The 71,963-nt window shown below is 38.0% G+C and overlaps 1 protein-coding gene across 1 annotated transcript; it reads right to left on the reverse strand.

Annotated features, from left to right (window-relative positions):
• Nucleotides 1–454: 454 nt before the first annotated feature.
• Nucleotides 455–52,213, reverse strand: LOC139721999 (transmembrane channel-like protein 7). Its single transcript, XM_071633325.1, has 18 exons — nt 52,148–52,213; nt 46,527–46,918; nt 42,615–42,803; nt 38,445–38,700; nt 29,350–29,431; nt 26,630–26,890; nt 25,705–25,853; nt 20,669–20,816; nt 14,063–14,215; nt 13,075–13,226; nt 11,567–11,663; nt 10,697–10,794; nt 6,844–6,939; nt 6,072–6,147; nt 5,293–5,423; nt 4,592–4,756; nt 1,639–1,717; nt 455–960 (listed from the first exon to the last, which is right to left on the reverse strand). The coding sequence occupies exons 2-18, from the start codon at nt 46,786–46,788 to the stop codon at nt 583–585; spliced, it is 2,772 nt and encodes a 923-aa protein (XP_071489426.1). The 5' UTR covers nt 46,789–46,918; nt 52,148–52,213; the 3' UTR covers nt 455–582.
• Between the last annotated feature and the right edge of the window lie 19,750 nt (nt 52,214–71,963).

A 71,963-nucleotide genomic window follows, 5' to 3' on the forward strand; every position in this document is an offset into this window, starting at 1 on the left:
AAATTGATCAAAATTGTATAAAAATAGGGGAAGTTATGAAAGTAGGAGTTTAATTAATTTTGCTGAACAGTTCTCGAACAGTCAATATGAATTTGCATATGAGTGAGCTGACGATGTAGACGATGTCATCACCTCGCAATTTTCCATAGTAAAAAAAAAAAATGATGAAAATTCAATTTTTCCACATAAAATTGTAGAACATAATGTTATTCCAGACTGATAGACTTCAGAATAATGATCATTCAGATACAATAGGATTTGAGATTGGGGTACAAATGGGCTTGAACAAATACTGGAAATTTCAAGATTTTGTGTGCAATCTATATGGCAAGTTGTGAGGGGATGACACCAAACTCACTCATTTGCATATTCATTCATACTGACTGTTCCAGGAGTGTTTTACGAAAATCAGTGAAACTTTGAAATTTCATTACTTCTATTGTTTGATCTGATTTTAATCAAATTTTCACTGATGTTCACACAGAATTTTACTGTTTTTTACCAGACGAACTTTTAACAGGTCCAGATTTCCCTTTGATATCTCAAGGGAACATCGGTGGAATCTTTTCTGGAGAATTTCCCTCATCGCCTGTGGCCGTGGTGCATCCGTGGGGAGCTCCCTGCCTGGTTGTGACGTCCCCCCTTCGGCGACGGCCTAGGGGAGTGTCTGGGGCTGACCGGTCTCCACTGCTGAGGCGAAAGCTGGTGCTGCTCTATGGAGGATGCGGCACCGTTGATGCTCCTGTTGCCACGGCTGGCCACCGAGTCCGTGCCGTGGAAGCTCAGGGGGGCTACGGGCGAGGGCGACGAGTTGTAGAAGCGGCCGTTGTAGCCGAGGGCGCTGCTGCTGGCCCCACCCACCACCACGCTGCCGTTCTCGCTGGTGATGCCCAACGCCTTGTTTCGCTTCTTGATCGCATCCTGAAGCATCCGAAGGAGGAATCGTTTGTCCTTACCTTCCTGTAATACGGAGTGGTAGGAAGAGAAGCAGCAAACACAGGTTGATAAATGCTGCACGTGTAACAAGTTTCCCAACATGCATTCTTAATCTACACCATCATGGATGGGGTGTAGAAACTCTTTAGAGTCTCATTGTATCTGAAGAAGAACAAGAAAAAAAACAAAAAGTGTTCCTCTCCCTCCCTCATTTACTTCACTATGTAAAACTTCACAAAACAAGAAACGTTCCTTCATTCCACTGAATACAGGATATACACCGTGTGACACAGAGAATTGATAGTCCATCTATACATATTTATTAACCTATTAACCTGTTCATGCAGAATCACATAAACCTTCAGCCCGCTAATGCCACACCTGTCCTGTGTGACAGCAGGCTTTGTTGTTGATGATCACCATAAAATATACCATTCATGGTGTAGAATCTTCTTTGTCTCTAAAACTGTCATCAGAATCGCACAGTTACGACCTCTCATGAAAATTACTTCGAGATATACTACTAAAAAGCTCTTGATTACCGATGCAACACTTCTTCATTTGCACTTTTTTACGTAAATTTTGTACCTTAAACCATGGCCAACGAAAGATACAAAAAAACCAAACAAATCAAAACTAAACATGTGACCAAAATACTTCTCCTAAAAGGCACTCGGCTAGAGGTGATCCAAGTCCACTCACCAGATTGATTTGGTTCTTCAGCCTCTTGACTGTTTCCTTGTATCCCATAGCGACAGACCGTCGATAGTACACCAGCAGGCTGGGAGCCACAAAAGATTTTAAAAAATAGATAAATAATTACATATAAACAAGAGACCCGCGGGTCTAGCGCTCACCTGAGTATCGCAAGTTCACCTTTCACGCAGTCACTAATCTAAATCACAGCTCTACCAAAATTTGACCAGGCATTCTCAAGTAGAAGATGAAAATGTACAATAAGGGCCCAATTTTTTTAAGATTCCTTAATTTGGGGGGATTGGGGCCCCCTGGGGCCCTCTGGGTGGGGCATGGTGCCCATTTTGATAAATTGAGATCCTGACCCCCTAGGGATGCTACCTGCCAAGTTTGACAAAAATCCATCATGAGGTTTTCAGGAAGAAGATGAAAATGTACAATTCAGGCCCCCATTTGGACCCTTCCAACCACCCCCCCCCCCCCCCCCCTACCCAAGAGGGGCACCCCTGGATCTCCTATGAACAAACTTGAAACTACAGTCATTAATGTACTCACTCATAATATTATCTCAGCTCTATAACTTCTGATTCTAGAGAAGATTTATAAAGATTCCTTCATTTGGGGGGTTTGGGACCCCTGGGGGCCCCCTGGGTGGGGCATGGTGCCCATTTTAACAAATTGAGATCCTAACCCCCTAGGGATGCTACCTGCCAAGTTTGGTGAAAATGGGTCATGGGGTTTTCAAGAAGAAGATAAAAATGTACAATTTAGGCCCCATTAGGACCCCTCCTCACCCCCTCCCCTGGGTCCCAAAGGGGGCACCCCTGATATTGCCATGAACAAACTTGAAACTACAGTCATCAATGTACTAACTCATAGTATTAACTTAGCTCTATCACTTCTGGTTCTAGAGAAGAAGATTTTTGCGGATTCCTTAATTTTGGGGGGTTTGGGCCCCCTGGGGGCCCCCCGGGTGGGGCATGGTGCCCATTTTAACAAATTGAGTTCCTAACCCCCTAGGGATGCTACCTGCCAAGTTTGGTGAAAATGGGTCATGGGGTTCTCAAGAAGAAGATGAAAATGTACAATTTAGGCCCTATTAGAACCCTTCCCCACCCCCCTCCCCTGGGTCCCAAGGGGGGCACCCCTGATTCTGCCATGAACAAACTTGAAACTACAGTCATCAATGTACTAACTCATAGTATTAACTTAGCTCTATCACTTCTGGTTCTAGAGAAGAAGATTTTTACAGATTCCTTAATTTTGGGGGGTTTGGGCCCCCCTGGGGGCCCCCTGGGTGGGGCATGGTGCCCATTTTAACAAATTGAGTTCCTAACCCCCTAGGGATGCTACCTGCCAAGTTTGATGAAAATCGGTCTTGGGGTTTTCAAGAAGAAGATGAAAATGTAAAAAGTTTACGCACGACGCACGACGGACGACGGACGACGGACGACGGACGACGGACGACGGACGACGGACGACGGACGACGGACGACGGACGACGCACGACGCACGACGCACGACGGACGCCGGACGAAGGGCGATCGCAATAGCTCACTTGAGCCTTTGGCTCAGGTGAGCTAATGAGAAAAGGAGGAGGGGGGGGGGGGTCAAACAAGACATAGAAGATATCTATACACGCAAACTAGACCATCATGTTAGTTTGATTGACTGTTTGCTTGTTGTTGTTTTTTTGTCTTAGTTTTTTTTTTTACAGCTACCGTAAGCACGATGTGGAATTTTACTTTAAATCCAACCAGCATAAACCAGGTGAGTAGCCACTTTCTAGCGCTTGCCTGCATGAATCCAACCACAAAGATGTTCATTATACTCCTGGAGAACCATTCATGCACCTGGGTACTGTTTCATGAAAGCTGTCAGGCCTGACAATCACCATAGTAACAATCAGTGACCAGAGCTTTTCAGCCAATCAAAACCAAGGATTTTAATGGAATTGCCAGAGATTGACAACTTGTCAGGGCTGACAACTTTCAAGAAATGGTGCCCTGGGTTGGTTTAGAGAGGAGCATTCACATTTAAAATTTCTTGCTCAAGACACAAGTGCAGATTCTCCCACTTGGACCTCCTTGAGTCTCTGATTGAGTAAACACGCGCACAACATTGTGTGCGCAAAGCATGACATTTCTTGCAGCCTAGGTCCAGGGCTCCGCAGGCCCTGGAAGCTGCAGGGTTGTTCAGATGCTCTCTGGTGCTATCCTAGCCTTAGTTTTTGAACACTAATGGCAAAAGAAAGTTGGAAGGGAGATAGCTATTAAAATGCAAGTGAGAGAAAGTATTAGGTGGGAGACACAGAGCTTAAGCAGGTGAAATTCAATCTCATATGGGAGAGTGGGATATTTTGCAGAAAAGGCCTCAACGCAGGAGAGTCAGATCGTCTGTCACAAGAACTGGAGTCTCTGTAAGTGCCATGGCAGGCATTTAACTCCTTGAGAATCTTCTTGGAAGTGCAGTGTGCAGTCCAAAAAGACTACAGAGCCTACATCTTTGACGTCTTTGACATTTGACCTTTGCCTCTATCACATATGACCACTGGACTTACGGGAGTCAATGTACTACTACTCCTAATGATAATATGAATTTATATTGCGTTAATCCACTCTGTAGGGTGCTCAAAGTGCATATATACTATTATTACCCCAGTATCTGGATACATTATTCCCCACCAGCACTGACAGTGCTCACTCTCCACTCCCTGGGGAGCATTCCAGCCAGTCGCCGTTTTACAGGCGCGCACATGCTGATTAACCAGCATAAACATTCTCATCCTACTGGTGACCCATCTATACTCCTGGGTGGAGAGCAGCAATGTGGATAAAGTGCCTTGCTGAAGGGCAAATGTGTCAGGCTTCATGGGGCTCAAACCCACAAACCTAAATCACGCTCATGTGATTCAGGGACGTGCGCTCCTATCAACTCTGCCACGACACCTCCACTATACCTGAGGATGAGAATGACGGCCACTAGGATCCCTGGGTTGGTCAGAATGACCACTACCGTGCTGATGACCTTTTCCGACTCCTGCCAACGGCTAAACAGATCGATGACGACGTCATAGGTGGCGTTGCGCCCCCTGAAAGGTCCGCAGCTGTCAGACGGCTCGATCCTGGCAAAGATATCAATCATAGGGTGGGGGGATCAAAGGGTCAGGTGAGATTGTAGCAGATGATGTTGCTTCTTACATTTGATGCAGTTTTTGGTACCCCAGGATACTAAATAGGAATATGCCTTCTATTTTTTTTAACTTCTTTTTTTTTTTTTTACTGCTGTACCCTGGGTTACCTGAAATGGATGTGAAAGCAATATCTAGTGCTTTATGAAAGAAAATTTTGTTGCAACATTGAGCTCAGCAGTGCAGCAGCATTATATTATCAGACATGGCTGCATTGCACTATACAATTAACGGCTCACAAAAGAAAAAATAAGCAAAATAAGCAATCATGGGACAAGCTAGTGGACTAAAGCGACCTCATTCTCATTCAGTACCATGAATGCACTCAAGAAACACATAAATGAGCCAATGATATCATCTGAAATCATGCATAAACATCTTTATCTCTCCTTTTCTGGGCTTAACAAATGGTTTTGCTGCTCCCACCCACCCACCCACCAAACCCATCCCATCCACTGCAGGTCACTCACTGGACTATGCTGTAGCCGATGGCTCCAAGACAGATGAGGTACATGAGGAAGAGAATCCCAAGGAAGACCGTCTTGGCAAGACCTGCCTTCCATGGTCTCAGGGAGGGCTTGCAGTTGTAAAGTACACTGACCTGGTGAGGGAGAGAGAGATGGAGGAAATGAGTGGTAGAAAGAGAGAGAAAGTGTGTTAGTTATTTATTAAGAGCTAATCATGAATTTTCTTTAAGAGTTCTTGTACACCATGGATAACGATGTCAAATCATCTTACGTCCATCTGTGACTAAAGGATGCCAACCTTGCAAACGACATTGCAGTATTCTGAGGGCTGAAAAGGATTGAGTGGTAAAAAAAAAAAACATAACCAAAAAAAAAAAAAAACCTGTGTTCTTATCTTTCCTGCAATACTCATGTATAGCAAGCAGTACAATTTAGGAAAAACAGTATTTTTTAGGAAACCTACAGTATTTTTGGCAAAAAAAAAAGAACCAGTATAAAATACATTGTAATGCAAAAAAGGAACATTTTGTATCTCTAATAACTGTATGGTTACATCCTAATTAACCATTCTTTCTTTCTTTGGTACACTCAAATGTAAGGCCCTAGAGCAAACATAGATTAAGACAGATAAGCTTGATCATAATGAGGATGAGAATGCAGCATTCACATCCTGAAGTTCATCATAGGAAATAACAAACACATGTACACGAAATTCCAAAGAATACATATAAATTATTTTTTTTATACTTTCAGGCATATGAGAAAACTGGACTAATTCTCACCTTTTTTACATAAAATATGACGACAAGTTTGAAGATGTTGACGACCATCAGTAATGGAGCAAAGTACATGCCAATCCTATGAAAAGTAACATCAAGACAAACACAGAACATGTAATCCTCAGGTTGGGATACTCAAAGGGGCAAAAATTCATTCATTCATTCATTGATCAATCAATTCATTCATACATTCATTTAGTTCATCAGTTAGTCAGTTGATCATAAACATCTATTCAATTTTGTGCACTCCATCTAAAAGTCATTAGAGTGAAAACAAATTTGATTGTATTTTACAAACAACCCTCGTTGTAAAGATTTTCTTCGACTGACAAAATACAGACAATTTGGACGAAATCTGATAGGTTGCTTTATAATTTGCAGTGACTTTTCTTGGAATTAGAAATAACATCATCAAGCAATACTACTCAAACCACACATGTAGCATTCACAAGAACAAATACTGCATATTGCACACAAAAGTCTTAGATCATGTTTTGTTTGGCTAAAAGAGTTTTGCTTGTTTGTTTGTTTGTCTGTCTGTTCGGTTGTTTGCTTGTTTGCTCATTTGTTTGCGTGTCGTGAAGGGTAGTGGCATAGTTTGGGGAGGTGTGGGAGATTGACCACTTTTAGGACTCTGTCTACACCATAGAGTAAATAAAGCTGAGGGCAACATACATTTCTGACTTAACCCCAAAGCATAAACGATAATGTGGGATTCTCTTTTGACATGGTGCACCACATATGACCCAGGGATTGCTTGATGTTGGGAACTTACCATGTGTAGGTCTGTGTTTGAATCAGATCCATAGTGTTACGGGCGATGTCAAACTCAGGTGAGGCAAAGGACTGGCAGCAGTGGTCTCGGCCAACTCTGTGAGGGTCAATGGGAATGGGACGCAAATATATCAAATTCATCATTAAATGACATATCAACAACATAACAGTAAACAATATCAACAACAGTATCAACAACATACAGTAAAGCTTCTACATTGCAATTTCAGTACCAAAGGTTGTACACTACTCACATGATCACGTAACACCAACTTCAACTGTACAACATTGCTTCAAGGAAGCTTCTCAAATGGAAGGCAATCACTGGTTTAGACACAAATCAGTCAGATATCATGACAGCCAATTCAACTGGACTGCATTTCAACAATTTAGCCTTTACAAACCAATCACTATTCCACAGGTTGTACACGACTCATTCAGTCATATGGCATCAATGTCAACTGGACACCATGCCACAACACAAGCCTCTTAACCCTAAAAGGGCTGGGGGGCGAAATCCGCCCCCACCCTCGACGTTTCGCACTATAATTCTGTAATGCGAAAAGACCTCGTCACGAGGCTTCTTGACTTTGTTTGTTCAAGTCTCGCGGAACTTTTGAGACCAAATTTGCAACGTCCGCGCATACTTTTGCGAAGCCACGCCCATTTTTGTAACGGAACGTCGTCCCAAAACGGGCACAATTTTGTGATTTTGTGTACATTTCCTATGGAAAACAGTGCTCTGTCATAAAAGTCATAAAAACCTGATTATTTTTACAATTAATCACTTTCATTGATTAATTTTGTGCTAATTATGGTAGAAAAGTGGTCAGCGACAATTTCCAATGAAAAAACAAAGAAAAAACAAAAGTTGAAAAACACAGAAATACATAAGAAATTCTGAAAACAATAAAATACAGAAGAATTGAAATGAGTTTTGGAAGATTTTGTGATGTACAATTGTTGAATATGCTAAAACAGATTTACAAAACAAAAATTAGACTCTCAATACTTTTAACAAGGCTAAAATATGATCTTGAGATTAATTTGCATAATTAATCAATTAAAATTAGAAATTGATTGTTTCAACAAATCTTATGACACAATCTTGTAGATTATGACGTGGGTCTCACGCATGCAAAATTTCATCGCAATCGCACCACCGATGGCCGAGATCTCAGGGGGGGTGAGCGGAATCCATCCCCCCCGGTCTGAGCATAGCCAAAAAAGCCCGGCCCTTTTAGGGTTAAATGCAACAGTAATTACAAGTTTAGACTCCTTTCACTCAAGTCACATACAGCCACTTCAACTAGAGATCATTCAAACAATAAAGCTACTAAAAGAGACAGAGAGAAAGAAATGCAGTATCCAGATTGTGTCCCATTCACATGATGGCCACTTAAGCCAGACACTAATCTCACAAGAAAACTAAAAGCAACTCAAAATACATAAAGCTCAAAGCTTGTCACCATGTTGCTCTTCAAAAAATCTCTCAACCAATAGAAATATGCCAACTGCACTTTCTGCATTGACAATGCTCATGATATCCATTCTTTCTCCTCAATATTGACCAAAAAAAGTCAATTTTTCTATTTGTGACTTCATTGCAATCAGAAACCAATATAATCCATTGATTTTTAGAATGTTCAAATTTTGAACAGACAGCAGCGATACTGAAGTAAAAACATGGAAAGGTATTACACCATCCAGGGAGTATTCAGCATTAGCAGACATAATCAAGTACAATACATTTCTTTAATTTCATGTGTGATTGTCTCTTTCTAAGAATATGAAAGCATATCTTGCTTCAAAGCAAATGCATTCTCAAAAACAGTACTATGATATACAAATGAAGGTGATAACTTACATGTTTCTACGCAAGTTGCTCCAAATTGGAAGAAAAAAAAGGAGCTAAACCCAATTTTTGCAAAACTGACCAAAGACCAGTGGCGTATCTGGGGGGGGGGGGGGGGGGGGGGGGGGGGGGAGGGGGACATGTGCCCCGGGCGCCACTCCCTGGGGGCGCCAAAAACGAAAAAATGGGGGAAAAAAAAGGAAAAAAAAAGAAGAAGACCGGGGGGAGGGGGGGGGGGGACAAAATGACAATGTTTATTGTGTTCACACAAGAATTCCATGTTTTGTAAGCTGAAATACAAAAATTTTTGGCTCTCTCGCTGCGCTCGCTCGCCAAAATTTATATGAAAAAAAGAAGATCAGAACAAAACGTGATGATGACACGGAGAAAATGACAATGTCTATTGTGTTCACGCATGTCTTTTTATATTTAGCAGGCAACAACTGCAATTTCTTTCGTTCTGAAGCGGGGGGGGGGGGGGGGGGGGGGGGGCACCAAAAAAACAAATCAACCAAGATAAGAACAAAACGTAATGATGACGCGGAAAATATACAAATTTCGGCTCGCTCGCTCGTACTAATTTAGAGTATTTTTTGAAGTCCCCAGTTTGTTGGTATAAATGGTTATCTATAAGGCCGTCACTATATCTTGATTTGAAGAAATGACAAGAATTCCATGTTTTGTAAGATGAAATACAAAATTTTTCGGCTCGCTCGCCAAAATTTATCAAAAAAAAAATTAAGAACAAAACGTGATGATGACGCGGAAATATACAAATTTCGGCTCACTCGCGCGTACTAATTTAGAGTATTTTTTAAGGCCTCAGATTGTTGGTATAAACAATTATCTTCTGTATAAGGCCGTCACTATATCTTGACTAGAGTTGTAAGATTGAATAATCAAAAAATGACAAGAATTGCATATTTTGTAGACTGAAATTCAAAATTTTTTGGCTAGCCCGCTGCGCTCGCTCGCCAAAATTTATGTTAAAGAAAAAAAAGATAAGAACAAAACGTGATGATGACGCAGACAAAATGACAATGTCTATTGTGTTCGCACATGTCATTTTATATTTAGCAAAATATCACACAGAGCAGCGGCTGCAATTTCTTTCGTTCTGAAGCGATCGCCGAATGGATCAAAAGAGGACGCCAACGGTTTCGAACGTACAGTGGGGGGGGGGGGGGGAGGGGGCAAAAAAAAAAAATCAAACAAGATAAGAACAAAACGTAATGATGACGCGGAAATATACAAATTGCGGCTCACTTGCTCGTACTGATTAAGAGTATTTTTTCAAGTCCTCAGTTTGTGGTATAAATCGTTATCTATAAGGCCGTCACTACTGTAAAACTAGGAATTTTCGCGTGCACTTTAATTTCGCGAATTTCGCGAGCGCCAAGATTCGCGAAATTAAAATGCACGCGAAAGTCCATGTTTACATTATATGCATTGAACGCCAGTGGCACTTCACGAAAATTTCATGCCACGAAAAAGGCTGTCGGCTCCAATTTGCAAAAAATTCATGCCGCGAATATATCATGTTTTACAGTATATCTTGATTAGAATTATAAGATTTAATAACCAAAAAATGACAAGAATTCCATATTTTATAAGTTGAAATACAAAAATTTTCGGCTCGCTCGCTGCGCTCGCTCGCCAAAATTTATCAAAATTTATTATATTTAAATCACCCTCAAAATACTCCTTTTAAATGCTTGAAAAAGCATATCATGTGGATCTTTTTTCAAAGACCCTACCGGGATGAGGTTGGGGTTGAACACTTTTTCAGAAATTAAGGGCCCAATTTTCGCGCTTGCCCGGGCGCCGTTTTCCCTAGATACGCCACTGCCAAAGATGGAGCTGAAAAAAGAAGGAAAATCATCCACAAAATGAAAGACTCTCAGAGGATTAACTCCCATGTTTTCGAAGAAGTATATCATGTTTCATATTTCTTCTCCAGCCTGTTTTGATATTCTGTCATGACAACTCAATAACTTACCTGCGGATGAACTCTAGGAAAAATGTGGCTAAACTTTGCAGGATGAAATCAATGATGACGAGTTTGTAGACTTCTGTGCCAATGAAGGTCTCCCAACACTGATGCACGCAGGAGATACATGACATGGAGAGAAACCAAATTACATAACAATTAGAATTTCAGTCTTAAAGCGATCACTTTGCTGCTTCATTGATCTTGAGTCGCAGGAATATATTTCCTTGCATGGATGATTAAGACATTGTACACATAAGAAAAAATTAGAAAAATTTTCTTGCAGATGATTACACCACAACCTAAATGTTTTGATTGTGTAAAATGTTTACAAACATTCTAAACAAAAAGTGAAAACCATAGGATAAGATATGATATCAGTTTAAAAAGAACACATATAAATTTGAAGCAAACACAATACAAAGGTGAATAATCAGATCTATGGTACACAGGACTAAGCTCTCTCACCTAAAAGGAATATAGTCAACTTTCTACACAATTCAGACAAAATAAAACAATTGAAAAAGAGAAGACACACTATTGAGAATCATATAATATGTTCAAAGTTGCTGAACATATACTGTATACGCTGTTATTTTCGGGTACAGATATTTTCGCAAATGAGGAGGTTATAGAAATTTTCCCGAGATGTTGTTTTCGTGAACTGACGTTGATGCTAACGTAAATGCGCTATCACCCTAGCGCATGGACACATTTTCGCGTGTTGTTAAATTTGCGATCCAACTGAAATTCGCGAAAATTAAACCCTCGTGAAAATAAGACCTTATACAGTATGCATATGACTTGAGACACAAAAGATGCATATCATACAATATATACATATATATGTATATTCTGCATATATCTGGCTAAACACACCTCAACACAGTTGTTTGCTTGGCCCTCCGTGCAGCTTATCCTGTTGAACCAGAAGTAGTACAGTACACACAGTACGGATGCTTTCATGAGAAAGGTCCTGCAGTAAGGTAGATAGGACACATAGCATTGTCATATGCATGATCCTTTCATGGAAAGACTGTGAATGCTTTGGGCCAAGCTACTTTAATATGATTAAGGTATATTCTTTGCTGCAAAAATCATCCATTTTTAGTAAAATGGCACTGCTGAATTTCACAAAAAGTTTTCATATTAGGAGACATAGAACTTTGATGGAACTGTATGGGTCAGCGCATATGCACAAAATTGGAAAGAAGTTTACAAATGTTTGCTCATTTCGATGAAAATCAGGAACTTTAATCTGTTACCCAGTGTCACCCATTCAAGAATCTGTCATGCATTTTTTCTTCAATGCCAGTGCGGTCCCGAAAAGAGTCTACTCTATATCGTCATTTATGTAAGTATGTTCTTCCTGTCCTCTTTCAGGACCACACTTGAATCCAAGAAAGAATACATAGTGTACCGTAAAAACCAAGGAGGTACAATGTATACCTCCTTGGTGAAACTATCCCCCACTAACCTGCCGGCTTGTCATTTTTTTTTTTTTTTCTGACAATCCTAGAGAAAATTAATGTTTCTGTCTCTTCTCTCACTACCCAAATCTACAGTAACCCATACTGTACTGTATGTCCCCAAAATATTACAATGGTCCCCTCTTCAACGATAACTTAAAAGTAGTGAATCAATCCAAATACAGTTTCAGGGTATGAAACTATACTGCCCTACTTTGGCAAAAAAAAAGCAAGTGACATACCATCCGAATCCGAGTTATTGTGTTTTTATCATTCACATAATGAGCTCTTCTTCCAGGCCAAATTTCATGCAGAAACACTTATCCTACTAAGAGATATGTTAGATAAGACATCATGATAGTCCATTGACGTCAGTGTAAATGACAGACACATTTTGCTCTTTTACAAGAAATGTCACTTTTGTCACTTGCTTCCTTTTGCCAAAGTAGGGCAGTATAACTTATTACCCACATCTCACAGAAAACCCCATCTGATTTTCTTCAGTGGACTGGTCAAAGAGAAATGAGGATTTTTGTAATACATGTCAGGAATCCCTTCTCTCCAAGTTGTGTCCATTTTGTTCACACATTAATCCACAGTTCCAAAAGCACCCAAGTGCTGAACTTGGACGAATCAGAACCATGACATGCTTTACAACTATCAACAATTTCCCTGTGACGACTTAACCAAAATAAATAGGGTTTTCTGAAATATATAGGTAAGCTGTTATATTTTTGGACCCTAAAATAGCATTCAGAAAGTTTTATCATATTGGAAATTATCAATGCAAAAATCTGATTGTAATCTTTTTTTCTTTTTTTCTTTTTTCTTTTTTTTTCTTTTTTTTTTGGGGGGGGGGGGGGGGGGGGGGGAGACATACTGTATATAAGACTTCACGATGACCTGAACATTTCTCACCTGAAGAGGGCGACATACAGCTGCATTCGGGGGTTGGAGTATTTCTCCAGGGAGCTGAGTACACTAAACATGTAAGGCAGGATGAGGTTATAGCCCCCGATGATGAGGGGGACGGCCAGCTCACGAATCACCATAATTTCTGTGTCGATGTCCTGCAGCAAGAGGTGCATGCATGTAAGAGAGCATTGGTAAACAAGAACCACAAGACTAAAGCCTGACCCATGCTCATAGAGGGTTCTTGGGAAGATATTTTGTTCAGCTCGTATTTTGAGAGTGAAATTAAATTGAAGGCTATTACTTCATGCATTTTCTTCATGAAAAACAAACACATAAGAGATTCGACAGCTACAGCAAGTAAGATACTTTAAGAAAGTTGGCTGGGAGAGAGGATGATTTTGAATTTTAAGCAAAATCTTATTGACAAATCATAACATACTGCCTCTCGTTCAAAGGGAACATTGTCATCTAAATCCCCCAAAACAATAACATGCAAACAAACAAATAAACAGGTAAATCATGACCAAAGCAGTAGAAAAAAAAAAAGGCCAGGAATACCAGCAGTCACACCTGCTTTAATGACCACCTGTCTATACCCCACATAGCAACCACTTGCCTAACATGACAAATGACGGTAGACTTTGTTTCACTGAATGACCAATAAGTGTGCACAAAGACTGCCAAGTAGTGCACAGCAGTGACCAACTTTACTACAGTGTTGTTGGCCATTGAATCTTGCCTACAGCTATGCAACCAGTGATTATTTGAAGGAGCAGGGCAATTAACCAACACAATAGACTTTCTGTAGGTGTTGAGTAACATGGTATTTGCGTCATCAAATGGGACAATTAGTATATCTACCACAATGGCTATAGCATCAAACCTGTTTACAGCAACCACCTGTCTAAAGCAACCACATTGCATCTTCCCACTGAAAGGTCGTTGAAGATAGATATTGAGAGTAGAGCAGCATTATACTTATAGTACTCACGTCTACTACATTCTCATACATGAAGATGATGATATAGCAGGCCCCAGCAATGATGCCTAACACAGTGATGTTGACGACGAGTCGCAGGAGATAGATGCCCAGCTGCTTACAGCATCCAAACTCATTTGTCTCATGGTGGCTGGACAGGGCCTCCTGTACAAGATGCAAAATTTGGTCTCAGTAGACAGATGCACTCAAAATCAAATCCAATGAAACCATGACAGATGAATGTACCATACAGATATATACAATATCAGGCCTTGATATAGGATTTTGGAGGGGCAAGGCCATTTAGAAAAGGGCACTTTTACCATGAGGCCAGCCATGATAGGGCACTTAGGTCAGTCAGAGGGGCACCAAGGCCACATTGAAAAGGGCATGTTGGGTGTTTTTTTAAAGGGTGATTTTTGCGATGTTGCAAGAATTTTATGGGTTTTTTTTTCATATTCTAACAACCCCCCCCCCCATACATAATAGTATACAGTAGACCTCGCCTAAGTCGACTTCGCATAAGTCGACAACTCGCTTAAGTCGACACAATAAAAAAGTCGTGATTTTTGCCTTTGTTATTCCTTGAAAATTTCCTCGTCTTAGTCGACATTTATAAGTCGACAACTCGCGTAAGTCGACCTGATTTTTCAGTGCCAACTGAGCTGAAATACGTATTAATTCCCTCGTCTAAGTCGACATAATTTTTCGCTCAAAATCTTATATCGCCATTCTCTGAAAAAGAATTGTTTTCCCGCTCCGATTTGCTGCGTTTCTACTCGGTAATTCGCTAGTGTACGGCGCGGTAGCGTTCGCGCCATGCGTCCATTGTCTTGTATGCCAGAATATAGAAAGGACATACACTCATTTACACTGGAGCATTACATGTAGTACCCAAGACAGTTCACTTTACCCCTTTTCTCCCTCTCGTTTTTCTCAAAACGCACAAATTTTGCACACTTATATGTCCCAGTAGGTACATGTATTCACTATCCGAACATGAAATAGGTGTTTTTGTAAATCCGAATAGAAACGTTGATTATTCCGAAGCGGTATCAAAACCAGGGCCCTTTCTAAAAAGATTTATTACAATGCAACTAATGATGCAACTAAAAAAAAATCAAATGCAGGTGATATCAAATCACACGCAACTTTTGCATTTAAACGCAATTGCGTTGCTGAAAAGACTTGCGTTTGATAATCATATGAAACTAGAAAATAATTGTTACGAACCTGAAACTCAATTGCGTTTAAACGCAACTCTAAAAATAAAATGCAAGTCCATCAAATCACACGCAACGATGTATTTAAACGCAAGAGCGTTTTAGAGAAGACTTGCGGTTTTTGTACGAAATTAGAAACTGCGTTTAAATAAATCTCTATACATCTACGGAAATGACGGAAGTGCGTTATTGTTGAAAAGACTTGCATTACTTTTTTCATTTCGTAAGCAAAATTAAAAATTAAACGCAACTCTGAAAATCAAATGCAAGTCCATCAAAACACATGGCACGCTGAAAAGACTTGCGTTTGATAATCACACGAAACTAGAAAATTGTAGGAAACTTAAACTCAATTGCGTTTAAACGCAACACTAAAAATCAAATGCAAGTCCATCAAATCGCACGGAACGCTGAAAGACTTGCGTTTGATAATCATACGAAAGTAGAAAATTGTAGTGAACTTTTTTTAACTCAATTGTGTTTAAACGCAACACTAAAAATCAAATGCAAGTCCATCATATCACACGTAACGCTATATTTAAACGCAAGTGTGTTGCAGAGAAGACTTGCGTTTTTTGTACGAAACTATAAGAAACTGTGTTTAAACGCATCTCTAAACATCTACGGAAGTGTGTTATTGTTTAAAAGACTTGCATTATCTTTTATTTCGTAAACAAAATTACAAATTAAATGCAACTGTATGCAAATTGTAGGGAACTTTTTTTTAACTCGCGTTTAAACGTAACTCTGAAAATCAAATGCAAGTCCATCAAAACACATGGCACGCTGAAAAGACTTGCGTTTGATAATCACACGAAACTAGAAAATTGTAGGAAACTTAAACTCAGTTGCGTTTAAACGCAACACTAAAAATCAAATGCAAGTCCATCAAATCACACGGAACGCTGAAAGACTTGCGTTTGATAATCACACAATACTAGAAAATTGTAGGGAACTTTTTTTAACTCAATTGCGTTTAAACGCAACTCTAAAAATCAAATGTAAATCCATCAAATCACGTAACGCTGTATTCAAACGTAAGAGCGTTGCAGAGAAGAGTCTTGCGGTTTTTGTACGAAACTATAAGAAATTGCGTTTAAATGCATCTCTAAACATCTACGGAAGTGTGTTATTGTTTAAAAGACTTATCGTAAGCAAAATTAAAAATTAAACGCACTTCTGAAAATCAAATACAAGTCCATCAAATCACACGGAACGCTGAAAAGACTTAATAATAATAATAATAAGGTCTTATTTACCCAGGGTAGCCTCTTCAGTGTTGCCACTGCTCTACCAGAGGGCCCTGCTTGCGTTTGATAATAACACAAAACTAGAAAATTGTATGAAATTTAAACTCAATTGCGTTTAAACGCAACTCTAAAAATCAAATGCAAATCTGTTTTTAAAACGCAAGAGCGTTGCAGAAAAGACTTGCGGTTCTTGTCCGAAACTAGAAACTGCGTTCAAACGCATAAAAATGTACGGAAGTGCGTTATTGTTGAAAAGGCTCGCATTATTTTTTATTTCGTAACGGAACTTTCGCCGTGACCGAACTTAGTCTGCACTTGCAGGGGAAAGACATCGCAACATTTACACGTTTCAAACTACCGAAACGCATGCTGCTTCACAAAATGTCAATGAAAAAAAATGATTACGAATTATTGTTAAAGTTCGCTATGCCGAAGTTTTAAATCTCAGTCCAAAGTTAAATTAGTCCGACAATGGTATAAAAAGGGCCTGGAAGGAGCACAGGGGCAGCTCTCGGTGGGGGGGAGGGGGGCAGGGGTACACAGTGCCCCTCCACCTTTTGGAGGATCAACTAAATGTGCCCTTTTTTCTTTGAAGGTGCCCCTCTTTTCCTGTAAAGGGGGCACACTTTTTCCTAAGGGGCAGTTTTAAGAACAAAAAGGGCACTTTGAGGAACAAAAAGGGCACTTTGAGGAACAAAAAAGGCACTTTGAGGAACAAAAAGGGCACTTTGAGGAACAAAAAGGGCACTTTGAGGAACGAAAAGGGCACTTTGAGGAACAAAAAGGGCACTTTGAGGAACAAAAAGGGCACTTTGAGGAACAAAAAGGGCACTTTGAGGAACAAAAAGGGCACTTTGAGGAACAAAAAGGGCATTTTGAGGAACACAAGGCAATCGCCAAATTGTGTCTCGCCCATTCGCGAACAAGGAATTAATATTTTTTATAACTCCCAGAAGTTAATTGACCTGCTTATGACCTTTGAACTTGTGGTGACCTTTAATACCCTAAGGGACATTTACCATCCAAGTTTGGTCACAAATGGACAAAGGGATCAAAAGTAATGAGCCATAATCGAAACGCGCCATAAAAACTTAACATTGGGCCCTAAAAATTTGTTGACCCCTTTGTGTGACCTTTGACCTTGTGATGACCTTTAACTCCCCAAGGGACATCTACCGTCCAAGTTTGGTAACAAACGGACATGGGGATCAAAAGTTATGAGCCACAATCAAAACGCGCCCTAAAAACACAACATTGGGCCCTAAAAGTTTGTTGACCCCTGTCTGTGACCTTTGACCTTGTGACGACCTTCACCTCCCCGAGGGACATGTTCCATCCAAGTTTGGTCACAAATGGACAAAGGGATCAGAAGTTATGAGCCATAAACGAAATGCACCCTAAAAACTTAACATTGGGCCCTAAAAGTTTGTTGACCCCTGTCTGTAACCTTTGACCTGGTGGTTACCTTCAACTTCCCAAGAGACATCTTCCATCACCCAAGTTTGATTGCCATTGTAGCAACATGTGCTGAGTTATGTGTGATAAGAGAGTCTTGCAAGTAAACTTTAACGTATGACCTCAAATGACCTTTGACCTTATCATGTGACCTCTTACGGCACCATAACATGAAGGTACCACCAGTGCATCCATCACTTAAGTTTGATTGCTATTGTAGCAACATGTGTCGAGTTACGAGTGATAAGAGAGTCTTGCAAGTAAACTTTAACGTATGACCTCAAATGACCTTTGACCCTATCCTGTGACCTCCAACGGCACCATAACATGAAAGTACCCCCAGTGCATCTATGACCCAAGTTAGGTTGTAATCCAAGCAACTTATGTGAAGTTATTTGTCAAAAGAGAGTCTTGCAGGTAAACTTTAACATAGAAAAGAGGGTCTTGCACATACCCTTTAATATATGACCTCAAATGACCTTTGACCTCATCACATGACCTCTGACAACACCATAACATGAAGATACCCCTAGTGCTTCTATCACCCAAGTGTGGCTGCCATTGCTGTAACAGTTGCCAAGTTATGCATCATAAGAGAGTCTTGCAGGTAAACTTTAACATTTGTGACGGACGACGGACGACGGACGACGGACGACGGACGGACGACGGACGGACGCCATTTGGATCCCTTAGTCTCGCCTTCACCTCCGGTGGGCGAGACAAAAAGGGCACTTTTAACTTTCAACTAACCAGCCAACCCGTGTTCACATACAGTGTTACGGGGGTGGGGGATCTGCACAATTTTTTTTTTTACATTTTATTTCACTTTTTTTCGCATGCGTGCCCTCGATCAAAATTACTTTGAGCATGCGGGCATGAATGCAGAGCGAGAGAGATGGCAACGCTCGCAGCCGTCCGACATGCCTGGCACATGGCTTACGACCACTTGCTCCAGACGATTTTAATCTTCCGCATTCCCCACAGTAACACACGCATGCACATAGCACCCACCCAACGCGCTCAACCGCTGATTGCGACACTCGACGTACAGACACCATCAACGTACTTCCGTACGTACGCGCAGGCACACTACGAATACAGTCCGGGAAGTGGACTACATATACTACCTAGCTAGTAACTCTATGGCCGCTGCGCTGCGGAGGCAGTCGACGGAGTGTTCAAAGCCGGTCGGCCGTACGTACATGAGTACAAGTGTACGTCGTCTCGTTGAGTTTGAATCAGATACGGGACGCGAGTGAACTGAACAGAAGATATGATATTTGAGATGAGGAAATTTGTTCAAGCTTATTGAAGTGTAGACTTTGAGAAAGGGCATATTATACGTCATAAACAAGAACTTTCATTCTAAAAGGGCACCACGGCCACAAGAAAAAGGGCACTTTTTTTTTTGCCGTAACTTTGATCACGGAAGAAAGGGCATTGCGGCCAACGAGAGGGGCACCGACGGCCATGGCCGTTGGTGGCCGTCAGTTAATTCGAGGCCTGCAATATACATAAAGCATGTGCCAATGCAAACATAATTGATATGTGTACACACTCACATACACATATTGAAATAAATACGGATAAAGCAGAGAGAGTAACACAATTTTGGGGGTGACAGTGAATTTACATTAAAAGCCACTTCACATTTTAATACAGGCTACTTAAAACGACAGCCCATCACCGTCATTTTGCTTAAATTTGTAGCAAATCTCTGACATCATTCTGTATTTCAGGATTATAAGTCATGAAATATTCTTGATTAAATCATCTTTTTTGCAGAGTCATGAAAATGACACTTTTCAGACAAACAGACAGCATAAATCAGGTTAAGTAAAAAGAGGTTGTGTTATCACATGATTTAACAATAATGTATTGAAACAAGTGTCAACAGTTTGTCCAGATTTAGACAGCTTTATTCTACACTGCATTTACTGCTTCTTAAAGGTTTTATGACACACAGATGCATGTTGATTTGTGTTGATTCATGTTACCCTCAACATCACTTTTGCGGTGAAACGAATATCTAGAAACAATACATATATTTTTTTTAGTAATTTTTCTTCTATTTCTCGTCAGAATAATTGGATATGCCCACAAAAAAAAAAAACCTTCCAAACCAAGATTCTGGTTGTGACCTCATCTGTCAATCATTGCTAAAGTACTAATATGTTTAACAAAAGACACCATAATGCAATTTTGATTCAGCATAACTTGCATGTTTCTGTGATATTAATGTGACTAACAAAAGACATGGCGAGGAAACATGCAAGTTATGCTCGGTCTTGGGGAGAGTGCATTCCAATGTCTTTCGTTAATCATATTAGCTCTTTAGCAATGATTGTCAGATGAGGTCATAACCAGAATCTTGGTTTGGAATCTTTTTTGTGGGTGTATCCACATAATCTGAAGAAAAATAGAAGAAAAATTAGTTTAAAATATATGGAATGTTTCTAGATATTCATTTTATCGCAAAAGTGATGTCGAGGGTATCATGAATCAACACAAATCAACATGCATTTGTATGTCATAAAACCTTTAATTCTTGATGACTTGCCACTTGAGCAAACTTCCTGATCAAAAGTGGGTAACAATGTCAATGGCTCTGCACAGTGGTTTGATTATTAACAGAAAACTACAAACTCCAACTACATATTGTTGAAGCTAGGCAGCCTATAGACACTCACAGCAAGCTCAAGGTATATACTCTTGTTCCTCAGCTTGGCTGTACTCTCTGAAGTTATGCTGTAGTCCCACCCACAGAAAGCTCTGGCAGTGAAGAAGTTGTAGTGCCGGTCGCCCGTCACAAAGTATTGGCGATAGGCTTTCGACATTCTGCGCAAGAGAGAGAGAGAGAGAGAGAATTTACAAGTGGGTGAGAAATGGCAAAAAATCAGCACAGCATTATGAACTTTACTCAACTTTTGTGATTACATCTAGTCCTCATTGTTACCAGCAATCAATGTGTATGATGTGTGCTGCATACTGGCACAGTGATGTTGCAATTTTAATCTCAACATGAATAATTCACATTGCACTTGGTCCCCTTTGTCATTAGCGCTAAAAGGACATAGCACACACACACACACACACACAAACAAAATGCTAGTGTGCTGATCTAATATGATTTAATCTCATCATGAGTAATCAAGATAGTATTGGTGCTAAAAGAGAATACACTGTAGCATGAGGTACAAATAAGCATGGTGCATTAACAGGTCTTAATGTCACCAGAAGTAAGTCACACAGGCAAAAATGGTAGTGCCATATTAATGTAATGCTTTATCACATAACTTAAAGAATACATAACCACAATGACAATTTCAAAGTTTTCAGAATTTCAACACCTGACTGTTATACTAAGTAAATACTTTTGGGGGTTTTGGTGTTGTTGTAGTTGTTTTGTTGTTGTTGTTGTTGTTTTTGGTACAAGCAAAAACTGCAAATCTGTTTCCTAGCTGCATAAGCTCACAACTTTCTGCATTATTTGCCCACAATGGAAAGCCCATGACCTCTTTTCCATACAGGTATAAGTGGTTTTACTATCTCCTACTCACAGTACACTGTCACATGAATGTGCATGTGAACTTGAATGTGTACATCATGGCACATCACAGGTCCGCCGAGTTTATGCAACAGATCTGGATTTCGGGTGTCAAATTTCGAAAGGTGGTGAGGGGGAGGGGGGGAAGGGGAAAATTGAGACCACCCTTGCTTGCTGCACCCACGACAGAACACTCCGCAGCTGCCAGCCACTTTGTTTTTGTTTTGTTTTGTTTGTCTGTTTTTATCAGCCACCCTTTTTATCGGTCAACACAGAGAGGAGGAAATGGGTCTGGCAGAGTCCCGTTTCCTCGATTGCATCCTGAATTAATCGGAAGTATCAACTTCAGCACGCGGCGGAATCCTCTCTCAGCTGGGTCTGGTAGGAGTGCGCTGATAAAGGGACGAATCATGTCAGCTTCATGTGAGAGTGAGTAACATGTATGATTGTGTCTCATTGCTCATATTTTAAAGAGGAAATTCACTCCAGACATGAATAAGCTCTGAAAGAAAGAGAAAACAATCCCTACACAACGTTCCAAAAATGACAGAAATCGGATAAGGAATAAGGAAGATATGACACTTTAAAATTTCACATTTTTTTGGAAAACATTTCTTGATCAGTCCTAATGAATATTCAAAGGAACGAGTTGATGATGTAGTGCCCTTACAATTTTTCATGTATGTTATACTGTAAAACAAGATATATTCGTGGCATGAAAATTTCGGAGCCGACGATCTTTCTCGAGGCATGATATTTTCGCAAATTGCCACTGGCGTCCAATGCATATTGTGTAGGCAAGAAATTTCACATGCATTTTAATTCCGCAAATTTTGCCGCTCACAAAATTCGCGAAATTAAAATGCACGCAAGTATTCCTCGTTTTACAGTATACAAGATTTTTTTTTTTAAGTCATTATTAGTTAATACAGGTAAAAGTATATTCCCTTACCAAAATATATCAGAGTTAACATTTGTTCCTTTTTATTTTGGGTGGTTTCAAGGCCAAGTTTTATATATTAGGTTGTAATACTAGGCTTTTGTCATTCTTTGTCTAAGAAATGAATAAGAAATTGTGAGAGCAAGACATCATCAACTTGCTGATTTGAATGTTCATAATGACTGGTCAGGAAGTGTTTTCCGAAGAATTTTGAAATTTCAGAATATCATAGCTTCCTTATTTCATATCAAATTTGATCACCTTTGCACTATTCTGCAAGAAATTTTTTCACTTTCTTATGAAATTGATCAAATTCTGGAGCAGATTTCTTCTTTAAATCCAGACATACAAGTGAACTCCCATTTCACAAATCATCTTTGCACTGTAACATCTTACTCCAAAGAGCGTCACTGCGATGTACCTGATAGTGGGGACAGAACAGGAGATCTCAAGTCCCCAATATCAACTTTGATAAGCAATGTTTGAAAAGGGAGGCAAAATTGCACAAAGTACAGGAAAATATTGCATGCACTACAGCTTAAGATTCTCTCATCAGTCATTCTATGACAAAGACTTGACTGGACAAACTGTTTAAAGGGAAACGAAACCCACATTTTCATGTGCATTGAGTGAATGCAGTGATACTTGTAAAACACACCAGTTAAAGTTTGGCAAAAATCTGACAATCCATTCAAAAGTTATTACTTTCCAAAGTTTCGGCATGGATTTCAGCGCTGGATGAGAAGACTACTACAGTGTGGTGTCGAGTATGGAAAATGATAAAAAGGAAATATAATGAAAATACCATAAAATTTCATTTTTATGAAAAGCACACATTCCTTTGACTTGTTACTGACATACCACTATGTTAAGGGTAATATTATTCCCCCTGCTTTGTGAAAGGAGTAAGTCAAGTGCTCTTTGATTTACTAGAAAATTGAAAATGCTCAATTTTCTTTATATAATTTTCTTTAAATCATTGCCCATACATGACATCAAAAAATGTTGAAGTCTTCTCATTCAGCAACGGCGACACCAAAACTTTAAAATTCATAACTTTTGAACAGATTGTCTGATTTTCCTCAAACATCACTGAGGTACTTCTAATGTTGCTGCATTTCATTCACTCAATTCACATTTACATTTGGGTTTCATCTTCCTTTAAGACTCTCTAAGGAGCACATTATGCATAATAGCAAAAGGTTAAGTTTGTAGCATTGTCATAATTTGATTTGTCATGCTGTCAAGTTACAACTCCGTACAAATAAGCAAGGTGAAATGAGCAAGATCTTCTGAGGTTAAGGACTTGCACTGAGTACTCCTACTGTACACTGAGCAACTAGTGCATGACGCCTGAGTGATCTTGAGGTGCACATACAAAGCCAGACAGAGTAAATTTACACCAACCCCATCAGGTAGGACGATTCATGTTCAATATCAACCCTGGCCCCCTGGAGAGAATGTTAGCATGACAAACAATAGAACATGTCTCCAGGAAATCTGACGTGATGTTTATTTGTACATGATGGTGTACCATGTGCACGTAATTCTCTTTAAAAACAGTGGACTTTATTCTGGAATTGATCACAAGGTAACATTGATAAAAAGAGAAACCCAGCTTCCATCAATCAGAGAAGTAGAGACAGCCAGATCTAATATTTCATGACATCAATAAACAATGACATGCACAACTTGTTAGTCTAAGCTAGTATGTTGTCAGTCTATGATGATAATACGTTGTAAAGTGCTGTGGGCACAATATGGTGGAAAGGAGCAACATTTTGTAAGCAACTATAATTAGTCATGCCCTTGGGAGCCGATAGATAAAAATACAAGTTGACTGTTTAGTCATCATCTAAGCGGGATGACCTAAAATTAGACAGATATACAGTATATAAGTATGCAAGAAGGTAGGCAGGTATACAGACAGACAAGCAGGTAGAGATAGATAAATGGAGAGACAGACATAGATAGATAGGTAAATAGATAGATAGATAGATAGATAGATAGATAGATAGATAGATAGATAGATAGATAGATAGATAGATAGATAAAAGATAGATAAATAGATAGATAGATAGATAGATAGATAGATAGATAGATAAATAATTAGACAGGTAGAGAGATTGATAGATAGATAGATAGATAGATAGATAGATAGATAAAAGATAGATAAATGGATAGATAGATAGATAGATAGATAGATAGACAGGTAGAGAGATAGATAGATAGATAGATAGATAGATAGATAGATAGATAGATAGAAAAGATAGATAAATAGATAGATAGATAGATAGATAGATAAATAGACAGGTAGATAGATAGATAGATAAGAGATAGATAGATAGATAGATAGATAGATAGATAGATAGATAGATAAGAAAAATATAAATAAATAGATAAATAAAATATAGATAGATAGGTAGATAGAAGATAGCACAGACAGATATATAGATAGAAGATAGCATAGATAGATAGATATATAGATAGATAGATAGATAGACAGATAGATAGAGACTGACAGAAAGACAGACACACAAACATAGGGAGATATAAGGATGGGAAAATAGATAGACATTTTATTCTTTACAGACAGACAAAGACAGAGGAAAGACAAACCAACAGACAGACAAGAAGACATAGAAAACACTGCCTATATTGTCAGTACACTACATCGACTTTACTCACCATGATTATGCAACATTTACCTTTAATACAAGGCTGACCAATCTTTCTCTTTAGTAAGCAACAGGAAGATTCAATAAATGCTCTCACAAAAATTTTGAGGAAAAAACTTGACATCATACATGTTGTTTATTAAGCTATAATTATGTTCTAGATATTTCTATACCAGACAGCATTACTTTGACAGAATTTGGTGGAAATTCTGAACACTTCTCCGAGAGATTTTTAAACGTGGTTTGTACAGAAAAGGGATGAGAAACAGGAGAGTCACATGCTAGAGTTATGATATATTAGTTTTTGTTATATTCATAATTAAAGATAAAGATATATTTACAGGTTGAACGTTTGAAAATTGATGTTGATATATGATTTTTCTGTTTTATAATGTTGGCAAAAAGGTGCCTCTCTTATGTTTACTATGTCTTTTGAATGTTGTTCATGTAATTTTGTATTGTATAGTTTTCTGTTTTGTAAAAAGCATGTGAACAAAACAAATATCCATGATATGGACAATAAAGACTGAAATGAAATGAAATGAAATAAAATATACCAACCCTTGGGCGATCACAATGAGGATTATAAGGAAGAACCCGACACTGGTGAAGAGATAGGCCAGGGGCATGCTGTAGCTGTTCTTGCCGTCCACGCTGAAAGTCTCATTGGTGTAGTAGCCACAGTAGAGCTCAGTGTCTTTAAACCAACCCTGACGGATGAAGAAAAGATAATGGAAGAGAGAATCCCCACAATCGCCATCGCGAGGGACATCTAAACACTGCTGGTGCAAAGACTACAGGTATACAAACGATTCAGATCATAACAGTTTGTGAGTGAAAAATCAGTTTTGAGCATCAATATGGGTGTGAAAATAATTGCAGGAAAAAAAATATTTAAAAAAAAACCTGAAACTTATGATAAATATGTTTGAAGTGCATTAAGCTGTGAATATATTAATGAATTTGAATTGCCAAAAAGTCTGAAAAGTGGGTTTTCAGCAGCGTGAAAATATCTGAACTTTTAAACTCTGATCTCTCATATCCCTGTTAATCAAATTAGTGTACATTGTGAGCATTAAAGGGATGGTATAATTCCAGTTGAGATGGGGGCTTCAGGTTTCCAGCTTTCATCGTGAGATAATAAGAAGCCTTTTATGAAATATTCAAGAACATACAATTCTACGAGAATGCAAAGTTTATTTGATGAAAACTTTTTTTGAAATGGCGGAGATATCCAAAAACAAGAGGTACTAATAAAAGGTGAGAGCCATCTTTTATTATGACCACTTTGGTTTACTTTGTTTTTTAATGTCTCAGTCATTTCAAAACCGATTTTCATTAAATAAACTTTGCATTTCTCTTAGAATTGTATGTTCTTGAATATTTCATAAGCAGTTTCTAATTATCTCACAAAAAGTTGAAACCCGAATCCACCATCTCAGCCAAAACTATACCATCCCTTCATTAAGGCCTGGATATGGCTTACCGCTCCCGTCAGCAAGTCCCAGCCAGAGAACGTCTCAGAGTGGTTGTAGCGGGCGCTAGGCTGGTAGATGAACTGGGGTGTGGAGATGAAGCCAAGAGAGAGGAAGAAGACAGGGATGTTGAGGAGGAGCAGCCACTTGAGGAGGAGGAAGTAGGAGGTGACGCCGCTGCCAAAGTTCCCCTCGATCTCCTTGATGGAATTCCGCCACAGCTCCAGTGAGTAGGTAAAATCTGAGAGGCTCTCGACGAACGACTCCCATTTCTAGTCGGAGACATTCAAAAGAGAGGCGGCCACAAGTATGGGTCAATGATAAAGGATTTTTTTTTGGTGGTTGTGGTGGTGGTGGTGTGTGGAGTACTGTAAAAGTGGAAATTTTCACTGTGTGGGAATATTTACACATTTAATGCGACATAAAACTTGTGCAAAAATAAAGGCATGCAAATAATTTTGCTTGTTATATGTAATATTATTCAAGTCTTGATTCCGCTCAATTAAAAACATGGGGAATTCATCTAATCTGGTCAAATGCGGAAAAATTACACTCATGAAAATTCACAGAAAGTCCACAGAATCATGAATAGATTACCCCCGACACACCCACTCCATTCCCATTACAGCTTCAGTCGCTCTGGGATTCACCTTTGTGTTCCATAGTCCCCTCGCAATCATTTTAGGTTTTCCTATGTTCTCATCCCAATTCACATTTTTAATAACAAGTCAATAGAGAACTTCCTTGCCCGATCTACATAAGCATACCAATGCCACACCATTCACAGTTTGGCATGCAACTGTTTCATTTGGTTTGTCAGTTCCTCTCCTGATTTCATGGTATTACATTACATGCTCTGTTCTTTTCTCTTTTCCTACTTCCTACAAGCAACTTATTCATGATTCTTACTTCTCATTTCATTGCTCTGTAAGTGTCCTAGGAGTTGGCATGTTGTTTGTATGATTTAGAATTTTAGACTTTTAATGCGTCATGTAGAACATGTGTTCTTTATTGTTTGTTTGTTGACTTATTCATTCCAATAACAGATCAGTGCTTACAAAAAAAGTGTTCAATCAAAATGAAATGAATCACATATATCAAGCAAACAAAATTAGAGTTTACAAATTTGCCATATAAACAGTACGTGAAAATGAAAAAGAAAACAAGAGAAAAGCCTTGAGGCCTCGCATGAAATATTAAAGTTCTCTCAGGTATGAGTGCTTGTAGAGGCACACTGAATGTCATACAATTTCAAACAAATTGAAATATAATTCATTGTATATTTATATATACCGTATTTGATTTATATTCATCCAGTGGAGGCTAATTTTCTCTGTATTTTTATAACAGATGAATAAATAAATAACTAGAAATGTCGTTATGGCGACTGATGCCTCCGCCATAATGCATGATTCTCCCAATAGGTGTATAGTACAATGTCTTCACAATGTGTGATGAGTTTCACATAACTGGCAAAATATTGAAATGACAGGTTTGTCAGAAATATCTTGAATGTTCACTTTCCTTGAACTAGGTTTGCTATATTGTCTAAGAGTGCAGGTTCGAGCATTTGGGAAATTGAGGATTTTTACTTGACTTCTGACCGACCCATTTATAAGTTTATGCATTGAGTAATTTTCAAGGTATGAAGAAAGAGGGTAATTACAGTACAAAATAGATTTTTTTTTGCATTTGAACCTGGCCTTTGACCCTTAACCTTTGACCTTCTGGCTGGAAATTTCCCAGAGAATCTCCATTAGGTAATACATGTATTAAGTTTTAAAACTAATAATGTAAGCATTGCATATGATAGTATATGAGGGAAATAGTAAAATTTTGAGGAGTTGACCTTGACCTTTGACCCCCTGACTATTGACCCATAACCCCTAAATTCCCTAGATAATCCCTGCCAGTCAGCACATACGTATGTACTGAGTTCCATGAAGATACAATGAACCAATTGCGAGAGAAAAGTGAAATTGTAACATTTTCACCTAACCTTTGACCTTTTGACCTTTGACCTTATGACATGAAACTCTCTCTGGAGAATCTTTACACAGTAGTACATGTCTACATTAAGTTTCAAGAAAATATCTTTGGGCATTGCACAGATATGGGGGAAATAGCAACATTTTTAGCATTTGACCTTGACCTTTTGACCTTTGACCTCTTGCCAATGTCACTAAAATCGACTCAACTAATTGCCCCATCATACATCATCCTTGGTCCATGTTTGGTGAAAGCTGCTTCATCCAGTTTTGGGTTATCACATAAACAGATAAATTTTAAGATTTGACCTTGATCTTTGACCTTTGACCTCTGTCTGATTTCACTAAAAAAGCTAATCAAGTAATTGTCCCATCATACATCATCCTCGGACAAAGTTTGGTGAAATTTGCTCGATCTAGTCTAGAGTTATCTCGTAAACGGATACAATTTCATGATTTGACCTTGACCTTTGACCTTTGGCCGATTTCACCCAAAATCTAATCAAGTAATTGCCCCATAATACTTTATACTTGGACCAAGTTTGGTAAAATTCCAGTCAATATTACTCAAGTTATCGCGTAAACGAAAGCAGACGGACGTATGTACGGACGGACGGACAACCCGAAAACATAATGCCTCCGGCACCACTTCGTGGCGGAGGCATAAAAAGAAAGGAAATGAAATCAGAAACTATGTGGTAATATATGTATATTAGAGCCATTTGGAGTACATTCATACTTACATAAGCTAGTTCATAGAACCAGTAGGTGCACAATCCTAGTGATTTCTCTTTTCTTCCACGTGATTCTCTCTTGACTTGCTCCCTGAAAATTTACCAATGAAAAAAGGTGTTTATAAATCCGATCTGCATACGAAAGAAGACTGCTCCCTCAGATTTTTGATTAATTATAAAGCCCTAAACTGGCTACTGTAAAAGTGGAAATTTTCACACATTTTGAGCTACATCACACTAGCATGAAAATAAGAGCATGCAAATTTCTTTGCTTGTAATATGTAATGATATATCATCTCTTTGATTCCGCAAATTTAAGACATACACAATTCAATTTACCAAACTGAGAGAAAAAAAAAATACTCCAGTGAAAATTTCCGCTTTTATCAGTAACTTCTAATGCAGTTTTGAGCAAAATTTAGTACATTAGTAATTTAAAAATTCTTGTTTGATTTAATAGATCCCAATTCGACTGACAGCCTCGATATTAAACATAAATAATCGGCCAGCCATACCCCAGATTTCAATGTTGAAAATATAAGATTTCACCCTTTACGTGAATTCAAACCAGCTTTACCATAACTCCTTCCTCAGTCACATGACTATCCATTAATCAACCACACATTAAGCTTGGGTAATCTTGCCATTCATCATGCTGTCATCTCAATCAACTGTACATTTGGTACACATTTCACCGTTCAGCATACAACTATGTATATAAAACACAAGATTTCACAATAATTATGTGCATGTATGTCATATTCATCATATGTCATAAAAGTGCAGATTGCGTCAGTAGCGTTTGTTAGTGTTACTGTACTGCTACATTTTAGCATCATCTCTCATGCCTTTTTATAGGGCTTTAATCTACCAATCTCATTCTCTTTCATAATTTATATCAAAACACAACAATCAGTGGCAGATCCAGAGGGGGGCACACCCGGCGCGCGCCCCTCTTTATTTTTGGTTTAAAAACAAAAAGAAAAAATGGGGGGTGCTTACGCCCCCCTTTAATTTCGTAAAGGCGCCACCCCTTTACGGAATTCCTGAATCCGCCCCTGACAATCACTGATAACATTAATTTCATTAATATTACCCTGTATATGTCCTTTAACTTTCTGTCTGCCTTCAAAACAATCAAGCCACAAATTGCCCTGGGATATCCACTCCAATGGCAAAACTTTACAAAAACCTAACATAGCTGTATTTAAAAAAAAAAAAAAAATGGAATATAGAAAGAACAGGGAACTCAATTCCACTAAACCCACTCCTAAAAAAAGAAAAAGAAAGGAAAAATGCATGAAAAGCTCTGTTGTAGGCATTTATGCAATTTTTTAAGAGTACAAATATGCTTTCTACTATCAAAGGACTTCTTCATTCACAACTTTATGTCGAGCTAACATGGAAAGACAACTCCACTGAGCTGTGTATTCTAAATATTTACATGTACATGTGTATAATATTCATAAGGGGATGAAGCATGATAATTGAGAAGAGAGACACAATGTATTTCTTCGTGATTTAGCCCAAGGATGGTTGATTGGGAAATGCTATTGAATGGAGAATAGCTGGCTGTCTGGCACCAGAGCATAACTCAGCCTGAAAATGCAATTGTGCGGAAACTTGTTGTTATTTCTCGTTGTCTCTTGTAACATTAGATTTACCTGATATATCGTTTACATTGTTTGTGTACAATGTAAGCATCCATTGCATAATAATAATAATAATAATTGCATTTATATGGCGCTTCATACTGACGTTTCTAAGCGCACTTTGCTACTCATACAAATAGATTAGAAAACACAATAACATTAACAAAATCAGCATTAACAGTAACAAAAGAAGAAGAAAGAAAAGAAAAGAAAAGAAAAATACATGTGATACAATGGTACAATAATTGATAACTGTGTGCGCCTCCAGGAGAAAAAAAAAAATTACAACTGATTAAACAGTGAGTTTTAAGAAGAATTTTAAATGATTCGACAGATGAGGCATTCTGAATATACAGAGGGAGTTTATTCCAAAGAGTGGGAGCAATGGAAGAGAAGGCTCGGTCACCATAACGGGTTTTTGTACGTGGGCCATGAAGTAATTGGAGAGAGGAAGATGAACGGAGGGGTCTGGCAGAAGAGGAGGAGCGGAGAGAGACTAGGTTTTGAAGATATATGGGTGCAAGATTACGTGTGATTTTGTACGTCAGAAGTAGGATTTTGAAAGTAATACGGGAATGGACTGGAAGCCAATGTAGTGAGCGGAGAACAGGAGATATATGGTCATGTCTCCTACTAAGGGAGACTAATCTAGCGGCTGAATTTTGGATACGTTGGAGAGGGGATATGTGAGAAAGAGGGAGGCCGGCAAGGAGGGAGTTGCAGTAGTCCAGATAGGAGGAGACGAAGGCATGGACGAGCCGCTCAGCTGATGATTGATCAAGCAGACGCCTGATCTTCCCTATTTTGAAAATACCCCATGATGCAGACTTACAAATGTTTGTGATATGGTGTTTAAGAGTTAAGTGTTTGTCCAAAGTAAAGCCAAGGTCTCAAACACAGTCAGAGACCTTAATAATCCCATCCCGAGTAGTTAGATCTGGTAGAGGAACTGTGCTCCTAAACTGTGATGAGAAATGGATGAGTTCAGACTTGTCTTCGTTCAGACGGAGTCTGTTGGCAGTGGACCAGGCTTTGATGTCGTTGAGACATTCTCTCAGTGAATTAACAGCAGCAATCCTATCGCCAGGTGACATAGTTATGTAAATTTGAGTGTCGTCAGCATACATAGCGTAGCTGACTCCATGATGACAATTGATGATTCTGGTGAGTGGACCTGTATAGAGGAGAAAAAGAAGGGGGCCGGCAACGGATCCTTGCGGAACTCCGCAGCTGATAGGACTAGGACGTGAACAGGTCCCATTGATTAGGTCCTAATGATTATCACCCTCTGTGTGTATCCACATATAGAACATGAATGCCAGTAGAAATGAATGAGAATGTCTCAAATTCCTCCACAAAGAGCTGCTTCGCATATATATATATATATATATATATATATATATATATATATACATATCATATACACAAAAGGGCCTGGAATTTAACCCGTTCCACACTGAATTCTGAAATGCCCACAGACTTAATATGCAGGCCACCAGGTTCCCGTACAGAATGGGTTAACACTGCCAGGGCTGAATGTACAATGTAGATATTTGTCTGAAAATGAACATTTCTGAAAGAAGCGTGCCACAGAAATTCTCAGGCATGCAGAAAAAAAAAAGGAAGAATAAATAAAAGAACTATAGGACAAGTGGAAGGGTTAGGCCATAAATCATTGTTTATGCAAAATCAATGCATAAGATATAACTATGACGAGTGCCTGGAAACCCATTCTGACGATCCAACTTGAGGCGGTACAATTCATCAGCATTTTGAAGTTATTCAAGGACATAAAAGTGTATACCAAATTATCATGGCACACTTGGCCTGGATGACAGAGCAGGAAAGACAGAGAAAAGAAGCTATATTCAGCAAAACCCATCACATCCCTAAAAAAAAAAAAAATCTGCTGAAGAAATTATTATCACATCGTCACTTAACTAGCATCTCAGAATTGCACTGCTACTACCGGAGAAAATTAGATGGAATTGTTTCAATTAATCAAATCTGTACAAAATTGGAAAAAAGCATGGATGATTTTGCCAAAATGAGAAAGAATCAGGAACTTGAAGCTTAAAAATGTCGTGCAAATTTACGACTCAGTTGAGAACTAAGAATTAAAAGGTGTTTATAAATGAAGCACCTGAACCAAACAATTTAACAAGAACAACAAATTGTTCAAATAAAAGATTTAATGTTTTTGATACTCTTATGACACAGTACTGGTTAACGATAGTAAAAAAAAATGTATATAATATAAGATACAGCACAAAACCACACTAATGTGGTTTTTGGAAATTGATGAGATAAAGTAGTCATATGCACATAGTTTATTATGTTGTCCAATAACATCTGCATCTGGACAAACACACATTATTTCTAGGCTCTGTGGGATATGTATTGCCTGCCTGGGAAAAGGGTACCATAGTACTGAACATTCCAAAAATCGAATTTTGGTTTGTGACATAACTTTACAGACTTTTGAAAGCTCTGTCATGTGATGTAACCATCATCCTTTTGTGATTTTCCAAGCAAGCAAGCCTTAGAGCCCAGGCAGGCGATGATATCAGTATGTAATATATATGTTGTTTACAAGTATGAATTAGTGTACATGTGTGTTGTATGTACAATGTATATGCATATGTATCATATTTGAATTAGTACATGGTATGCCTACCAACATAATCACAGTATGGTAGTTGTAAGAAATATAAACCTTTCCTGTTTCCATTACTTTTTTTTGTCTCACGGTAATAATCATCTGTAGTTACTTTATGAAAAGCTATATACCATGCATCAATTTTTTTTTTTTTTTTGCAGCAAGTCAAAAGGTTCTTGCAGGATGAAAGAAATTTTATCATGTATAATTTATATTTCATGAAATGAGGTTATACAAGGTAAATGAGCTGTACAGCTCACAAAATGAGAATATACATGAGCTGCAGAGCTGTATTAGCTTTAGAATGTTAGTAAAGTTATGTAACAGGTTGCTTATGAATGATTAGAGTCGCCTTGATAATGTGATAATTTGTACAGCATACTGTGCAAAGTTCCTATTTTTTCTGTTCATGAAATGCCATGTATATTTTCTCATAGGACATCTCTACGTAACTGTGATGGCAACTACAGGGAGAAAAGAAGTTCAATATACCTTGTTTGATTTAAGAGAGAGAGAGAGAGAGAGACATATTTTGACAGTTTTGCGATCAAAAAAAGGAGGGAGGCTGGATTTGAACAGTGGGTGTTGACACAGTCATATGACCATGGCAGCCATTTTGGGGTTGTTGTTGTTTTTTTTTCCTTATGATAAGTCCCATTCAATGCCACGCTCATTTTCAGAGAAATGTGAGTTTCGATTGTATTAAATACAAACTGTAGTTTGATTGTTAATTTGTTTACTCAGTTCTCTTATATTATTTCACTGAAACCAATATTCCCCATCAGGTAAAAAGTCCCTTTTAATGATAATTACATCTTTTATTTGAGTTTAACACTTAAACATCATACAATGTATATCAGGGTTACCTCTAAATTAGCAAGAGGGTGAATATATGACACTTGTGATTGAGTGAATAGCATGTATAACCCTACCAGGATGTTGGGTTTTACAACACTACATACAGATAAGATAAGAGGTGATTGCTTGACAGTATACAATACAATCACCATCATAGCACTAGTTAAACATCGTAATCAATCTTACCGGGTTACTGTTTAACTCTAGTACTCAATGAGATCACATAGAAAATACAGGTACACTGTTTGTATGTAGATTCAAAGAAAGAATCATAGGGTGGATTCCCCTTGTCTAGACCCTTGCTCTTTCGTCGATATCATTGCTTCATTTGATAAAAAGAGTTAATCAATTTCTTGGGTAAACACTGTATGGAAAAACTGAGTAATATCACAGCCACACTCTGTGACAGATATCCATTTTAAAATGCGTACAATATAGAGTACAAAGGCAAATCATTGCAGGAGAAAACACAGGAAATTTACATTGACATGTCAAGATATAGGAATGATTGTGAGGGAATTTTCACATGACCAAATGGACAATTACTATCTAGCTAAGCTCTAAAAAAGAAAACAGACAATACTACACACTGAGTTGAATACAACGAAGTGTACCGTGCAGCATACGTTTGTACAATGCATTGAGATTTTGCTGTTGTCAAACTACAATGCATCGGGTGAGAATCATAAGGGTGTTAAGTTGAACACTAAATCCATAGTGTTCAAGGCAACTTAACAGCCTTCTCATTCTCAACCAATGAATTATGTATGCAACTTCTGCATTCGTACAGTAGTAGATTTTGTTCACAATGAGCTATACATGCGTTACAATACATCTGGACTCACATACAATAAACTTATGAACAGCAAGTTTAACACACACAAAAAAACAGAACAATTAAATAAAACAAAATTCTACCACACATGAATGTATAAAAACAACTGAAGATGGTGGAATCATATGCCACGATATATATTGATTTCATTACAAACTACCTAAAACTGATGACACTATCTCATCCCAAAGTACAAAGACCCGGAACATCGACAAAACTTTGCAAACACTAGTTCTTCAAACTAAACGTGTGCTTTAAATGTCAAAACTAATGAAATAATGCGAAGATGTGTAAACAATGAAAGTCAATGGAAAACCCCTGCTTCAGTTTATTGCTAGGCAGACATGTCTGCTGCAGGCCATGTCAATTAGTACTTGATAATAGCCATATTGTGATAAATGTAGTTACCATGACAATAAGGAAAGCAATAGTAAATCAGCTATAATAAGATTCTTTGATGGTTTGCTAAACTTTCTGTGAACCTGGGCAGTTGGGATTTCATACTGTCACACAACTTTATAGTCAGCTCCTACCTGGCAAGAATGAGTTTTGATATTAATTTCCTATTTGCACAGGCAAACCGCCAATCTACGACAAGGATTCTTTTTAACTAATCCGCCCTTAATGCCATATAGTCATTGCAAAGTTATGACTTGAATGCAGAGGTGTGATTCACTATCATGCCTTAGAGTTTATGGTATCAGATTTGATGTATTACGGTACAAAGTTTTGGTCATTTCCACATTATTTTAATGGCCTACATGCTTATATTTGTCAGTCCATACTGACTGCATCTAATACAGGATCTACACTGATGTCTCCAGAAACAAGCAACCACCCCCCCCCCCCTCCAAAAATTAAAAAAAAAAATCCCCTTTTCTGCAAAGACTGGATCAGTATTATAGCACAGATAGCTTACAACCTCTAAATTAAGTAAAGACCAATCAATTTCTCAGAATACATTTTACCACTTCCTCATCGATGACAAAACAAACGATGCCCTTTTGTCAAAAAAAATGACAGCAGGGTCAAATCTCACAAAAAGGAAAAATGTTGAAACCTTACACAGGTATTTTTTTGTTTTGTTTTTTGTTTTGTTTATTTGTTTTCTATAGGACTGAAATTCACTTACAATTTGCGTAAGTGACTCAATATTGCATGTCAGGCCTTATGAATTTTTACAGAATCATTTTAAGAGTGTATACATGTACAATTTTGATATTATTCTGTATTTGTAAATACAATGTATATTTCATTTTTTAATGGTTCAATGGCTTCACAAAATTGTGAAATGTAGGCACATTTGACAAATTTAATAGTTCAGTGGATATTTCAGAGCAACAACAGTGTACCGTTTCCTGAAAAAGTTACCCTTTTGAACATTTTAAAACTGCATGCTACAATGAAATACAAAGTACAATCACTGCAGCTATCATCATGGCGGCTATACACTAAACTGCCTTGCACAAGGCATACTGCTGGAACACTGTGTAGGCACATGAAAAGTGCTATGGAAACACATAGGAAATATGCATGCAGCCACCCAAGAGCAAAATACAGAAATGGAAATATTCAGTAGACGGGCAAAAACTTATGCTGCAGAGAAAATGTTAAACACCTAAATATACAATGTTATTTTTAGGGTGATTATGACATTTTCCGGCAAATATAGAGTTTATTACTTCCTGTCAGACTTTGACATACTACAAGCAGAAAGGTATTTGTGTTTTTTGTGTTTTTTTTCTTTTTTGTGTGTGTGTTTTGTTTTGTTTTTTTGTCTTTTGCATGGGAGATTAACGGATGTTATATAAGTTCATAGATGAAAACCACAATAGTTGTTGTTGATATGAGGTCTAGTGACCTTTGCCAGGCAAGAAGCAATCTTGCGCAAAGAAATTTTGAGAGAGCAAGGAAAAGATATTGTAATATTGTATATAATGTTATAGGCTTTTGTTTTGGAAATATCAGCAGCACCAATCACTTAACGAAGGCAAACAGCATCAATAGTTTTTTCCTACAACTAGTACTACACAAACTATGGCAGCCACTAGATCAGCGGGGCAAAAATCTACAAGAGGTTGAACATACCTTAATCGTCTCCTACAACAGGATGAACAAAATCAATATCATATCAGGCAAAATATATGTCACAGCACAGTACGGTAAATGTCATAGCATTTAACAATCAATGCCTGCAAATTGTAACGGCATCATGTCATGTATAAAATAGACAGTCAGAAAAGACTTAAAGGACAAGTTCACCTTCATAAACATAAGGATTGACAAAATGCAACAATATTAGAAGAACACATCAGTGAAAGTTTGAGGAAAATTGGACAATCGATGCAAAAGTTATGAATTTTTTAAATTTTTGTGTTGGAACCGCTGGATGAGGAGACTACTACAGCTTGTGAGTCATATGCGTACAACAGTATAAAGAAAATGTAAAAGAAAATTCAACATATTTTCACTTTTTTCGCATAATAATAGAGCACTTGACTTGCCTCTTTCTAAAGGCAGGGGGAATAATATTATCCATAACATTTGTCGGTAACGAGTCAGGGGACTGTGTACTTTTTTCAAAAGATGGAATTTTGTGAAATTCTCTTTATATTTTCCTTATATTGTTGTACGCATGTGACATCTAAGTTATTCATACACTGCAGTAGTCTTCTCATCCAGCGGGTACTGCACAAAAACTTCAAAAATTCATAACTTTTGAACGGATTGTCTGATTTTCCTCAAACTTTCAATGATGTGTTCTACTAATATTGCTACATTCTCTCAATCCTTATGTTTATGAAGGTGAACTTGTCCTTTAATGAAATCTTCAAATTGCCACACATCAGCTCATAGACAAAAGTTGGCATTTAGTTTTACTGTGAATACTTGACAAATTTACAACCTCATATTATGACAATGTTCCTTGATTAATAATATTGGAGTCTTTTTTTTCATTTCACTGTATTTTAGCGCTTCAGCATCTGCAAACTGAATTAGGGCAAAAGGAGATTTTTTTTTTTTTCAGGAGTAATACAAATATTCACTCGAACATACATTTGTGACTTCACAATGCAAAGTTGGTAAATATTTGACTCACCTGACACGTCTCCTGGTGTCGATGGTACCGGAGATCTGCCGGATGGTATTGCGGCGGCGTAGGGTGCCGCGGGAGGTGCCCTCCGTCAGGCTGGGGTTGGACAGGATCTCGTCCACCATCGTGTCCAGGTTCACATTCTCATAGTTGCGCCGCGTGGTGGAGCGCGTGCGTCGCAGTGATGCCGTGCGGCTGCGCTTGCGCTGCGGGCGGTTGCTTGATGATGAGTGGTAGGACTTCACCCGGCTTAGGGTATGTCCTGAAAAGTAAAAGAAGGAAATAACCAGTTAACAAAAAAAATAACAATAAACCCTTGTAGACAGAAACAAAAATAGACTGAGAGACTATATTCAATTACAATATAAATTGATATCAAGACACATAATCTATCCAGTGTTCATTACAGGGAATAAAGTTACGTCTTATTTCCCTTTTATGCAGAAAGAGACAAAAAAAAAGGTAGGGTGCTAAGATTAGGCAATCAATGTTGAACATCTACACATCAGAAGCGATGCCCTGAGCCCCTTAAAGGGATAGTACAGTATTAGTGGAGATGAGGATTGGGCTTTTAACTTTTTGCAAGATGCCAAGAAAACACTTATGATATAGTACAGAGCATACCATTTTAAGAGGAAGTCAAAGTTTATTTGATGAAAATTGGGTTTGGAATGACTGAAACATCCCAAAACAAAGTAAAACAGAGCGATCGTAATAAAGTGTGGGTCCCACACTTTATTAGAATCGCTCTTTTTTGGATATCTCAGCCATTTCAAAACCAATTTTCATCAAATAAACGTTGAATTCCTCATAGAATTACATGCTCTTCCGTATTTCATCAGAGGTTTCTCATTATCTCACTAAACCTGAAATTAGGTCTCAGCCAAAACTGTACATTCCCTTTAAGGAAGAACAAATTTGGCAACAGAGATCCCAATGCTATGAACACCAACTCCCCACTTTGCAATGAGCAAAATAAGGAGGGTGCCTATTAAAAATAAAACTACAATATTTCAAACTATATTTCCTCCTGCAAGGAATGATCTGCAGCGCATCAAACTCTAAAAAAGATCAGTTACTAAACACCAAAGTTACAGTTACACAACACACATTTGATAACTAAACAAATTGTATGTAATGCCACATGTAGAACCACAGTGGCAAAATTAGGTCTACACCCAAGCATCATCCCACTTCAAGAGAAATATTAATCTCCCACCATGTACAGTACATGATAAACATCACACTTGCGTTATGGAAGAAATATTTCATGCAAATAGCTAATTTCATGAATGTCAGTTGACTCTAAAAATCTGTGTACCAGTAAATAAGGATGCTACAAAATATATATCTATACACACAACTGCTGCTACTGTAACTCTTGTTCTCTCTCCAGTGACTGCAGCTCCTGGTAATATCAATCCTAGCCGAGCGGAACGCTTTCATCACCATTATTCAATTACACATTAGAATTCGTTTCGATATGTACATAGCTTCAAACAAATTGGCATCAAGGTTGTATGTACAGCAGGGAGCAGAGCTTGAATTTCAAGTATCCACATTACAATTGTAGGAACACAGGGCATCTTATTATCAATTAATGGTGTGTCTTGGACTGAAAGCTGTGAAAAACAAATTTTAATATTTCACATTAACAATGCTCAGTATTGTCACATATATTAGGAACCATTCCCTTGAAGTTGCAAATATTCATGTCAAATGTTGGAAATATCAACTAACATACACTACATACACGGTGTGAATTACAACATTAAGCCCACATACCCCTTTTGTCTACCATCATACACTTGTAAAACAGGATGACAAGTTAGACTTCCTTCTTTTTTTTTCCTTTCCCATTTGTTGTTATTTTGTATGTGAGTGTGTATGTTGTATATCATGCTCAGCACCAGCTCAATCTCAGTGATTTGGGACACCACGTATTCATGTACACTTTAAAATACAAATATGGAGAAGGTTTTTAGGGCAGCCCAATGAAGATATACGCATGAAAGTGAATGAATAATTACTCCTAGATCACTGCCCTAAAAATATGCCACAAGATCCATGTAATGAACCACAAAGAAGAATTCAAATGATGATAGTGATTACAGCACTTATTAAAGAAGAACAAAAAAATAAAAAATTGAAGATGCAAAGACGGATGATGATGATACTGCATGCTAATACTCATTATTTTGATGGTACACATAGTGATTATTATGATTATTATTGCTCAATGCTGGACACTGGCATTGGTCCGTCAGTCCGTGACAAGTAAAAATCACTATCGGACCAATAACTTTTTCAGGAATGGACCAGTAAAAAATGGAAAAACTGGGTACCTACTGGTCTGACATACAGGTCAGACCAGTAGCAAAAATGGGTTAGTGTGCAGCCCTGACTACATTTCACACCCCTATTGATACTTCTAGTTTTTCTATTATCATATTTGTTACCATAATTATTATATGATATACAAACACTACCTGTCTCCTCCTCATGAACTTTGGCAGCAGTTGCCAGAGAGAGAGAAAAGGAAAGAGAGGGAGAGGTATTGCCTTTAAAGTATGATATGAGGCAGCAGCATAAAACAGGCAGCCAGCTACCAACTGACGCACCACTGGTGCCAAGCACAATGTATGATTTCATTTTAATATCACCAGCAGTTGTGCTGTTGCAGCAGTGTATATAACATGAACATGACCGCAAAGCAGAGGGGGCTAAAGCATGCTGTCTTATCCATGCAAGCACGGGAGCGGGGGGTGGGGGGAGGAATCTAACGAAGGAAGAGAGTCAGAATAGGAGCTATTTGTGGCTTGGTGCTTCTCCAGGGCTTATGAGGCCCCCATTGATATACATACACATCTGAAATATGAAAATGTGGGTGAATAAAAATAGATTTCATGACTACGTATAATGGGGTACATAACATAAGTGAACAATTAGTAAGTTAACATTAAACATTTTTGTTTCAAAAGCAAATGACTGAGACAGCTTCGACTTGATGGTGCTCAACCAACATGCATTTAGGAGAAAATAATGAAAAATAGAGAACTATTACGGTATGTAACTGATTGACAAATTGCCCTACATTGACGTACATAAGCACTGAATTGATCAGTGTTTTTAGTAGTAGCCATGACATAAAAATTCATGGGCGTACATACTCGTGCAGCATTCAAACATACGACCTACTGATCTCCGGACAGGCGTCATCTCCACAAGACCACCGAGCTTTCGCCCGACAGCAAGTGTTGGTTCTAATCCTTATAGCATGCAGCCGATACTGCGTAATTATTCAAATTCATGAAATTCTTCCATTGAGATGTTTTCCTGAATTTGAATAATTACGCAGTACCCACTGCATGCTATAAGGATTAGAACAAACACTTGCTGTCGGGCGGAAGCTCAGTGGTCTTGTGAAGATGACGCCAGTCCGGAGATCTGGAGGTCGTAGGTTCGAATCCTGCTCGAGTATGTACGCCCATGAATTTTTTATCATGGCTACTACTAAAAACACTGATCAATTCAGTGCTTATTTACGTCGATGTAGGAATTTGAATATTACGGTATGATAATGATTTTACAGCTAGACTCTTGAGACAAAGTAATTTGGTCAAATTTTGTTGGTGCATGATCAACATGTATAACTTAATAAGAAGAAAATAATGGAAAACAGAGAACTATTACACTATGATAATGATTTCACTGCTAGAGAAAAATAAGCATTCTAGTTTCGAAAGTTATCAATTGTGACAAAGTCATTTGGTCAAATTTTGTTGGTGCTCAACGAACATGAATGAGAAAAAAATAATGAAAAACAGAGAATTATTAATAAATGTGGTAGGGATTCTACAGCTACATATTTGAATTTTAAAACTAAATGAATTGAGACAGAGTTATTAGGTTTTTTTAAACTTTGTCCGTGCTCAATGACCATGAATGCAAATAAAAACTGAAAAATATGAGATCTACTAAAGTGTGACAGTGATTTTAAAGCCAGAGCGACACAAACATTTCAATTTCAAATTTCATGTATCAAGACATAGTCAATTGATCAAATATTGTCAGAGCTCAAGCAATATGAGCAAGAAGAAAAAGATGAAAATTAGAAAACTATGAAAATGTGAGTGTGATTTTATGGCTATGAGCATAACCTGCTCTCACTCTCACCGAGCTGTCGGCTTGGAAGCATGTCTATGACGCTGTTTGGGTCTTTCAGGCTCGCCGCGATGCGTTCCCGCTCTCGGATCTCGTCTTCGTCTGCGTTGCTGGACCGGTAGGAGATGCTGGATGCCTCTGACGCCGTGCGGGACCTTCCGACGAGAGGGGTCTCACCCGTGGAGCCAAAGGAGGGCTTGACTGACGGTGAGAAGAAGGAAAAGGGTATGAAAATAGAAAGGAGATGAGGTATGTTGGGGGGAGGAGGGATGTACTGCATAGAAGCGTGACATCACTGAAATTCTTTTTGCCCTGCCTGTCTTTACCCCGTCCCACTTCCCTCGGTGCATATTGCAGTTCTATCCCTTCTTACTGTGCTCTATGTATAGATAGATATGTAATAAATTCTGTTCTGGTGATGTGGGTGCTGTTGTGCAAATGACATCAGTCATTCTTTCGTCTCTTTACAGTAATGTGTTCTTGCATCTTATTATGTCATACAGTGTCTTGCAACCTTTTCTTTGTTTGCCTCCTCATCCCCCTCCCCCATCACTTCTGGGATGATCTCATTAGATCTTCCATTATCTATTTCTGTCTCTCAGCTCTCTCTTCCCTTCTCTCTCTCTCTCTTTCATCTTCTTCTTTTCTTCTTTTCTTCTTCTTCTTCCTCTTCTTCTTCTTCTTCAGTCCATCACTCTTCACCCCTCTACAGCTGTTTATCCCCGTTTCTCTCTCCTACTCTCCAATAGGATGCTCCGCATCACTGGCGGGATATGCGATACTCTGGGATTTGGCAGGAGTTTATTTCAGAGGGGATGCTATATGATCCTGACATACTCAAAGAGTACACCATTAGAGACAGCATGAAGTTGCCAGCCTCAAATCAGCCAGTTGGCATGTCCTACACTGTATCAAAAGCAGATCTACGATTGTCCTCCAAGCACCATGTTGTTGGAACAATATCATTAATGCCTGAGATTGTTACTAGGATTGATACATTGAAGAGTGAGGTTCAATGTTCAATTCTTGGATAAGATAATCTGCAACTGAAGAATGGATACAGCGGGTGAGTACCAAACCTCATATCACTTCAGTGTGTAAGATTGTACACATATCAATGTTTTATCTTTTCTGATGCTGAGCCATGGTGAAAGTAAAACTTTTGATTAGTGCACATTGCATACTTGATTTTCAGTTAACAGTTGAAAAATGATACTCATTGATACTCATTACAGTGGCATTAAATTGAAATACATGTAGTTATTGCCACAATATCGGCACTCATGTTTGTGAGCATTTCATAAGTCTTGCTGTTTGTAGAAAAATCAATCCTTTCTGGGTGAATGTAACCTACAAGTAGCTCTCATAAGTGAGGATTTACAAATATTTGTCTGTGTTGCTACATACAATGTTAACAGTATAAATCTCTCAGATGATATGACATAACTGTGAGTCACTCAGAAAACTGAGAAGATTATTGTCAAAATACAGTTCAAATTATATGTAAATTAAACGGGCCAAGCCTCTAAAGAGAACTCCACTCGATTTCATAATTGATACGAAGAGTGAAGCCAAAAAACAAACAAACAGAATCATTAAAGTTCAATGAAAATTGGCTGCATGATGAGAAAGTTAACTGACATTTGATGAATCATGCTTTTATGTCAGTGACGTCATCACACACAGTCAGTCATATGATATGACACATAATGTATTTTATCAAGAAAATTAAACACAAGCTGTCTAACCAATAGATTTGGGAGCACTTAAAATCCTCTTCAAAACTGGCCATTCAGAATGGAGTATATGATTTAGGGGATTACCGTTGATTGTACAGTACAATCCTTGCTTTCAAGTGTGTTTGTTTGTGTTCTGGTGATTTTTCTAAACATGGATTTTAGTAATTTGTGAGTATACAGGAAGATGCCAAGTACTAATTAGCTAACTAATTTCCAAGAGTCATTCACACAACATTAATAATCTGAGTGTGCCAAACTGGCAAGCATTTGCCCTGCCTTGTGCCAGTATGTGTGGCTGATGGCAAAACTTTGTACTACATGTACAAGTGTACTAAGGTCAACACACTCTTCTCTAGAATGCTTCCCCTGTGATACGCATAGAACTGCACTGCTGTACATTGTATCACTTCTCGACAGCATGTCTGTTGGGGGCCCTGACACATTCTTAACATGCCAGGCAGAAAGGTACATGTGCATGTACATCCATTCCTTCAAAATGATATGGGGCTAACTAGCACATTCAGTAATTACTATAAAAAAGCAACTTTTATAATCCTTATCTTTGATATCCAAATTTCTTGATGGTTGGTGCTAGCACTAAGCAGTATTGCGAAGTATTTCATTGCAGAGCATTCATTTCTCAGGGCAATTGATAAAGTCAGAGTAAAGATTAAGGTTAGGGTAAGGTTTTAGGGTTGCAGTTTGGGTTAGGGATAGGATTTAGGTTCAGGATTAGGATTAGGGTTAGGGGAAGGGGAAGGGTCAGGGGAAGGGTCCAGGGTAATTGCCCAGGGGGTAAGCGTATTGCCCTAGACCCTTCATTTACATCCATCATATTTACAAGCAGGAGATTTTTAAAGCAAAAGAGCAGCATTACTATCACATTGTTATAGATCGAGTTTACCTGGCATGAAAGTTTATTCACAGATCACAGCATGTCTATTAACCCATTGAGGACGAGTCTCAAGTATACTCAGGCAAGTGTCCATGGGAAATACGTGTTGTAGCAAAATCAGCCAGTCCACAACCGGTTAAATTTCACTTTTGATAAGACTGTCAAACACAGGACACAACAGTCATCAGTGCAACCTATTTTGTTCTCTGACAGTTCTTTCAATCTTGTGTACACAAAAGTGTGGTAAAATCACTTAATACTGGACTGGCAATTATTCGGGGTATAAATACAGCATTCAATACGTGTTCAAGTAGGAGTCGGATTTTATACTACCCATGTACAAATATGAGTGTGTGTGAGTGTATAATTGGCTAATCCCACATATGGGTGTGTCTACTAGTCAATTAAATCAAGAGTCATTCCTACATAATTTCATCAAGGAAATCAACACCAAACGAAGAACATAAAAAGGTACGTTCATATAATGAATGTATGTGTGTGTGTGTGTGTGTGTGTTTGTGTTGATCATGGGTTGGACTTTAAATATGAACTGTGGGGGTCATCTGTCAATAAATGCTCACTTCTTTTGTTTTACTTAATGAGTATCTCTTTCTCTCAAGAAGTGTATTAATCTGTAACCCACATTATTTTGTTGACCTACTAAAAACTGGCCCAGGGGAATGATGAAACTAGAGGGTAAATAAGGAAATGATTTTGTCAATTAATTCTCTCAGTCACAGTTTATTACCAATGCCCTTGCAAACTGGCAGAGCAGAACAATGCATAATTGAGCTGAAATGCCAATAGCAAGGGAATGGCAGCCTACGCAGGTAATTAAATCTTCAGCACTTATGAGTGTTATGGGTTACCTTATTTTTCCAAAACATGAGAGCATAAACGCCAAACAAAGCATTTTTTCTTTCACTGGAATAATGACGGGGAAAAGGGGGATTTCAAACCCAGACAAACTTCCTTCACAAACTCACATGAATTTAACAGATTATTCCAAACAAACTAATCTCATTTTGGTGAAAAAGGCTTTAGTCTAATACAATCATGCGCTGATAGCAAAGAACGAGTTTCAGTGTACACTACCTTCAATAGAAAACATAATAAGAACATGTGTAGCTACCACTTGGTAGGCAGACTGTGTGTACTAAACATTGACTCTCCCATATCCGGCCAAATCCTATTCGGATGAGTGCCGGGCCAAAATGTACACATAGGAGTGATAAGACTGTACTTGGCTACAACTGATGGAGCATCGCACACAATATCAGGGGTACTCACTTGTGGTGAGCTGTATATCGTCCCGGTGGTAACCAGGCCTCGGACTTCCTGTGGGAGAGCTGTAAGCCAGGTTGTCTACTCCCTGTGCGCCGTAACGCATGTCGGGATTGAGCTCCATGTTCTCGTACTGGTTTCCCGGCGCGGTGCTCGGACCCTGCCCGTAACCAGACGGATCATATCCGAGTTCCACATTAACATATTCCCTGTTGGCATGCCCCTGCATTTGCCCGCGATGCTGATGGCGGCGTCGCGAGTCCGACATTTTGATATGGCTCAGAGCTGTGTTCTGATCTGTCCCCTATTTCTGAAAGTACTCCTGCCAAATTCTTCAACGATTCATTGGAACTTGGTTGGGTATCTTCAGTCCATAGTCATGCAGCCACCTCATTGAACTGTGAATAGAGAAAGAGAAACATTCATATTTGTATTAATGTTAAATTTTGCCAACAAAATAAGTTGAGGCTGTCATTTTTGCATTACATTGAACCAGCTTATCAAACATGCACTGTCCAATTATGGTGCCAACAGAAAAATAGTTCAAAGACTGACAAGCAAATCAATCAAGAATCATTGAGACATTGTTCAATTCATTTCTCATTAAAATCTTTATGAGATGAATTTTTTTTCTCTTTCTCTCTTAGTTGCACAAACATACACCTGTACATATCATACAAACATGAAAATTACATTTAAACTGTGTCGGATACATAGACCTGTAAAGACTTGAAAGCTGTTCACAGCTTAAAAATGAAACCAAAACCCAAAGAGAAATGTTGATTGAGTGAAAGCAGCAACATTAGTAGAACAGACAATATCAGTGAAAGTTTGAGGAAAATCGGATAATTGATGCAAAAGTAATGAATTTTTGGTGTTGGAACCACTGGACGAGGAGACTACTAGAGGTTATGATGTCATGTGTGGACAACAATATAAAGAAACTATAGAGGGAATTTAAAAAAAAAAAATCATTTTTCATGAAGTTACACATTCCATCAACTTCATACTGACATATGTTAAGGGTAGCAATTATTCACCCTACTTTCTGAAAGTGGTTAGTCCAGTGTCCCTTTCATTATGCTAGAAAAGTAAAATTCTGTGACAGGAATCTTCGTCATTTCAAATGATTATCAATCGGAACATGATAAAAGTTCGTTAATCCAAAAGGTGAGTCCACTAACAAAACTTCAGGATTACAAACCTTATAATTGTCTTCAGGTAAACAAACCTTTTTAAATAACAAACCTTTCAAATTTTTGGACCAACAAGCCTTCTGAATAACAAACCTTATTTCATCTTCAGATTAATGAATCTTCAGAACCACAAACCTTTGGAATAGAGAACCTTTCGCATTTTTTGATTCACAAACCCTCGGAATAATGAATCTTATTTCATTATCAGATCAACACAACTTTGGTAAATGAACCTTATATTTCTTCTGGAATTATGAACTTTCAAGATAACAAACTTATTCATTTTTTAATTAGCGAACCTTCGGGATCCCAGGACTGGCAAACCTTCGGAATATAAAGGAGCTATCAGAACAAATTGTAACTGAGTCCTAAAAGTTAGTAAACCATCATTTTCTATACATGTGTTCTTTTAAACTAGGCATGAAACAATTAACAAACAAACTTTTGCTTTCTCATCGAATACCTAGAGGCAGGCAGTAATCTTTGATTATGGGGGTGTCATCATCACATTATTGCCTACAAAATACTTGAAAAGACTCTGTTTTGTCAAACAGACTAACTTTATGAAGTTTGACCTGTTTCAGTGGTAGCCAAACAAAGAAATACATTAAAATAACACAGTCATTCAAAGTTGTGTGATACTGATGCCTGCTATGTACAAAGATCTATCTAACAACAACATAATAAGAAAACAAATTGTAGCCAAACAGAGTTGGGGGGGGGGGGTAGAGGAGAGAGGTAGGGGGGGTAGGAAGGGGAAGGGGGGAGGGAGGAAGAGATCTAACACAATAGATCAACATAAACCAGCAGAATTTGTATGGGATGAATACTTCCCATAGACTTGTGTGCATTGCATGCATCCTCTATAGTGGAGGTCATATTTCTCATTTGACTTTTAAACATCATAAATGTGTTTTTGATGAGATTTGCACTTACATCATATGGGAAATTACACATTCAAGGGTCATAAAGCTTGTCAAAGGGACATTTTTGAAACTCATGCCCTTTGAGGTTTTTAAAAAAATAAAAATGTAGTGTGGATCAGTTCTTCATAAGATGAATACCTAGAGGCAGGCAGTAATCTTTGATTATGGGGGTGTCATCATCACATTATTGCCTACAAAATACTTGAAAAGACTCTGTTTTGTCAAACAGACTAACTTTATGAAGTTTGACCTGTTTCAGTGGTAGCCAAACAAAGAAATACATTAAAATAACACAGTCATTCAAAGTTGTGTGATACTGATGCCTGCTATGTACAAAGATCTATCTATATAACAACAACATAATAAGAAAACAAATTGTAGCCAAACAGAGTTGGGGGGGGGGGGGGTAGAGGAGAGAGGTAGGGGGGGTAGGAAGGGGAAGGGGGAGGGAGGAAGAGATCTAACACAATAGATCAACATAAACCAGCAGAATTTGTATGGGATGAATACTTCCCATAGACTTGTGTGCATTGCATGCATCCTCTATAGTGGAGGTCATATTTCTCATTTGACTTTTAAACATCATAAATGTGTTTTTGATGAGATTTGCACTTACATCATATGGGAAATTACACATTCAAGGGTCATAAAGCTTCTCAAAGGGACATTTTTGAAACTCATGCCCTTTGAGGTTTTTAAAAAAATAAAAATGTAGTGTGGATCAGTTCTTCATAAGATGAATACCTAGAGGCAGGCAGTAATCTTTGATTATGGGGGTGTCATCATCACATTATTGCCTACAAAATACTTGAAAAGACTCTGTTTTGTCAAACAGACTAACTTTATGAAGTTTGACCTGTTTCAGTGGTAGCCAAACAAAGAAATACATTAAAATAACACAGTCATTCAAAGTTGTGTGATACTGATGCCTGCTATGTACAAAGATCTATCTATACAACAACAACATAATAAGAAAACAAATTGTAGCCAAACAGAGTTGGGGGGTAGAGGAGAGAGGTAGGGGGGGGGGGGTAGGAAGGGGAAGGGGGGAGGGAGGAAGAGATCTAACACAATAGATCAACATAAACCAGCAGAATTTGTATGGGATGAATACTTCCCATAGACTTGTGTGCATTGCATGCATCCTCTATAGGGCTCACACCCATAAATATTTCCCAATAGGGATGTGTGTTAAAAATCAAATTTCAAAAAATTCTGTAAAACAGCTGGGAGAAATGAGGTGTTTCAGCTTCACTAACCTGGATAAGTTAGATATACCCTTTCATCCATCAAATTCTCAGGGTGGATAATTCAGTTCAAATTCTGTCCAGGGGTCCGCAAAGCCAGACTACGAGTTCTTATCACTCAAAAAATCACCCATTTTCCGTACACATACCCAATGAAATATAGTCCCCTCAAATTCCACCAGAAAAGCTTTCATCTTCCAACCAAAATGCAACTTGTAGAGGAATTCATACTCAATATCTACAGTTATTCAGTTTTTTGCCAAACTACATCATTAATTTTTAATCAATTTTTTTCTTCATTTATTTTGGTATCTTTGGTACGAATTTGTGAAGGGGCCTGGGGCATTCCCTTGTATTTACGGGTGTGAGCCCTATAGTGGAGGTCATATTTCTCATTTGACTTTTAAACATCATAAACGTGTTTTTGATGAGATTTGCACTTACATCATATCATATGGGAAATTACACATTCAAGGGTCATAAAGCTTCTCAAAGGGACATTTTTGAAACTCATGCCCTTTGAGGTTTTTAAAAAAATAAAAATGTAGTGTGGATCAGTTCTTCATTTAAGATGTAGCATTTAAACCAAAGATAGTAGAGATAACAAGATACGAAGGCGCGCGATAACAATGGACACAAAATGGTTACCCTACATGACGATACAAAAGAGACCTACGTAGGACCTACAAACTCAGTACACCTAGGAACATCATTCATTTCCAAAGGTAGTGGTATTTTCATTATCTTAAAAAGATTTAAAAATTATAGTCGTAGCTTTTTTCCAATTAAGGGCATTATTTTGAAGAACGGGATTTTAAAGTAATAAGGATTATTTCGTGGAGGTAAAAATTTGGCAACAACATGATCTCACAATCAAAGACGCTTGATAGACAACAACATCTTCAAAGACAGCGCGTCTTAGGCAAAGACACACGTCACCTGAGATGCGCTGTCCATGAAGCCGCTGCTGTTGTTTATCAAGTGTCAAGACAGCGCGTCTGAGGTGATGTGCGTATAGGCTTGAGGACCGCGCGCTGTCCATTTGTTTTGTACAGGATTAGCGCGCACTTTCGTGTCTTATTAGTTAAGCGTCTTTGATTTAAACAAAATTAATGTCAAATGAGATACATATGTAGCATCCCATTTGACAGCTTTCCATGGTGTATGAGGAATATTCAGTCATGGAGGTGTTTCTCAATGATTCAACCAACAAAATATAATATACAGCCTACACTAGTACATGGTCTGCATGTTTTCGTCATTCATACACTGTATTTGTTCAGTTGTAATGAAAGAAAACTGCCGATCCTGAGGATTTCATTAAAACAAGAGTGCACTGTAAGTGTACCAATTATAGAACTAGACATAGTTTGTTCTTTGTCAATGGGCAAAAAGAATCTATTTGGGGACATTGAATGTTTGTTTTTTCTCTCTCTCTTTTTACACCATTAGTTTAAGGCATTATGAAATTCAACTTATTGCGCACGACAGGGAAGTGTATAGACTCTAACAGTTATAGTTGTAAGAAAAATATCTCAATTTAACTCATCATACACAGCCCTGTCTGTCACTGTATTGACCGACAAGTATGTCTAATTCCGCGAAAAACTTCTCATTTATAGTAATGACATTTGCTGGGTCAGTTTTTAAAACTGACCCAGCATATGTCATTACTATAAATGAGCAGTTTTAAACTCACCCAGCAAATGTCATTGCTATAAATTAGAAGTTTTTCGCGGAAACATACTTGTCGGTCAAGTCACTGTACAGAAGACGGCACGGCATCTGGTCGATGGTCGGGCTATTACAAATGCAGATAAATCCGTAGCAAATTACCAAGAAAACAACGGCAAAAACAATCAGAAACCAGCACTGTTCACTTGGCAGCGAAACTGTTAGCTTCAGTAAACTAGTATTTCGAGTATTTAGCGCCTGGCAGCAGCGCAAACAGAAGGTGACACATCCGTATTAAAGCGAACGGAGTCGTCGTTAGTCGGAGGGAGGGCAAGCCGTCCGGTCCGGTATCACCTCGCGTTCGCCTGCGCTGCACCATCGGATCGCCTATGTTCCAGGTAGCAGGCGACTACGGCGGTGATCGCATATATGATTGATACCTTCGACAGGCTATACGGGGGTCAAACACATAAGACATTTAGCGACAAATCCCCATCAAAAAGTCTATTATCAAAACAATTCACGAAATCTTTAGTATTTCCTACACTTCATGCAAAAGTATTTGTAGCGAAACTACATCTTACATTCCCGTAGATCATATGAAGACTGATGCTTTCCTCAGGTACAGCACTGCGCCTTGTGTAGAATCGCGATCCATAAGCAAACGTAAACCAACTTTACTGTACTTCCGTATGTGCATTCCGTTCTTTGTCCACCTGAGGGCGTTCTTAAAACAAAGTGAACAAAAATAAAACTTCTGCCCATTCACAGTGACACGGATTGAATCGGCTTAAATCATTCGTCCGTAGATAGGGTCAGCTAAAACGTTCATAATAATAGGCTACGCCCTTCACAAAGTAGACCACTCTTGTAAACACACACTTTCAAGAAGACATGTGCAAAGGTCACCATTATGCTTAGACTCCTACTACGTTTTGGGCAATACAAAAGTACTGACCCTGGGTGCTGACGTCGACTGTACACGGCTTCAGTCGAGTAAAAACACGGACCCTCCTACCTGAAACATAATAAATAGCAAACAACATTTTGCCAATGTAAACATTTTATGAAATGAAACATAACATGTATGAAACATAGATCGACTGTAAACTATTGAAATCAATGGGCAATCCGAATGTCATCCACGGACGGCGCCACGGTTTTGAAAAGGGGGTGGGGGGGGGGCCAGTTCAGACCAATACGGGGTTCGGGGGTTCCGTGGACGCCCCCACCCCCCACCCCCCACCCCCTTTGCTGGTTGGTATTGCTTGGTGGGCCTATGTGTAAAATAACGGAACTGAACATAAACTTGAACTAAAAAGGTCCAATTTTTTTCTGATCTTCAGCCCGTCCCCATAAAATCCCAGTTGGTGGGGGGGGGGGGGGGGGGGGGGCTGCAGAAAAAAAAAAACAAACCTCTGGTACAACTTCCATTCGGCTTCCAAATGACATCGACTATACACAAGCACACACACACACACACACACACACACACACACACACACACACACACAAAGCTTAACGACATTCTTTCTGGTGCCACTTCCGTATACAAAATGTGGAGGGGGGGGGGGTAATGGTTACGCCCTATGTATTCCTATCATGAAAAAAAAAAGTGGAGCTGGAGGCCCGAAGTCAAAAATCTACGTGAGTCTTTGATACCCCATATTTTGCATGCACTCTACTTTCTTTAAACAGAAGATTTGTTTGGGGGCCGCAGTCACTATCATGAAAGGGAAGGCATTCGAGATTAAATGGATGGTACAGTATTGACTGAGATGGAGGTTCAGGTTTCCAACTAATCAAAAAATCAAAAAATAAATAATAAGAAACCTCCAATATAAAAGAGCATTCAATTCTTTTAGGAATTCAGAGTTCATTTGATACAAATTTGCTTCAAATTGCTAATATATATGCATAAACAAAGAGGCGTTAAGGGACGGACCCACCTTATCTACCCACTACACATGTATATTTTTTTTTTCTGTCCAAACCGATTTTGTATAATGTACTTTGAATTTTCTCTTAGAATCGTACATGCTCTCTAACATTTCAAATACCTAGTCAAAGAGCATTAGGTCAAAGTAGGCTTAAACCTGGATATTTCTGGTAACAACCTGATTCTATTTCAGAATAGGTCCCAAAATATGTGTAGAATAACATACTTAAAGTCCTCATAAATCCTCCTTGAGCTTTTTTAGCAATCCAAGATGGCGTCCAAAATGACCGCCATTTTCTGAAATTCTTATAACCTTTCAACCAGGTAATCCAAAAACCAAATTTAATTGTCTAACTTAATACATGTTTTGAAGCATGCAGAACACACAAACGCACACACACACACACACACACACACACACACACACACACACACACACAATCATGTTCGAAGCACACAAGTACCGATAAAACCACTCGAACTTTTCCTAGCATGCAAAATGGCGTGTAAAATGTCCGGCAATAACAATTTTATCTCACGATTATGTAAATACATATCAGTATAATAATTAACATGTGATTTTTCATCCGAAAAATATTCAGAAACCATTTTTTAATTAAAAACAGTACTTATGTGTAAAGTATACAAATCAATAGGCAAGTTCACCTTCATATAGACATGTGGGTTGAGTGAATGCAGTAATATTAGTAGTACACATCAGTGAAAGTTTGGGGAAAATCCGACAATCTGTTCAAAAGTTATGAATAAATGTTAGTGTCTGCTCAGTCACTGCTGGATGTGGAGACTACTACAGTGTATGATGTCAGATGCGTACAACGATATTAATAAGGAAAATAAAAAGAGAATTCACAAAACTTTACTTTTTGAATAAAGTGCACATTTCTTCGACTTGATCAAGGGTAATATTATTACCCCTGCCTTCTAAAAGAGAGAAGTCGAGTGACCTTATGTTATTCAAGAAAAGTAAAAATTTGTTGATTTTTCTTTATACTTTCTTATATCGTTATACTATGTGGCATCGCAAGCTATAGTTGTCTTCTCATCCAGCCGTGACTGAGCAGAAACTTAAAGATTCACAACATTTGAAAGGATTGTCCGATTTTAATCAAACTCTCACTGATGTGTTCTACTAATACAACCCACATGTCTATGAAGGTGAACCTTTTCTTTAAGAGTCTGATTTGAATGTTGAAATCAAGGAGTGTGTCCTTGTTACGAGAGAAACATTTCACCATTTGCTTGTTGCTATAAACAGACAGCCTATACTAGAAGGCGATATTTTTGACCATATGGCATATTTTCGTCACCTCAAGCACATGAGATGAAAATTTAGTGCTAGCCTCTTTCTTTTTATCTGTTTTTTTTTTTCAACGCATTTGAAGTCTACAATGAGGTGAGTTCCAATTGAAACTGTCAATTATCACTTAGAAAGTAAAAACAATTCTTTTGGGTATCTGTTACTAAATACATGTTCAAAATAAGTGTCTATTACATGTGACACAAAATAATGTGCAATTTATCACATGACAGTAAATTTCTGTGTTAAAGTGTATTGCTCCAATTAAAACATAGTGATTAAATTATTTCATTCATTTCTATAGATTAGATAGATAATAAATAGAAATCAGAGGATATGACACTCGTAGTTATTGGTACATGGAGGAGGGGTACTCCCCTCCCACACGATGGAGATTTTGCATTTTCAGACTTGATATTCAGACATCTGATGCGCCCTATATTGGTGAAATATTAGATTTTTTTTTGTTTCCATCAGAAGGAAACAAAAATATATATTCATGGAAGGGTGCGGTGGTATAGGGTTGCCGCCCCCCCCCCCCTCCCTCCCACACAAGGGAGATTTTTTTCAGACTTGAAATTCAGAGATCTGGTGCATCCTTGTGGTGAAATATTTGATATTTGTTTTCTGTTAAAAAGAATGGGAAAATATATATTCAGGATAGTGTCGGGAGTGGGTGTGGGAGGAGAATATTCTTTCCCATATTACGATGGAGATTTTGTCATTTTCCAACTTGAAACTCAGAGATTTAGCGCGCGCTCTCATTTAGTGAAGTATTTCTTATTTGTTTGTATCATAAAGTAAGAAGAGATATATTCATGGAAATATCCGGGGGAGGTGTAGGAGGTGATGCACCCTCCCATGAGAGGGGGAAAAAGTTATACCATGGATGCAACTTCTTCTTCTTCTTCTTCTTCCTATACTGTGCAGAACCTCATAAGAGTATACTCGCACACTAACTTGCAGAGCACAATACATGTCGACTGTTCCATAGCACTCAAAGTGTAACGTATATCTTCTCCATGGATATCGCACGCTACTCTTCTTATGGCGATTATAGGATGAAATGATGCGGGGAAAAAAATCTGTATAGCGGCTGGTTCTTCGTAATATTGCATAATGATATCTTATTGTTTGATATTCTACTATCCCAATATTGTGATACTATGATACTGATACCAACCATCCCCTTTCGGCGAATCAATTAATATGTGATATGCGGACAGGGAAGTTGGTTGCTGTGCTAATGTGTTTTAAGTTGTTTATATATGAAATGCATCAATAGGTCGTTCAAGGCTTAGCAAATAGATAATTTGAATTCATAACTTGGCTGTCTGATAAGTTGCCCCCCACACAACCATGATGAGGTGCTAGGCACCGCCACTTTATGGTGTTGTATAGCAAGGGTCTGGGGCAGATCACAAAACCTTATCGTTTTGCTGGAATGGTCGAGTGTCGATGCATGCATGCAGATGTTAAAATGTATGTAGGTAGCAGAGTGCAAACATTATCAAGCAATGAACAATGTAACAGGATTGATATACTGTACAAGCTATTTCTGTGTATTGAGCGTGTGAATGGCGATAATGTTATTGAATTCTACGTGTTGTTTACTTCATAAAATGTCTCCATCACCATTACGTAGGAGTATTCATGAATGTCACGATATGGTAGTTACACGCACGTTACAATTTTGTGGAAACTCCATACCCAAAGGGTGGTATAAGAACTTATAACCCTTATCTTTGTTCCCCTCATTAATGTTTCCCTCAAATGTAATTCTCCTTTCTTCGTAAATATTTTGATTATTCTCTTACTATACAAGTGAAAGGTATGCTTAAAAGGCCTCCCAAATACACTGGGAAATAATGCATTAAACAAAATAAAAGCAAAACGTAATAGCCCTGATTATGGGTGTTCACGAGAATGATCCAGGCTAAATAATGAGTTCCTTGTTGAAATTAAATCCTAATGAATGACCTTCTCATTAACGCTAATGACGTCATATTGAAATAATTATGTTATGCATATTTATTTTCATCATCAATGCTGTTGATGGAAGTAGGCTTCTACTTTGTCACGAGCACTGCAAACTAGTTACTCTTATCAGTCAGATTTTAGGCAGGCAACTCGCAACTTCTCCCTGCAAGAAACCATTCTTTTTGCAGCAAACGCTTGTTGGTAAAACTTTGACAAAATGTTCAAGAAGATATTAAAATGGCGGACAGGCAAAGAAACTCCGGGTGAGTAATTTCATTGCATTTTTAAAAACAAGAGGGATATGGCTGAGGTCTGGTGAAAAAAAAAAAAAAAAAAACTTTCCCGTGTAGTCCTAGCAAGGCTTTAGAAGCTTTTGTTCGAAACGCCATGGCCGCTGGAGTATAGCTGCAGAAAATTTAATATGCGGAATGATATGGCAGGAAATTATGGTTACATCTGTTTTCAATGAGCGCTGGCTGTGATCGATCGATTAGCTGCTGACTATTTCGTATATTGTGATATTGAGGCCTGAGGTCTATAAGGTAATAGTTTCGAGATTCTATTATTGATGAATTATTGACAAACATGCACTTGTTGGCTCAAAACACCGTGCACATGGCGTTGAGAATATAACCATATATTTCTGACCTTTTTATGACCAATATATCTCTTCTTTTTTTCTATTCAGTTGCATGGTAAATTATCGTGTTAATATCAAATTTATGCTGGGAATACGGGTGCGTGATGTTTGATATTTCTATGTATTTGATTCAAAATTAATTCAAAACTTCTGTCAATCCGTTGCACTGGTGAGTAGAATGGATCTGGAAAACGTTATAGGATACGAAGTGACAAGACTGGTATTGTAACTGTCATAGCTATCTCTATTCAGTAAATCAAAATACAAAATTCAAAGCATACATTACACCGTCAACATTACTTTGATCAGTTTGAAAAAAAAAAGAGTATTCATAACGCAATGTGAATGGTAAGGTATACTATAGGATATATAACGAGCACAATATATTTGCTAGAGAACAAAAACATCGATGCATACTTTGAGAAGTCGACAGAAAAGTAAGTGTATGGAAAAAGAGTGGTTCACTAAAAAGCAAGGCTTGTAATACATGTAAGTGATGGATTACTCAAAACGTAATAGATGTCACTGAACAGCGACACCATACAGTACTAACAGGCAAGTTCGGACTTACTTTATAATATTGCAAACTGATGCATTCACCATTCGCTGAGCGGTACGTACCCAACAAAATAATGAATGATGGACGAAGGAAACAACAACAAAAAGAATAGTATAGATACATCACATGCGTATGCAATGTCCGCACACGTGAAAAAAAAAAGGTCTATGTGTTTTGAGTGTATATCAGAGTGGACTTTCTTTCCTATAAGCTTGCTGTTATATTTATTATATAACTACAAATGTACGAACGCATAAATATGACATAAGTCATGGGCTGCTTCGCGTTTATTTGTTTATTCAGTTGTTTGCTTGTTTGTCGTGTTCTACGCAGATCATTCATTGCATTCATTCATTGCTATAAGAAGTATAACCCTGTATGTATAGATCAGTATGCATACCATCTATAACTAGGACAATATTGTGATCTTTGTTGATTTGTATAGAGACTTTGTAAAATCACCAACTATTCATGTGGGCGACCAGTCTTTTGTATAATCCTTTCCAAAACTGTTTCTTTCAATCTAAGGCCAGCCTTCCTTGAAGGAACATCATTGTGTTGATGTTAATGATGGTACAAAGTGCAGGTAACCAAGATAAGCTGATAGGCCTAATCCACTTATAGGCGTTTCAGAATAACGAGGCTCCCTTGTACCGTTATGTTGACCCATATCCGGGTTCTTAATAGTATAATTCGTTTGGGTTGCCATTCGCTTTATCGCGTGGATATGACTTGTATGGTCAACATTCTCAAAGAAAACAAACGAATATCATATCATTACATGTGTTTCTTGGTAATTCACATTTATCTATCCAAATCACAAGGCATGCTCTGTCCCGGTGATTTCCCACTTTGCAGATGTGTCATGATGACCACATGCTTTGAACAAACAGTTTGCGATGGGTTCTGTATGGCCTGTTCATTCTCCAAACAATATGTTTATTTGACGTGCATGCATGCACGTTTGATTCATTTTAACCGATTTCTTTCTTGTTCTATACCTGATGAAGTATCATTCCACCACGTTTATATGCTATCTGGATAAAATGAAACCTTCAAAGAGCAAAAGTGTAATAATCGTTCTCGGTGATGACATTATAGAGTAGACCTTATATTCAGACATCTATAAAGAATAGAAACACCTATCGATGACATTGACTGTGCTTTCATTAGCTGTTTGTTGCCACGCGGTGCTATGCCGCGAGGGTGACATTACTTCCTTAATAGTCTGTAAAAGTGGATATTTTCGAGCGACTCATTTTTCGCGCTATAGCTTCTGGTTGCGCGAAATGCCCGAAAATTTCAACACCGCGAAAATTTACACTTTTACAGCATGCATTTTCAGAATAAAATATACGATGTATTTTATCATAATATGCTTTATTGTTGGCGGCAGTTGCCCATATTTGTGCTGGGACTGTAGTAAATAAGATAGTCCAAATGGTAGAACTTTTATAGCGAAATCGGAGAAGAAAATAGAACGAGAAACGAGCATGGAGATATAGTTAATTGCTCTAATTGTAGTTTTACATGTTTGCACGGCATATTATATACAGGAATTCCGTAAAGTGATTTTTTTTTAATTTCTTTTGTTTTATCAAAAAATAAAGGGGGCGCGCGCGCAAGGTGCGCCCCGTCTGAATCCGCCACTGTAAGCGGAGCATTATAAAAACTGTGTCATCGCCTTTCACAATAGTTTGAATACTGAAACATTTTCATGTCAAAAACAAAACAAAACAAAACAAAACCGGTAAACCGTGTTTTATCAAGGAAACATACCATAATAATTATCAATAATCATTGATAAATGAAATGAAATAAAAGATTTTTTAAAGATATATATGTCAACAATCTTATTTCATTCAACTTTTCAACTATGCATCTTAAAAGGAGATCATTGCTAAATAGTTACAGAATGATCTAAAGGATATTTAGCACTTTCCAGACGAATTCATTTTAATATTAAAAAGTTTAGTGAAGATAGCATTGATCTATCCACTGATAGAGCAGTGAGAGTCTTGCGATGGGAGGTCGTCATTGCCACATCCATTTATTGGCACAGTGGTTATAAAGATTACCACAGCTCAGTGAAAACATGAAGGAAGCTGAAATGAAAAATCCGTAAGTCTTTTTTATTTAATTTCATTTTTAAAATCCTATAACATTGCACGTTGTTTATTACCTCTCTGGTTTGACCTGACATAAAAAAAAAACCCTGAACTTTATGGAATTTCATGCACTTTGTTCTTAGTCTTAAGAAGACAGATATTCTTGTATAACCTTGAGGCCCAATAACCACAAGAGACAAAGACGATGTATGTACTATGTGCACATAGCTTTTTCAATATGAATGCCTGTCCTGAATAAGCTAGCGAATCAGACAGGCCCGATGTCGTAAAAGACACTATTTGTCATTTGCAGATGAAACAAAAACCCAGCTGTATTGCTTATAAGAACGGTCCTGTGAAATGGGAGTTAGGGATAAAAACAATCGATGTTTAAATGTTAAGTACAATTAGATGTACAAAATATAAACAATATTTTCGTTCAAATCGTTTCTAGAATAGATCATTTTTAATTACTGCTCCCAATGATAAACAATGCATTTAATTGGTACCTGGATATAATAATAGGTGTCTCTGAATGCGGGTGGGTGCGCCTTCACAAACGTGACGCTATTCGTATTAGAAATTTTGTGGAATTCTGAAGTCAAGTCAATCGGTGCAATGCTCGAGTTCCTCCTATACTGGGACTTTAACCCATTCTATCATCGTTTGACATCCGCTTAAATCTTAGGTAGATTCCCTACCCCCTCGATAAGGTGTTTTCTTTTTCTTCTTCTGTCTCCCAACCACTCCCTCCCCTTCACCCCCCCCCCCCCCCCCCCCCAGCTTTCTCCATGTGCGCTCTACCGAGTGTACTATATACCGCGAGGGGCTTTTATCTGTGTTCACTCATTTGGCACCATAGTCGTTATACGAACCAGTGTGCCAACTCAAGAAAAAGACCCGGTATAGCTGCAGGGATGTGCTCACCTCCCTGGGCTGCTGGGTATACAGTTGTAGTAATCGTTTTTATCAATCGAGCGGCGTACATGCCCTGGGCCCAGTGATTATATACGGCATTCACAGGGAGTTAAGGAAATAGATACGTTAAAAAACGCGTATATTAGATTATGCTTTATAGTCAACCCACAGACAAGTCAGCTGTCAACCGGCTCGGCGCGGGAGTGATAGACTCGTTTTTGTACACTTTACTCACAATGGAGATGCGTTAACATGTGAAGTTGCTGGTCTACAACTATTAGGAGCTGGATCAAGTGAAGTCCATACTTATAATAGCGGGACAGTGAGAAAAAAACAGTTGAAAGTAAACCATGGAGGAAGATCTTGAGGATATCCTCAATGACGACTTCCTGTACGACCAGGGAGGCGATGCCGGTAACCACCGTCCGCAGAACGAGAACAACCACATCGCAGGTAACAACTTTAATACATACTCATGTCACATTTTCAAATTCTGATTACTATAGGGTACCAGGCTGCATACAAATGGAGGTAATAGAAGAACTGCGTGTCAACTGGATCGATTTTCGCATATGGCAGACGAAGTGCTGCATACTGTAAATGCGGAGGTTATTATGAAACGGGTTTACTGATTCATTTCATAATGAATCGGTGTATATCGTACATCTTTGTCAACGATTTTAAGTGTATCATAATTTATATTGACCCTATAGTGCCTACACTTTATTACTGCTCATGACTGCATTCCCTTAATTGTAGACAAATAATCTTTTCATGATTGCCAGATCCATCCGTTGAACTATACAGGCAGCGGAACTTGACTCAAACCTAAAAATCCCAATTGTAATGGTGCGTTGATTTTTAACAAAAACTTGGGTGTCCAGATTTGTGAGGTTTAATTTATTTACAACTATGTCGCATATAACACGATTGAAAAAAAAAATCCCCTGCGTAATACACACCTATTTCGAATAAAGAAACTCGAAACCCGACCTACGCCCACCTCAGGTGGATACCAATAAGTGCGTAGTCTTGAAACGTATATGTCAATTGAACTGTTTCTGCTGCTTCAACACATGCACTCTTTCATATTGCTTTTGATCTTCGTAAATACAATTTAGTGCACGCCAGTGGACCTGTTTCATAAAGCTGTTCTTGAAATTACGAACGACTTACAAACGACTGATGATCAGTTCTCATGTGCTATACTTATTAGAATTCAATAATTCAGCGCAAGAACTGATCACCAGTCATTCTTAAGTTGTTCGTAACTTTAAGAACAGCTTTATGAAACACCCACATGTTGTTGTATGTATATCTCTTTGTGAGTAATCTGCGACATTCAGTGATTTGCATCTGTAGTGTCAACCTAGCCTATATACGCATTATATATACATACGTACAGAAAATTTACGGAAAGTATATAATACTGATGTGGGGAAAAGGGAGGACACCTTGTTATATGATGATTGTTCCTAAGAACAACGAAAGTTTGATTAACTATCTTTTGGAAGCTATAATATGCTTTGCAGCGAACGGTGCTCTTATAGCAGAATACAATATTGGTGCGAGTAGTGATTTATATTTTATAAATTTGCAAAAAAAAATCAAATTAGAATTAAAGCGTAAATGACTGTATATGAGTGAAAATTCATCCAGGGCGATGGACAAGAAGCCATGTCATGATGTTAGGTCAACAGAAGATAATCAGACGATCTGGGGCCAGTTGCATAAAAGTTACTATTATGGTAGCTTTGCCATCCAATGGTAACTACCATGGCAACAATACTCAACAGCCTATCAAAACCAAGAATTCCATGGAAGTTACCATTGGATGGCAAAGTTACCATAATTGTAACTTTTATGCAACGGGCCCCAGGTATAGACTCAGACGGTTCTGGTTTTAGCAAAGTTCGTTGCTACTTTCTATGCAGGTTTTGATGCTCGATCTGGACAGGACGCTTAGTGAGATACACCGGTAAAAATAATAATCAGAGCAGCGAGAGTCTTAAATATATGATACATACATATTTAAAACTCTAAGGTCTTCCTTATCCAGGGTAGTCTCTTCCGTGTTGCCACTGCTTTACCAGAGGGCCCTGCCATCCCTAACGGTGCCAAGTACCCATTTTTATACAACTGGGTCGAGAGGGACGTTATGGGTAAAAACATCTTGTCCAAGGATAAAAGCACTCGGAGGGAATTGAACTCGGGTCCTCCGATTTGGAGTAGGGTTCTTATCCATTATGCCACAGCGTCCGCGTATCAGCTAGCCAGCACCTCACTAAAATTCATGCTGTATACTAGTACATTATTTATCACCGGGAGTATTTATATCCATCATATTCAGGTAGAGAACCAAACAATTTGATAATGTGCGAGACAAAAGATGTTTTCCCTCACAATCAAATTGTTTCTCCCACCCAGCATAAGCAAACCTTCCTATAGCTATTAAAAGATATTCATATTAGCACATCTCACTACCCGCATGAAACTAATTTACTTCGTGATAAAACCATGGAATGATCCCTGTCAGCCATTAGACCTGATAATCTGCGACGTGATGATGGAAAATTGATCATTGCAATGGTTGTAAACACTCATAAATGATTGAACTTTGATTTCAAAATTACAAATCATGCACACTAAAATATGCGCACTGTGTCCTCGCAAGGAAAATTTAATAACAACGTCATTACGGGTGATGTTCCTTATCCCGAAGGTTTGTTATTCCGAACCTCACAAATTCTCTATATACCTATAGATGCTCGTTAATCCGAAAATAGGGTTCTTTAATCCGAACATTAGCGGCGTTATTCCGAAGGTCCGTCATTCCGAAGGTACGTTAATCCGGAAAAACAAAATAAGGTTCATTAATCCGATAACGAATAATATCAAGGCGCATACTGATGAACCTTCGGAATCATGAACCTTATTGTGATTTTGTTTTCGGATTAACAAACCTTCGGAATAACGAACCTTCGGAATAACGAACTGTAAAGTTAACTGTATAGAGATTTCACTTCGAACGTATTCTATAAAAGAAGAGTTGAAGCGATAGCATATAGAAACGTATACATGGTGCCCTCTCGAAACCTTTAGAGGAATGGTATAGTAATGGTGGAGATAAGGATTGAGCTTTTAACTTTTTGCGAGGTACCGAGAAACCACTTACGAAATAGTACAGAGCATACCATTCTAAGAGGAATTGAAAAGTTTATTCTATGAAAATCGGTTTGGGAATCGCTGAGACATCCAACAACAAAGTAAAACAAAGCAATCTAAATAAAAAGGTGGAACTTATTAGGATCGCTCTGTTTTTGGATATCTCAGCCATTTAAAAAAGCAATTTCCATCAAATAAACGTTGAATTCCTCTTGGAATCACATGCTCTTTCATATTTCATAAGAAGTTTCTCATTATCTCTCCAAAAATATTAGAAACCTGAAGTTAGGAAACGACCACAACTATACAATCCCTTTAAACTCCATTACATGGGACGTGCATGCTTCACACTGCACAAGGTGAGTATTATTGCTCATCCCCTACGCAGAACGTTCCTGATTCCTCTTCCTTTCGGCCCATCTCAGCAGAGTCAAATTACCAAAGGACTTAGACGGGATATGGTTTGAGAAGCGATGAAAGCCGTACGCCTTCTACGGCATTACACGTGACCATGTTCACAGGAAAGCCATTGTTATTAACCCTCCCACTACACCACCAGCGCATAATGCACCTGATGTGGTTCTCATAATATGATTTTAGGTTGCGATGTACCGTGATAGGTAAAGCGAGATATGAATATTCTCAAGTTTCCGTCCGAAAACTCTGGTCAGTAAACTGGTGTGTGATATGTGTGTGTGAGTGTGTATGTGCGCGCGCGCATGAATTGAAACTATATAGATGACAACACCCGTTGATTGGGAGTGATATTGGTTTGTTCCCTCAAAGAGTTGTGTTTATAATTATGATTATGATAGGTATATTTCCATTGTTGCTGATTTTCTATGCCATGAGTCAGCTCAGTTTAGACAGCGTGAACTGCCGTTCTATGCGAGCCAATAACGTCTCATTTTCTTAATGTGGAGAGGGGAATTGACGTAATTTGCGATAATGAGTTCTTTTTCCGAATATTTTTTTTTTTATCATCATGCATGCATAATCACTTAATTGCTTTCTCTGTAATCGTTTTGTTGAATCGCGTTTCGGAAGAAAATATCGTAGATGATTGTTTCGTCCCACTGTTTCTGATTAGCTATTTGCATGATTAACTTAAATCACCTAATATCTTCAATCATTCGAATTAGAAATCGTGGAGTTTTGTCAGGTTTCGGCACGCAGGGGTATTATTGTGACAATATTGTTAGCCCCCTGTCAACATTTTGTAGATGAAGAAAAAACAGCTTAAGTGGTTCGAAGAAGTCATAAAACGTGAGTTAGGAATAAAAATAACCAACAAGAAAATATTGATCAGTATAATCAATCGATGGAAAATGTAAACTATAGTTTTATCAAAAACCGTTTCTAGAAAAACCGTTGTCTTGACGGTGTATTGAGAAAATCAAGAGTATATCTCCTTGTATTTGAGGCTTTATTGCGAAATTTTTGTACGGTAGCGGGTTTTATGATACAACTTAATTGTATGTTATGCATCAAATGCGATAATTCGATCATATCTTTATCACATGTAGCTCCCAATAATAAATAGTGGCTAGAATCGTATCGAGTGTTGTATACAGTGACCATTCACAGATTTCTTTCGAGGGTTTTTTCGGGGTTTTTTTTTCTGCAGAGGGAAAGTTACCCATGCAATGGTTGATAGTACCAATTTTTGTCACAAAAACATAACCAGATGTCACATTTCATCATGAGTACAATATTTTTATCTTGTCTAATAGCAATGTTGCAATCATCAGTCCAGTCTATACTAGTATCTCTGCGAGAGGGTATTGTTTCATGCTATATGAACAGTCTAAGTGTCTTGCTCTCAAAATCGCTGGTTGAAGATTAACCAGAGAGAGCATGTTCGCCCCTAAGGATTAGAGACGCACTTGCATACTGGTCCGGGGCTTTTCTTGTTCGCAATGTATAAATAGACGGACTTTGTAACCAGAATGTGAATTTGGCCTGGCTATTAATGTTTTTCATATCGACGTAAAGTATATATAACGACACTAAGCAGCATAATTACAGTATTCAGGTTTTGTCAAAGCCTACAGCTGTCTAGCGTCTGTGTTTCTATACACAAGCTTGGACGCGACACAGTTGAATAGGAAGTTATAGTTGAGCTGTAGCTGAGCTTCTTCCATGTTGCAATCATTATGAGATGTAATTAGCTGTCAAGCACCACATTGAATGTTTCGCTGCAGGAGAGAAAAAAAATGATAGTAAGGGCATGAAAAAATGTCATTCTTTTATCCTGTTAAACAATAAAATAGTTGTACTTTGAATGACAAAATGTCATTCTTTATCATGTGAAACAATAATAGGTGTACTTTGAATGACAAAACTTCATTCTTTTATCATGTGAAACAATAATAGGTGTACTTTGAAGCTGGAAGCAGATCATCGATTACAGATAACCACGTATACCAGTCTGCCCCCATATAAAACCTGTTCAAACGTTACAACCGCTTTTTACAAAATGATGTACACTTATTTGTAGATATTTTTCGTGACGATATAGTTTTAATGTGCACGCATTTCAGTATACGTGGAATCCAGTTTGCCAGCATCATACGCAGTCATTGCTCTTCTGGGCAAGTTCTGGCAAGCTCTCCTATGAAACATTATCAGAACATTCTTCTTTAGAAAGGTATACAAAACCCCTTATGTCGGTAAAGCGGTTTCTGACGTCACTGAGACCAAAAGAGTATCCTCATATAATATAAGTTCATTGTGGATTAAACATAATTATAAGTATAAGTATATCGGCAATGCAAAACTTGCACTATCAGAGAACAGTGGGAACATCGCTCTCGAGTTTTCTGCAGGCGTTTGTGTCTAAACGATACCCATCTGGTAACCGACCAGCAATCACACTCTGGAACTTGCTCAAGTCTGACATCTAGATGTTAAAAAAAAGAAAAAAAGCTAAGTCTGGGCTCCTGTTTACGGACACTCGGATGCATTAATGTCACGAGAAAATAAAACGTTCCATCAAAGTGTAGAATAAGTCTGAACGTGCAGTTTCGGTTGCTGCTTTCCAGCTTAAAGGGGAATGAAACTCAAAATGCAATAATTTGTGGATTGAGAGAATGCCAAAAAAAAAAAAAAAATCAGTAGAACACATCTGTGAAGTTTGAGGAAGATCGAACAATTCTTTCAGAAGTTGTGAAATTTTAAAGTTTCAATATCATGCACCAACCCATGATGATGATCTCAGGAGACAACATCAATTTGTCATGTCACAAAATAATGGAAATCGAAAAAAAAATAATAACGAAATTTCAATATATTTCCATTTTCCTATATATCACGATGAAAGAGCATCTGGCTCATCCACCTCCTTCAGGAGGCAGGGGGAATAATGGATACCCTCATGTCGGGAATAAATGAAAAGAATGTACACTTTTCATATAAACAGTGAAATTATTTTGTGGAATTCTCTTTATATCTTTTTGATATCGTTCTCCAACTGTGCCGTCACGTATTGCTAATAATTATGGTCCCCTTATCTATATCCAGCGATGGTTATATCCAACGATGCTGATAATGCAGTTTTAAACATTCATACATTTTGAATGGATTGTCCGATTTCCTTCAAATTTCAACGTTAAATTTCACTAATGTATTTGCATTCGGCTGCACTCACTTCACGTTATACACATTTGTCTTTCATTTTCTTAAGATTATCCTTTCATATGTTGTTTGCTTATTCTCGCCGATCGTGATCATATTGAGTTGTGACGTTTTTCCGTTGGTCATTTTGTTCATCATTTTTTTTTCTTTTGTCGTTTGTTCATCGTTGATGAATTAATTTTGCTGCACGGATCACTGATCCTATAATATCCAATGTGAGAAGAATCAATGACATCTCTTTTAGATAATTATTCGTATTGTCATGCTCCTATGGGATATCATGAAAACTTGTACGATGATGATACGCGTTTAATATATATATATATATATATATATATATATATATATATATATATATATATTATATTATTGACGAAGAGACACAAGCCTTGAATATATTCTGTTTGGGCTCCGCAAAATGTAACGCAAAGAATAGATTGCCACCAGAAGACAAAATCTTCCAACACAAAGCCTGACGTGAATTTTCTGCTCATTTCGGAGAGGCGTGAGCTTCTCTGTTAAAAAAAAAAAAGGATTGCATGAATAACATGGAGCTACAAGTTCCTCCAAGACCAATATGGCATTGTGTCGTATCTCCACTATATGGTTCCAACAAGGAGGTAATAGGCGTTCATCCTTGGTTCCAGCAAGTTTACAACCAAAGTGAACAGAAATATTATGGAAGACGCACCCAAGGCAATTTTGGTGCTGCCAATCCTCGCAAGGGAAGTAGGCCTATAAATAAATCTAGTACCAGGGCAGGTGGTTGATTCTATTATACACAACCGTCTGCGGCTCATGTGCATGCAAAACTCCATTGAACTTCATCATTCCCTACCATCAGACCATGGACCATAATACCTAGTGATTATACCAACACGCTCCAGTGACAAACAATACAATGAAACAAACGTGCAATGCCCTAACATTAACGATGTATCATACTCGAGTAGTTTGTCCCTTATTATATGAGAGTCACACATGGGGCCGTTCAGAGGTCGTTGTTATGGCAACCTGTAAACTACCATTCTTTCACTTCACAGATTTTTTTCTATAGTGGCAGATGTATTTTCCTGTATATTGCAGTGATGTCCTTGGCGGGAAAACCCTTATAAGGGAGATCGCGTGTGTCTGCGTGTTTTTCTATCTGCGTTTTAAAGTACAACCAATATAAAACGTCTTTTAGCATTTAACCTCCTGATAATACAGGGCTTTAAGACATGAAATAAAACAACAACATGACACTCATTTCTGTAAAAGAATCAGAATTTATGCTGTTATACAAAGTAAGATGTAACACGATGATGTAGTTAATCATGTCTGCCCTTCTTTACAAAATGGCAGAGGTAAATGTAGCACAAAATAAACTGAATGTAAATGTAAATCACAAATATCTTAAATTGATTGAATGACAGTATCATTTAACATATTGTCTCTCGTTCTCAGTTAATTGCAATAACACTTGGGAAAAGTTAAGAACCCACAAATTGTATAGGTCCCCTATAGATTATACTATGTCCACCTCTAATATACCGGTACGCCGAAGTGTTCACACGATAAGACAACCTAAAATTATAAAGTTGTACATCCAAGCTTAAATGTTTCATTGTCAAACAGGGTATACCGTATATTTAAGAACGGCAATTCAGCATGCTGGCAAATAAGTTGTCACTAAATATTGATAAGACGCATTATATGCTGTTCAGCAATTCTCTGAACTCGTTCAATGGTATCAATTTAAACCAGGTAGATAGTATCAAGTTTCTAGGACTTTACATTGATAGTGCATCTATCCTGGAAAACCCATATTAACTATTTAAGTAAAATTTTGTCCAGAAACATTGGAATTTTAAACAAACTGAAATATAATTTCCCCATATATATATTACAAATTATATATTCAACAATGATTTCCCCTTACCTCAACTATGGAATTCTAGCATGGGGTAATTCGTCCAGATTTTTGCTTGATTCGCTTTTCCTTCTTCAAAAACGCGCCATCAGAATTATCAATAACGCCGGATATTTATCTCATACAAATGAATTTTTTCACAAGAATAAAATTTTGAAATTGATTGATTTGTTTGATTACAACCTAGGTATTTTCATGTATAAATACTCCACGAATGATCTTCCTGATGTTTTTCTTCACATGTTCAAAAGAAACTACTCAGTTCACAATTATCCCACCCGCCAACGGGACGCTTATCACCTTCCACGTACTCGCACAATTTTCGCGATGAAAACAATTATGTATGCGGGACCGAAATATTGGAACGATCTCCCCCCTGAGCTCAAAGGTTGTTTATCACTGTCATCCTTCAAATGCAAATTAAGACAGTATTTATTAAATAATTACGCTACATTAGCTCATTGAAATTCTGTTTTGTGCTGTCCAGGACTATCCCGCTATACTGTACTCCAGGGTTGTTGTCATGTTAAACCAGACTTTAAGAGCCCAGCTGTTTGCGCCCTTAAATTTTATCACTGTGTTATGTATATTTTTCCTTCTTTAAAGATAGCTGGGACGAGGAAACAGCTGGTATTTCACATTCTCACTGCACTGCAACTGGTTGTTGAACGTCGTTTTTTTTTTTTCTGGATTTGCAGGTGCATGTGTTCCCTTCTTAATACACGCAATGTACACATTTCTAATACTGTCTAAACGGTATCATTGTTATTATATATTAAGTCATATTGTATTGCCAGAACGACAATGGTTCATCCGCTTACAGCATGCGGCTTTTCCGACCCCTAACCTGCACTAGAGAAGAATTTGCTATATAACTGTATAATTGTACTTTTTATTTTGTTTTTCTCTTATGTTCCGGTCATTGTTGTACCCGTGCTCCCCTTCTCAATCTTAAACTCGTTTTTAACTGGGACCTACGCTCAACAAGCTCGCTTTTAAGTAGGTTCCTTCATATTTCTTTAGCATTCATTCACAGATTCCAAACTTAACAGATCGACCACTATTATGTTTTATATATTTGCAATATTCTATGTATGTCATGTATTTCATTTAATTTTGTTATATTTGATGTAATTTTTCATCGAGAAATATGAAAATAAATTGAAATTGAAAAAAGTCTGCAATATTCACATGCACATTATACATGAACGTATGGTGACGGTAACTCTAACAATATAATTATGTCGATGACAACGATAATGATAAATCAATGGATATCAATGATTTATAGCAACGGTAATGAAGACATCAGTTATGAAAACAGTATAATCATATACGCTATATATATTGCTGATGGCGGTAAATGATTAATATTTTTCTTCTTATCACGTTCGAAATTAAAAACTTACAATATTCTCCTGTCAGTCCATGTGGAGATTTATGAACATGGTTCATTGATTGAAATAATTGAGATTTTGAGTGTGGTTGAAAACATCAGTTTAAGATATTTTCGTACGTGCCATATACTGGCGACCAATCCATACCAACAGTTATAGGGCAAAAGACCCCAACAAACAAACAAACAAACAAATAAACAAAACAGAAAAGAGCAAGGGAATTACCCATATATTGATACTGGTTTATCACTGTCAAATCTGTTAAGTTTTCTGTCAAAACGCAATAAGACATGAGAGCGTTAAACAGAGGAGGGAATCCTAATAGGAGGACGTTTCACCAAACTCGACCATCGCAATATCTTCCCGGCAGCCATCAGCGAATACTAATACATCAACAGACCATAACCCATTATAAACAATGTTCAACCTGAACGTTTTTACGATCTTCATCGTCAAATTGTGTATAAAGGATATCAAATACACAAGAAATTGTCATTCCGGTCATCGCTCTTATTGAATTAAATCTGACACAAGTAGACTGATGGAATTTGCCACTGTAATATACAATCTTTGTATGATATAACAACAGGAGACCTTTTTATTGTTGCTGTTGTTCTGTTGCGCATTTTGTGACACCCAAAGTGGCCTATAAAAAAAAATATGAGGATTATCATTAATTCTGTATTGTCTCAACCGAAGGCGGGAATTAAAAATAGACAGAAGCACAGTATCCTCCAGCTTGCAATATATCCTGATGTGCTTTATCATTATCTGTCTATCTGTCTATTTTGCTCTTGGTGGATTTTGGTAGAGTGAAATTAAATTGCA

This window comes from Diadema antillarum, unplaced genomic scaffold (assembly GCF_040938485.1).
Source record: "Diadema antillarum isolate AM-2024a unplaced genomic scaffold, OU_Dant_1.0 scf00000154, whole genome shotgun sequence".
NCBI lineage: Eukaryota > Metazoa > Echinodermata > Echinoidea > Diadematoida > Diadematidae > Diadema > Diadema antillarum.

What these genes read in the sequence shown, in the direction of transcription:
- LOC139721999 (XM_071633325.1), bottom strand. Translation starts at nt 46,788, where the DNA reads ATGTCGGACTCGCGACGCCGCCATCAGCATCGCGGGCAAATGCAGGGG. An exon ending in GTATATACCTTGAGCTTGCT is followed by an intron (nt 14,216 to 20,668) that starts GTGAGTGTCTAT and finishes CATCTTGTACAG; the next exon opens with GAGGCCCTGTCCAGCCACCA. An exon ending in TGTATGAGAATGTAGTAGAC is followed by an intron (nt 13,227 to 14,062) that starts GTGAGTACTATA and finishes CTCTTGCTGCAG; the next exon opens with GACATCGACACAGAAATTAT.